Genomic DNA, 72,089 nt, shown 5'->3' with positions numbered 1-72,089 from the left:
CCAGTCATTAATTATAGACTTATCAATATTAGTTAATCATATATAAAAATTAAAAACACAAATAAATAAGGTTTTTTCTCTCTAAGAATCATACGCAAAGATCTTCTTTCATATTTTTAAGCGTGATCAACAACATTAGATGTAAGACGGAAAGAAAATTTCATAGATGAGGTAGCAAACAAGGTGATAAAATACAAAAATATATATATACATGATTCCAAGAATCTGAGCAAAAGAGGACCTTTTTCAATGTGTATGATTGAAATTCATTGAAAACATATAAATGCGTCAATATACAATTTTAAGGAATATTTGAGGTGATTTGGACTGATTTGGTATCAAAATTCATAGTTAAAATCGAGTTCAAAAAATTCTTCTGCGACACATGTATCAAACATGTATTACGCATATATCACACACATGTATACATGGGTATACATGCGATACACATTTGATACAAATATAATATATATGTGATACACAAATGATACACAGTGTGATAAACATATCATTTTTTCTCCATATTTTATCTTCTACTTCGAATTTTAATTCAAACCACCTCAAAGCTCCACTAAATCATCCTAAAACTAAAATTCAAACTCCTTAAGATATACCCAATCTATTCTAATACAACACACTCAAAAAAATTTTTTAACCTTTTTTTGGCGGCAAATAGCTAATTAAAATATTGGCAATATTTGGCTAATATTATTAATATTTAATGAATAGATCAATTTTTATAATAAGCGACTTATAAATGGATATAACTGATAGTTTCCCTGCCAAAAAATCTCTTTACAATTGAAATAAAAAATTTAGTGAACTATACTTAGGAACAACAGACATGGCCAAGAACCATGGACGGTGACCAATATTTACTGTTTCGCTATGATTAACGTTGCTTTTTGGTGTTTCGGGTTCATTTATGCTGAATTTCTATTTTATGGCTCTAAAATGCAAAAAATTGAAAAGCAATCATGGTGAAGCGATGGCTATTGATCATTAAGTCGTTTTTATGGTCCCGCAAAATTTTAGGTGATTCGGAACCGGTCGCCTGTATTCATGCAGATGGTGTGGACATAGCACAAAAAAATCTGGAAATCGTGCTGAGTTCCTGTTTTATGGCCCTAAACTGCCAAAAAATGAGGAATGACCATGGCGAAATAATGACTATTATTCATTAGGTCATTTTTTATAGTCCCGCAAAATATTAGGCGATTCGAAGCCGGTCGCCCGAATGCTTACAGATGGTGGACCATAGCACACGAAAATTTTGGAATCGCGCTGAATTCATGTTTATTGGCCCTAAAAATGCTAAAAAAAATAAGAAACGGTCATGGTGAAATGATGACTATTATTGATTAGGTTATTTTATGATCCCGAAAAATTTTATACGATGCGGAGCTGGTCGCGTGAATTCATAGTCCACTTCATTGTTCCTTAGGTTGTTATTGATGGGGCCGCAAAATTTTAGGTGATTCGGGTCCGGTCGCCATAACCTATGCAGATGGCATGAGCTATAGCACAAAAAAATTTAGAAATCAGGCGGAATTATAGTTTTATGGCCCTTAAAGACCAAAAATGAGGAACGGTCACAACGAGGCGATGACTATTGTTCCTTAGGTCGTTTTTGATAGGCGGGCAAAATTTTAGAATTCAGATCAGGTCGCCTCGACTCATGCAGATGGCTTGGGCTAGCATACGAAAATCTGTAAATCGGGCTGAATTTCAATTTTATAGCCCTAAAATTGGAAAAAACAAAAAACATTCATTGCGAGGCGATAGCTATTATTTCTTAGGCCGCTTTTGATGGCCTGATAAAAGTTTTTATACGGGTCCGATCGCCCGAAACCATACAGATGGCGTGGGCTATAACATACAAAAATCTGAGAATCGAGTGGAATTACAATTTTGTCACGTCCCAAACTGGAGGGCCATGACTAGCACCCGACCATACTTGTCGAGCACCAACGTACATTTTATCTAACTTTTTTTTATTATCTTTCAGGGTTGACGAGATCAATATAAATGGTAAACATGGATCATGGACATCCAGCAATAAAATATGATGGCATGAACATATATAGCAGGGGATGACCAGACAATCAAGAAACTACATATAAGGTACGAGCTACCACGCTACCATGAAAGACTATACAACAAAAACCAGCCGACAAGGCATACCAAACTATACATGAGTCGACACTTGTCTATGAGCCTCTAAATGAACATAAGTGCTGCAACATAGCCAGAACAGGGCCCCGACATACCCATAATGTTATAACAAAAATGCATACCAAGACCACGACAAGTCCGGAAAAGGGATCTCGCCAATCACTGCTGAATTGGACAACCTACTGTAGTGGGGGAGCTGCACCTGCCTATCTATTAGGGCCTGCAGCACGACATGCAACGTCCACAAATAAAAGGACGTCAGTACGAATAAAGTACTGAGTATGTAAGGCAGGGAACCATAAATACGAACAGTAATGTAAGCAGGGATAGAGAATATACAACTTGGAACATCTGAGTACCTCTGAGGGCTACTGACATGAAATGCATGATACATATGTATGTATACATAAACTTTTAAAACATATGCCTCTGTGGGCATCATCATCATCATATCGTACCCAGCCATAATAGGCTCGGTAAAAACGTACCCGGCCGTCATAAGGCTCGAGTAGAATCGTACCCAGCCACGTGGAGCTCGGTAAAACCCAACTGATCAGTGGTTGCACAATATGTGCCGTACCCGGCCAACTATAGCGCGGCTCGGTAGAGTAAAATAGATACATATACATAATGCATGCTCGACTCATGGAATCACATTCTAAACCTTTCGGAGTGACGTAAGGTCGGTATCCTCTGTACACGTTATTAGGACCAACTCTTCATTACGAACCTTATAAGAATAAGAGAAGCAACATTAACATCAATCGTTCCATAAAAGGGAAAGCAATGTAAGTACTGCTAGCTTCTAAGAGTAGAGTATCTTTGGAAGCTCGTTCATTACATTTTGTACAATCGGAGTCGTGCAAAAGAAGAAAAGGGATAGCCTCACATACCTTGTATATACTGCCTCAATCACAAGCTATGCAATTGTCACAACTCCTTAGTCTACAATAGGAGAAACGATACTATCGTTATCATTTAAGCGTCATAACTATTATGTATTGACCACAACCTATTTTACGTTGAAACGGACAGCACCTCCCCTATATATATGACTTTACACCATTCAAAACAATCACCAAACAGCCCAAACAACATCAATAATAAACATATTGAGCCTCCCAAAATAGTCCACGCACAACCTAATTACATCATACATACGACGACCACCGTAGTCGTGTCAAACGACCCAGAAATGTTACGAATAACTATCAGCCCACAACCCTACATATATATGGTGTTTCTCCACACCCTTCCACCTCCAAAACTCCACAAAATAGTAGTAAAACACGCAGCCCAATAGCAACACAAAACAGTCCACAAAACAGTCTGCTACAAGTGAACAACTCGAACTCACTGCTTCCGATCACCGTCCTGTGAGTTCTTACATGTATAGAACGAATTACCATGAATTCACAGCAGAGAAAAATGTATGAAAGATGGCAGTAACTTACCTTACTTGTTGGATAACTCAGCCCTTCCCTTGGTTCTTCAAACTCTAGGTTTTACCTTCAAATAGAACTTGAAAGAGAGGGAAAATCGATTAGGGTTTGTGTGAGATTTTTGGGGAGGAGTTGCAGGGGTTAACTTTGGTTTTGAGGGTCTGAAAAATAGATGAAATAACTGAGTTCAAAACCCCTTAAAAGTCCTCTCTTGGCCGACTTAGGGCTTTTAATGTCCTATCATTTTGGCAAGTAGGGGATGCACTTACTTGTCATCTACCAATCTGCGCAGGCTTGCAAAAATATGAATATCTCTATACTCCAAGATCGTATTGACAAACAGTTTAATGCGTTGGAAACTAGACTCATAGATATTTAATTTGGTGGGTATATCACCCCGTAATTCCTTGTAAATTAGGAGAAAAGCTTAGAAAAATTTAACCTAATGTTTAAGTAAAATTATGAACCTAAGTTGCGACAACGTTTGTCGACTTTTGTTTCATAACTCGTTTGACTTCAAGACTTATGATACGGATATTATATGATTCAAATACCTTAATACATGACCTCTTGAGTGTATTAAGAACCTCTAGGTTTACCTGAAAATATGAGTTACAACATCCTTGATTCGTTTAACTTCTAATACTTGTTAATCACCCTTATACACCCTTGTATCACTTAAGACCAATAAGATTAACTTCTTATTATCTCAAAGGTAATTCCTTCTTGGATTTATATTAACTAATATATGGCATGAACTAACGCGTGTGGATATGGGTTGTAACAAATTTTATGGCTACAAAATTCCAAAAATGAGGAACAACCTTGTCAAGGCGATGACTATTATTCCTTAGGTCTTTTTTGAAAGGCCGGAAACATTTTAGGCAATTCGGGTCCGGTCGTTCGGATCCATTATATCACACGAAAATTTGAGAATCGGCCTAAATTCCTATTTGTTGGCCCTAAAACGCAAACAAATGAGGAACAGTTATGGCGACGCGATAACTATTGTTTCTTAGGTCATTTTTTATGGGCAGATAAAATTTTAGGCGATTCAGGTCCAGTCGCTCAGACCGATGCAGATTGCGTGGACATAGCACGCGAAAGTTTGGGAATCGCATAGAATTCTAATTTTATGGCCCTAAAATGCCAAAATAGAAGAACGAACCTGGCGAGGCGATGACTATTGTTCCTTGGATCGTTTTTGATATGCTGGCAAAATTTTAGCGAATTCGATTCCGGGTGCTAGGACCCATGCAGATGGCGTTAGCTATAACACACGAATATTTGAGAATCACGCTAAATTCTAATTTTATGGCCTTATAATACCAAAAAAAAGGAACGGTCATGGCGAGACGATGGTTATTGCTCCTTAGGTCGTCTTTGATAGGCCGGCAAATTTTAGGCGATGACTATTATTTCTTATGTCATTTTTGATAGCTGAAAAAATTTAAGGCAATTTGGGTATGGTCGCCGGGACCCATGCAGATGATGTGTGCTATAGCACACGAAAATTTGGGAATCGTGCGGAATTGTAGTTTTATAGCCCTTAAACACCAAAAAAACATGAACGATCGTGGTGAGCTAATGACTAGTCAATAGGTCCTTTTTATGGCCCGTAAATTTTTAGGAGATTTGGGGTCGGTCGCCCGAATTCTTGCAGATGGCGTGGACATTAGCACACGAAAAATAAAAAATTGTGTTGAATTCCTGTTTATGGCCCTAAAACGCTACAAATGAGGAACGATCATGGAGAAGCAATGATTATTGTTCATTAGCTCGTTTCTGATGGGAGCTTAAAATTTTAGGTAATTCGAGGCCATTCACCGAATTCATGAAGATCTTGTGGACTATATTACACGAAAATCTGGGAATCGTCCAATTCATATTTTATGTCCTTTAAACGCCAACAAAAATAAGGAACCGTCTTGGAGAAGTAATGATTATTTCTCATTAGTTCGTTTGTGATGGACCCACAAAATCTTTGACAATTCGGAGCCTGTCTCCCGAATTCATGAAGATGGCGTGGACATTAGCACATGAAAAATTAAAAGTCGGGATGAATTAAAGTTTTATGGCCCTAAAATTCCAAAAACGATGATCAATCATGGAGAAGCAATGACTATTGTTCATTAGGTCATTTATAATGGGCCTTCCAAATTTTAGGGGATTCAGGGCCAGTCGGCCGCAGTCATGAAGATGGCGTGGACATTAGCACACGAAAAATAAAAAATCGTGCTGAATTCTTGTTTTATAATCCTAAAATGCCGATAACCAAGGAACGGATATGGAGAAGCAATAACTATTGTTCATTAGGCCATTTATGATGGACCCACAAAATTTTAAACGATTCGGGGTTGTTCGCCTGAATTCTTGAAGTTGGCGTGAACATTAGCACACGAAAAGTCGAAAATCGTGCTGAATTTCTGTTTTATGGTCCTAAAATGTCAAAAACGAGGAACGGTCATGGAGAAGCAATAATTATTATTCATCAGGTTATTTCTGATAGACCCATAAAATTTTAGGTAATTCGGGCCCGGGCGCCCGATTCATAAAGATGGCGTGGACATTAGCACATGAAAAAATCGAAAATCGTGCTGAATTCTTGTTTTATGGCTCTACAATGCTGAAAAACGAGAACGATCATGGAGAAGTAATGACTACTGTTCATTAGGTCATTTCTGACTGGCCCACATAATTTTAGGCAATTAAGGGCCGGTCGCTCGAATTCATGAAGGTGTCGTGGACATTTAGCACACGAAAAATCGAAAATCGTGCCGAATTCCTGATTTATGGCCCTAAAACGCCAAAAAACGAGGAACGATCATGGAGAAGCAATGACTATTGTTCATTAGGTCGTTCCTGATAGTCCCACAAAATTTTAGGCGATTCGGTGTCGGTCGTCCGAATTCATGACAATGGCTGAATTCCTATTTTATAGCCTTAAAACGCCTAAAACCGAGGAACGATCATGAAAAAATAATGGCTATTGTTCATTAGGTCAATTTTGATGGGTCCAAAAAATTTTAGGCAACTTTCGGTTTTATTTTATGGTGTTTCGTGGCCATGCAACATGAACTTGTAAAAAAAAATTGACGGATTCTGATTGACTTATATGTCCACAGGAGTAGTGTTAATAAGTGTATTTGTAGCTACTGAAAGTTCTAACGGATAGAGATAGAGCAACTCAGTGGCGTACCCAGGATTTTGTGCAAGCGGGTTCAATCTTAGAAGTATATAACTTTAGTCGTAAAATAGTAATTGTCAAGTGGGTTCAAAGAAATAATTATACAAAATTTACACAGCTTTAATCATAATTTATACATATACACAATATTATTTTTTTGTGAAGTAGGTTCAGTTGAACCGGCTAGCCACCACTTGGGTCCGCCACTGGAGCAACCATGGCCCATGGGGTCATTTGTCCAGGAGGTGCTTGTTTTGTTTTTATGCTTTGTGAATATTTATTTGATAAATAAAATTGTTTACTTACCAAAAAAAATTGTGGAACCATTAAATATACGTATACCTAGGGGTAACCCACTTAGCAATTTCTGAGTTTTGTATTCTCACATCTAAAAATACAAACAAACAAATAAACCAATAAATTTATGTAGTATTATGTGTTTGTTTCGTTAAATAATTTGTTTATTACAGCTGTGTTATGACGTAAAGTATGTTGATGCTGAATATGTTGATAAAGATGCATGTATGTCGTGTCATTTTCATGTCACATACTGTTAGCTATTTGTTAAAAAATAATACAACTTTGTATTAGATCAAAAGCTCCAAAAACTATGGTCTTCATTAGTTTGTATTGACGTGCAGGTTGTTTATAATTTTTGAATTTTATAACGAGGAATAGTGAATTTCATAATATAAATATAAGGTTTAGAATAAATTTTATTGAATTGAGACGTCATCAAGCATGTTTAGTACATAGACATGTGAAATGATAACATAATTTATGCAATTTTTGGCTCACAAGTAAGAGCTGCCAATATGGGCATTTTTGGAGTCCATTTAAAAACGAGGTTTTTAAGTCCGGTCCGAGTAAGCCCGTGGCCTGTGAGGCTTGACTAAGGTTGGGCTGGGCCGGCCCGTGGGTCTACTAAAAATATTTATTTAAAGTATATAAAATATAGAAAGTGCCTCTAGCGATGGAAAGTCAGAAATGGATCTTTATTTAGAGGAACCAAAGCTTGATCTTGAGAAGTTTCAAGAGATGGATGTTGTCATGTATTAGAAGGACCATTTTAGAAAATATCCCGATCTTTCAGTGATGGCGTGTGATGTACTTAGTATTCCTATTATCACTGTAGCATCAGAATAATCATTAAACATTGGTGGACGTGTACTTACAAAGTACAGAAGTTCCATCCATTATAAAAATGTCCAAACACTTGTTACTACTCGAAATTGGCTGCACGACTTTTCCCAAATTTAAAATGGTAATATTTTTTATGTGAATTTGAATGTTGTTAGTTTTTAAAATTTAATTATTCTTAATATTTAACTAATTAATATTGCATATGAATTGTAGATGTAGATGAAAGTGAATATATTAAGACAACCTTGTCACAAGCGGATTCAATTGTGTTTGATGAAGATGATGTGTTAGATATCCCATAAGCGTCACGGACGTTCCCTTGAATAGTTTGTTTTGAGTTTTGATTTTTACTAAATGAAATATAGTCTTGTCTTTTACTTTTTTAGTGTTTATTGTGATATATTGGAACAGTATAAAAAGTTATTAAGTTTTGCGAAAATTTTCTAATAAGATATTTTTTAACTTTTAAATAATTATCTTTTTTAGGTCACAACTTAAAGAAAAATATAAAATTATATTTTAAAAAATAGTGGACGAGCCTGTGGGGGCCGCGACCCATATCGGACTAAGGCAGACTGACCATTATAAGACCATCAAAATAGTGAGCTAGCCCAACCCAGCCCGTCAATCATTAAAGCCATGTAAGTTAGGCTGGGCTAACCCGGCCGGGCCAGCCCATATTAACAGCTCTACTCACAAGTCAAATCAAGTACAAAGAAACAACAATATCCAGAAGAAAATATAGTTCTAAACTTCCAAAGCTGGAAAATATGTATCACTTTTATTGATAGAGACAAAAAAATTAGTAACAAAATTCCTCAATAAATTTTACAGATCGAGAAGAAAAAAGAAAAAACTAACTACGTACAACACAATAAATAATTCTCATAAATTGAGGAGAAATTATGACTACTTATGACAATTTTTATTCTTTTTTAAACTATTTATTTTCATATGCAATGTTAATTAGTTGTTGATTTGTTAGTTAAAAGTGGTTCCTCTAAATCAACTTTACAACTTGTGAAATCTGGAAAATCTTGAATTGTAATTGTTGTTTCTTGAATTTGTTGCTTCACTGGCTCTTCCTCTATAATATTTTCCTCTTTTTTATCCTTGGCTTTTCCCCATAATACCACATATAGTCCAAAAATCACAGCAAGTGATCCCACCAAGCTGAAATTGAATTTTAAAAGTTTAAAATCACAAAAATTGAAAAAATAAAAAATAAAAAAAATGCATCGTGCTACCTCCGGTCCATATTATTTATCATTCTACAAATTGAATTTATCTTAAAATATTTGACGTTTTAAAAAATCAAGAAGTTACTCGTACTATTAAGTTCGTATAGTGTTAATTAAGTGACAAATACTTAAGGAGATGATAGTAATTTACATAAGTACTTCTAGGGTAAGGCTTGGAGCAGCCTATAGGTCACGGGTTCGAGTCGTGCAAGCAACCACTAATACTTGCATTAAGGTAGGCTATTCACGTCATACCTCTTAGGGTGCAGCCCTTTCCCGAAACTTACATGAACGTGGGCTACCTGCGCATCGGGCTGCCTTTTTTTTTTTTTTTTCCCTTTTTACTTCTATGATAAGGCTATTAAATATAATTTTTTTTAAAGCGAATAATATGGACCGGAGATAGTAAATGTTAAAAGTTGAATTTTCTGGGATTTTCAAGAAATAGTAAGAAATTAAATGATAAAACCAATAAAGTAAGTGAAGATGATTTTAGTAGTTTACCTTCCAGTGTACATTTCTTCTTGCATAAATGCTGAGGCAAAGATTGTGACTATAACTGTGCATAAAGGATTGAACATAGCAGAAAATAATGGACCTCTACGTGAAATACACCAAGCTTGCCCAAAGAAAGAAACAGCTGATGAAAATCCCTGTTTATAAAAATTCAAAATGTCCAATTTATTAATAACAATTTAACAAAAAAAAAATAAAAAAAAATGCAATAGTTTCTCACGAATGGGGTCTGGGGAGGGTATGCAGCCTTACCCCTGCCCCTGGAAGGGCAGAGGGGCTGTTTTCGATAATAACAATTTAACAAAATTTTAATTATTTATTTTCAATAGTAATTTGTACTATGAATGAGACTCTGGAGCAACAGTAAAATTGTTTCCATTGGACCTATAGGTCATAATTTCGAGTGATAGATCAGCCACTAACGCTTACATTAAGGGGTCATTTGGTACAATGATGGAATTAGTATTCTTATCCCATGTACCAAATGATCCCTAAGTAGGCTTCCAACATCGCACCCTCTCGTAGTGTAGCCTTTTTCCGGATCTTTCGTGAACGCGAGATACTTCGTACACGAAATATTCTATATTCATGCAGGGTTCGAGAAAGGCCGGCAACCAAGAGTGGTGTGATGTACGTAGGCAACCTACCCTGACTCAAGAGTCAAATGACTGATTCCACGTCTCGAATCCGTAACATATAAGTTATCATAATGTGCAATAATTACTGTTGCATTAAGTAGGCTTCCTATATCACACTCTCTTGTAGTGCAGCCCTTTCTCGGACCCTACGTGAACGCGAGATACTTCGTACACCGGAATGCCCTTTAAATAAAATTTATAATATCCAAAAGAAAAAGGAAAGAAGGAATACTTACAGTATAGAAGATAGAAATGAATTCCAGTGATGAAGTTACTTTCCAGCTATTGAAATCAGGTTCAAAGAAGAATGTGACAATTGCAGATTGGATTGCAGCCATGAGGCATAACCAGGCTGTTAAAGATAGATGATCAGGACAATTTGCTGACAATGTTACCTGTTCACAATATCAATATTAGTATCTTAATTAGAAAATTAAACTCGGGATTAAGTTATATACACTGTGAGTATAAATAATTTTTTATAATATAAATGTAATTTAATATATTGCAGCAGGTTGCCAGCTTTATGTTATACGTTACTAATTTCACTTATTATGAACTGTTAACTGAGGTTATTTTTTTTTTATGTTTTAAGTAACTTTATAGTGTAAAAGAGATATTAAAGAATATATTGTGAAATTTCTAGTTTTAATATATTAAAGAATTCTTGAAAAAATCATTCTTTTTTGTTTTGTTTTGGGGAAGTATACTTTGACTCCCTTTTCAAAATAAGTAAACATCCTAATTTGAAAAATAATATATTTTCAAACTGAAAGAATTTTTTATTTAACAATTTTCAGATAGGGTTAAAGTGACCATTCAACTTCCTTTTAAATTGATTTATCATTATGTTAAAAATAAGGAATGTTTCCTTTAAACTTTATAAAATGGCAGCTCGGTGCACTAAGCTCCCGCTATGCGCGGGGTTCGGGGAAGGGCGGACCACAAGGGCCTATTGTAGGCAGCTTTATCCTACATTTTTGCAAGAGGCTGTTTCCACGGCTCGAACCCGTGACCTCCTGGTCACATGGCATCAACTTTACCAATTACGCCAAGGCTTCCCTTCTTCCTTTGAACTTTCTATGCATTCAATATTCGAAATTTATTAGCCCGACTAAGCAGAATTTATGCTGCGTAAACCTCATTAAAGTGGGAAAACGCTCCTTACCAGAAATTATAAGAGATATTAAAATACCTGCAAAATGAGCCAAAATGACCAGCAACAAGCACTTGCAATGAGCAAGATAACACCTAGCATCCAATTATTCAAATTCTCACTATTTTCTTTGCCAAGAAATAACAATTCATTTGTGGGAATAAATTCTGAATTTAGTAACTTTGGCCCTTTAATTAATGCCATTGCAACAGCTCCAGCAACACATAAAATTGTTCCAATCACCTTAGCTATACTTCTCAAGCTTTTGATTTGCACTTTTTCCATTCTAAATAAAAAAAACATTAATTAACAAAAATATTAATTAAAATATTCATCGATACGCTATAATTTTACGACTTTTTTTTTTAATAAATTGAACAATAAATTGAGTTTTTGAAACTTACCCCATGACCCATGCCATGAGAAAAGTGAATGCTGGAACAAGATTGCCAGTTGCACTTGCAATGGAAGATGAAGCATAATACAAACCAGAAAAATAGATATTCTGATTGATTGTTACACTGAAAATAAATAAAGAATCTTCTTATTTATATATGTACATTTAGTAAAAAAATTATGTTGGAAAAAATAAAGAAATTTATAATTTCTTACCCAGTGAGAGCTGCTAAATTTATCAACCAGAAACTCTTCCATCCCAAGCAACTACTTCCTGTTTTTCTTCTATAAAAACAAAATAAAAAAATAGCACCACATAAATAACTAACAATTTTTAGTATAATTTCTACCCTTAAGGTTTAGAAAAATAGTACCCCATAATTAATTATCTCGGGATTAGTTATTTCACACTTTCATAGGATAAAAAAAACATTACAATCCCGGGATAACTAATCCTGAGATTAGTTATACATCGATTTTATCACAACCAAACATGGAATAAACTCATCTCAAATTTAATCCCGGGATTAATTATCCCTTATCCCTTATACCAAACTAGCCCTTAAGGTTTAGAAAAATAGTACAAGGCTATATAAAGTATGATCTGCAAGTTCACTATTTGGGGTTTAGGGTTCAGGGTTCAAGAAAATATATTTTTTTTTGAAAAACATGTCACCAAATTTGACTAGGGGTCGGGTTGGTTGGGAGGAGGGTGGGGTCACTACTAAAAAAATAGGAATTAACGATGAACAAATTCTGTAGCTAAATAGAAAAATCAATTGCTAATCCTATTTATCGATGGATTAGCGACAGATTATCAAAAAATTCTGTCAGCTACAAGCGATTTAGCGGCAGATTAACGACGGTAATTCTAATTCGGGGGGGAGGGGAGGGGAGGGGAGGAAGAGGGGTCAAGTTATGAAGAGAAATTTTACACATACCTTGGGACAAAAGCAATAGGAGAAATGAGGAGAAAGGCTATAGTTTGTCTATAAACTACAAAAACTCTAGGGCTCATTCCTTGTACAAGAGATGCTCTACTAAATAGAGTAACAGCAGCATACATAAATTGTAGAGCAATCATAACAATTGTAGGTTTGTAATTTTCAAACCCCATTTTTTATTTTTTGCTAAAAATAAAAGGTATAGTAAACAAAGACCTATGAAAGTTAGCTATGGAATTTTGCTTGATTTATAAGCAAAAAAATGGAGAATAAAATATATAATAATAGTAGTAATATTTTAATACAACTGTATATTATATATCATGATATAACGCCAACCAAGCAGCTACTAAGAAAGATGAAAAATCAAAGTAACATGATGTGGATCCATGAAGTTTCCAACAATTAGTTATATATGTGATTTTTTTTTGTAGGTTTTATGGGAAATTACATAGTTTCGACGATGGTGTACGCAAGATTTTATGTAAGTAGTGTCAGCTTATCGTCACAATTCGTTTTGGTTTGGCTCTAAGATTATTTCGGTTTAGAGGCTTGATACTTGATGTCTCAAATTGATATTTAATTTATTTGTATTATTTTCGAGCGGATTCAACCTATATGCACATATATACATTTTTTGTTTTTGAAAAATAGTTGCACATATATAAGGAAAATATTTTGCAAAATGGTGAAGGATAGATACCCTTTAGAACCGCCGATGTGGCGCCTCATCATGCAAAGTTATAGACTTACCATAAACTATGCAGAATCAATAAAATCAATTTTTTTTTTACACATAATTATTTGTACTTAATATAGGGAATGATATAGTCTTTGCATGTAACATTAAAAAGTTTGAACATTTCTATTACCCTTTGCCACATTCATAAATAATGTTTTGCAGATTATAACAATAACAATTATGTTATAGCTCCAAATAAATTGGTACTGGCTTTATAGATCTTCACTGATCATATAACCGACCTAAACTTATTTGGAAAGGTTTTAGGGAAGACAAAGACAAGAGGATTAAGGCGCGGATAGCAAGGGCCTAGGCGGGACCAAGGGCCATATTTTCTTTTTTAAAAATAAAAATAAAAGAAAATAAGGAAAAATAAAAAGGACTAAAAAATTTCTATATTTTTCTATTGATATATAATTGAGTTAAAAGACTCCTAAAAACATAAGCTGTAAAGAAGGATGAAGATTATGGTAAGCTAGCAGCCAATATGAGGTGAGTCCTCACAATAAAAGAGCAACTTATTAAAAGAAATTTTTGACAAAAACAGAATACAAAGTGCGCGTTCGGACATAAGAATTGTAAAATTCCAAAAAATGGTGAAATTTATTTTCAAGTGAAAATGGTATTTGAAATTTAGAGTTGTGTTTGGACATGCATAGAATTTTAGGTTATTTTTAAAGTCAAAAAAAATAATAGTCTATTTTCTATAAAAGATATTTTCTGTCATACCAAATACACCATGTAAGTGCTCATAATAAGCGATAATGCTATAATATGTTACGTACAAATTCTTTGTACATTTTTTTTGTTTTATTAGTGTATATAAATATTAATTAAATTTAGTGAAGGTGGCTCTGATGAGTAGCTGAGTCAGAAGATTTGGAATTAGCAGTTTAACATATCATAGATGATACTGAGAACAGCATTCATTTTTTGTCATTTAATGTGACTATGTTTCTTCTTTTAAAATAAAGTAATGTAAATATATATCAAATAATATACTGTCCCATGTTCAATTTTATCATGTAATTAAGTTGCTCTGACTTTGAAAACATAAGATTTCCATGTGGACAACGTAAGTACTAATGTAGTGCGTTTTGCTGCGGCGGCGACTTATAATAATTATAATCGAACAAATTATAATAATAATTAATTGGTTTTAATTATTACTACAATACTAGTATCTTTGCATCTCATGTTCTTAGAGAGACAAAAAGGGAGAGATAGTAGGGTTCATCGGCTGGAAGAGCACCGTACATCGCGTGGTGTTCGGTGTGCCTCCGGTGGTCCTTGAAAATTCGAGGATCGTGTGCCGTTCACGTCCATTTGTACTTTGTCATATCAGGTCTCTTAGGTAAACAACCTCTTAACGATGGAACATTGTAGGCAAGGGAGTTCGACAAAACAGATCCGTGACTTCGAAAAAAGATTTGACTCTCCCAATCCCAAATTCGTCGGTTGTCGGTGGACTCCTCGAGCTGCTCTTGCAGAAAAATCCAATTGCCACGTGCCAACCGGAGGACAGACTGGGAACGATTCTTTCGGGGCCTTCTTCAAGCGTCGATCAACCAACACAACATTGGTACAGACAAGGGAAATTCGACTGTCGTTTAATTAGAGAGAAGGAAATAGAGAGAGCGAAACAATATTGATGATGTAAAGAAAATTTTACATATCTGGCTAAATTCTCCCAACTAGATGTAACACCTTAAAAATATCAAATCTGATACAGTAACTTAAAAATAAAATATGTAACCTGCAATAGCCGATTAAATTGTATTGTCAGCATATATAACTTAAACGTAAAATTGAAAGAGTATAAGTAATAACTTACAATATTTTTAAGTGTGAAATCCATTTATAGAAGATTAGAATTAATTAAAACATAAGCTTTTTAAAGTAGATATATAAGAGGGTTTCTCTTTGTTTACTTCTAACAAAATTATTTCTTGTTGTTCATACTGCGCGTTATACGTCGGTGTATCAACTTTCAGCATGTTATAAGAGAGTGGTACATTGAGTTTACGATGAAATTCAAGTAATTGGACGTTGGAAAGCAGAGCAAAGTAAGACATTCATATTGGCTGTTTACATCAATATCCAATAAATGCACGATACATGTTTCCACAAACATGGTATCACTAAATTATAAGTAATTGATTTAATACACATTTTCAGCTTAATTTATCATATAAAAATAGTAAATTAACACAATTTGGTGTAAATACTCCATGTGAGTAAGTTTTTACCGAGTGAATGAATGTTATATCCCAAAAGGAAAAAGAAAATTAGGACAAAAGAAAAAAAATGGAAAGAATAGTTCGAGAGTATATGTCCTGCTTAAAATCTAAATATTTTCAAACATTAAATAAATAATAATTTCAAGATGCTGTTGGCCAGTGGATTGTTAAGGACTTAAGGTTATATCAAAGAAATAATAATATACTTTATATATCAAAATTGGCATCTTTTATGTGGCGAAAAGTCATTCGCAACACCTTTTTCTAATATATAACAATTAATATAATTGTCCTTGACAATAATACAATGTGATATTATTAGCTACGTAGATTCATGTCTTGTAATTGTTCCTTTAAATAATTGTCCTATCTCTTTTGAGGAATCTCAATGAAAAACTATGATTGAAATTTAGATCTTGAGAAAAGCATATAGAATAGAACATTCTTTTTGTTAGAGGATATGTATCATGTATGTCCTTTCTCGGTTATATAAAATTTTGTAGAGAAACTTTCAGAAATCACTATGTTTTAGTGGTTATTAGCTAGTTGTAGCTACCGTTTACTATATTACTTTTTATAGTTATGTTTTCAAATTTTTTAGAGTGTATTTGATGTATTTAAGCTACTGTATTCATGAATACAGTAGATTTCTAGGCGTAAAACAGGGAATTACAACTAGACAGATTTTTGTGTTCGATTGTATTCATAGCGTGAAACATGGGATTACAACTGGACAGATTATTGTATTCGACTGTATTCGCAACGTGAAACAGGGGATTACATTGTTTTTAAACGGGAAAGTGAATCAATTAATATAATAGACTCCTAATATAACTCAACAAACTCAATTATAACACACAAATTTTGTATTTTCAGTTACAAAAAAGATTCTCAACTGAAAAATACCCCAAAAACATAACAATCTTCAGAGAGATTACATAATACAGCTGAATACATAAATTATATTAATTAAAAAAAAACATATGAATACATTCATGGAATATAGCGAGACAGTGAATACAATGAAATACATAGAATACAGCGGGATACAATGAAATATAATGAAAAAAAAGACAATGAATACAATGAAATAAATAGAATACAGCGAGATACATTGAAATACAATGAAATATATTAACAGAAAATTCAAGTTGCTCAATCCCCAACTCCGTCGTCTTTATTCAAGAACAACCCTAATGTCATCTCGTTGAAACAACATCAGTATCCAGTCCTCGCTCGCCGTCACCGTTGCCTCAAGAGAAGACCACCAAAATAAGAAAGAAAAAAAAGGAATCTAACTACCATCAGATATCACAATGAAAAGTTTTCCAGAACGAAGATGAATATTATGAATCTCTAACACTACAGCTCCTTGACCTACTTCAAGTTGCGCTTTATTGCATTTTGTCCTTCGATTATGTGTAATTTCCCGAGACATCTTATAAAGATGAAAACCAGAAAACTCAAGATCATATATTTTGAGTTCCGTAAGGTAAACATACGAGTTGCCGACGATTAGCACGCAATTATCGGTGAAATAATAGAGGTTTTTGTTGATCCGATATGTTGTGTCAGAGAATGAGATTGGGAGGCTGAGGGCGGCGGTATCAATGAATAACGACCACGGTCGAAACGGTGACGGTGGCAATTGCTCCAGCGTCTGGTGGAGGAGAAGACACCGGGAAGTAGAGAGAGAGAGAGAGGGGGGGAGAATAGATATGGGGTAGGGGATAGGAGAAATTTGAGGGGATATGAGAGAGAAAAATAATACAAAGCTTATTTTATGTCTTAAGGTAGGAGGTGACCATAAATAGATATTTGATTATAAAAAATCAAAAGGTAGCTGTAGAATATAATTTTTTAAAAAAGTATTTATTTAAAATAAATAAGATATCAACCTTTGCTATAGGAGGTAACTAATCCAAAAATTTAATTGTTTGGACTATTCTACCCATTAACTTAAGGTTTTAAATTATGGAAAAGGGTCATATTTACTCATTTACTATCGAAAATAGGCTATATCTAACCTCCATTTCAGTTTTTTACTATAAACGAAATTTTTTAATTTCGAGATAATTTAAAATATTTGTGTTCCGAAAAATCAAACGGAAAAACTGATATTTTGAATATATTGGCTAATTTTTAAATAGCAGACTTTTAGAGTGGCTACCAAGCGTCATTTCTACTTTCTAAAGCCGTCAATATAGACTTTTAGATGGGCTATAGCCCAACCCATTATTTCAGTAAGTTGGTTAGGGTATTATCAATTTAACCCGCGTCAGATACTATTAATATTTGATAGTCAAAAAAGTATATAAAATTTAGTCGAAAAAATATATAAAATTTATATATATATATATATATATATATATATATATATATATATATATATATATATATATATAATATACAAAAAAATATCTATTTTGTAAAAACTTATTATGAGAGCGGCTATACAGTGTCATTTTTCCAAGTTGGTTGGTTAAGGTTTTTTTTAGCCCATTTAAAACTGAGACTTCTTCACCCAAACCAAGCAGTCTGCTAGCTCATGGGCTAGGTCGACTCCGGCCACATAAAATAAAAAATTTATTTTTTATTTATTTATTTGATTTCCCATCAAGTGTTCGACATTGGCATCGACGCTTCAATTATCGCACCGCGTAAGGCCCATTAAGGAGAAGCACTTCCCAATAGGATTTTCTTCCATCTCGATAACTCGAACTCAATACACTTGATTAGAATGGAAGGATCCTATCCATCCCACCACAATCATCGGTAGTTCAGTTGTTTAGATTTGTTATACAAAGTTTTGTCTAAAAACACAAAATCAAAGCAAGTAAAAAAGGAGATTCAGGATAGCTTTAACTAAAAAAAATTACCACTAAAGGATGTGGTGCAGTGGATGAGACTGCTCCTCCCTTAACTAGAGGTCTCGAGTTCGAGCCGTGGGTATGAAAAAATCCTTAATAGGGAGCGCTTCCCCCCGAATGGGACCCTACGCGGCGCGAATCCGGATATAGTTGGGCTCCAATGCGAATACCGAACACCAGGTGGGAAACAAAAAAAAGTTGTATGCCAAAGTAATACAGAACATTAAGATTTAATAATATATTTAGAAAAAGAAATTAAATGCCCCAATATCAGTGAATAAAAAAAAGCACATTCAGCTACCTTCAATCGGTCAATTCAAATAAAAGTACACTGAAAAAGAACTTCATTATACTAAAAACTATTTCCTCTTTCTGATTAAAAAACATTGAACCAAAAACTAATTTATGAGCTATTGCACTAAAGCGGGATTTAGCCATAGCATATCAGAAGGGTAGCGACCGTAGATTCCCTAGTGTGTATATATATATATATATATATATATATATATATATATATATATATATATATATATATATATATATATATATATATATATATATATATATATACTTCATTATTTATCTGGGGAGCAATTGGCGATGGATTGTACTCACTCACATGGAAAGTTTGATTTTTGCATTTAAAACTGTTCTAATTATCCAGACTACATTTGCTGGCAATATGTCATAATCTTGAACCCTAGGACACTTAATTGGCAACTTGCTTATGTTAAATATTAAAAAAGAAATATGAGTTTTTATTGGTGGGGTTCTAAAGCATTTGGTTATTATTTCATCATGTCGATTAATTAATTTTGTGTAGGGACTCGATGTGAATCCAGTCCAAGGAATAGTACACAATGTTGGAGCAACTTGCTTGAGAAATGAAATATGTTGCCCTAGAAGATTTCTAAAATTAATATGAAACACATTAAAAAAAAAAAGCATACAGTTTGTATTGCTCTCCCACAATCTAAGGTGTTTGGATTGGTTTGATTTTGTCGTATTTTTTGTATTTTTTTGTTATATGAATATTATTTCAATCTTATTTTGTTAATTTTTTTTATAAGTAAGTATATGTTCGGTTTTGTTATTTCAATCTTATTCTTATATCGGTTCGTTTTTTTAAAGCACGGCGCTTGTATTTCATGGTTAATTTTCAATTTGTATGTCCATATTATTGTATCTATTACACTTTGAAATTATGAATTTAAGATCTAATATTTATTAAAAATTTAGTAATTTTCGCTTAGCGTAAAAAATGTCGGATTCAGTTGAACCATGAAACCCATATTGCACATGCATCTTTCGTCTAATTAGAAACTCCAAATAATGCATGACCTTAGAACGAGCGATGCAAACAAACTCGAACCACAAGTGACAAAATAATATACACTTCGATGCGATTATTGATTTTTTTTTTATCTCGGTAACGAAAATTTGGGGGAAAACCCTAATGTCAGAATTTAAAAATTCACTTGCTAAGATTTTCCTCAATCATCAAAATTTTAAAACAAACAATAGTTATGATGATAGTTAAGATTTTGGCTCAAATCCTGATAGATCATTAGAACTTTTTAGCATTGTAGCCAAAAATTCCAGAGATCGTCATAATTTTTTTGTGCTTTAAAATTCGGGTGCTGAATATTCTAAACACATCTATCTTATACATTCATACTCATGAACTGTAACGACCCGATCGGCCGTTTTGAGCTCTAGCGCGTCGTTAAGCAGTTTGAGGCCATGAGCAGCTTCACTTCAGGTATTATGACTTGTGCGCACGGCCGGAATTGAATTTCGGGAAGTTCGGAGTTGATTTAGAAAGAGAATTCTCATTTCGGAAGATTTAAGTTGAAAGAATTGGCTAAGGTTGGATTTTTGAGTAAACGATCTCGAAATCGGGATTCGAAGGTTCCAGCAGGTTTGTACGATGATTTCGGACTTGGGCGTATGTTCGGACTGGGTTTTGGAAGACCCGGGAACGTCTCGCCGCCTATTGTGGAAGTTAGCATTTTGGAAGAAATTTCATAAGTTTGGGTTGAAGTGCATTTTGGTGTTATCGATATCCGTCTGGGATTCCGAGTCTGGAAGTAGCTCCGTATAGTGATTCTGGAGTTAGGAGCGCGATCGGAAGTGAATTCGGAGGTCCGTAGGCCATTTTGGAGTCGTTTGGCTAACCATAGAAATTTGAAGGTTTTTGAGAAGTTTGAACGAAAGTGGACTTTTTGATATCGGGGTCGGAATCCGATTCCAGAAGTTGGAGTAGGTCCGTAATGTCAAATATGACTTGTGTACAAAATTTGAGGTCAATCGAACGTGATTTGACGAGTTTAAACGTCGAAAGTAGAAGCTTGAATTGGAGTGTGATTCATGGTTTTAGCGTTGTTTGATGTGATTTGAGGCTTCGAGCAAGTCCATGTTATATTTTTGGACTTGTGCGGGTGTTTGGTTTGGAGCCCCAGGGGCTCGGGTGAGATTCGGGATAGCTTCGGAGTGATTTGCTAAGAAATAGGATTGCTGATATTGGTATGATCGCAATTGCGATGCATTGGTCGCAAATGCGACCTCGCATTTGCAAGTTCCTGTTCGCATTTGTGAGCCTGGGCTTCTAGGGGAAAGTTCGCATTTGCGAACGAAGTATCGATTTTACAAGGCTGTCACCTTCGCATTTGCGAAGAATCTTATCGCAAATGCGACCAGGGCAGAGTGGGCTAGGCTTCGCATTTGCGATGCAATTGTCGCAAATGCAACATCGCATTTGCGAGCCGGATGTCGCAAATGCGACATCTGCGACTGGAACTCAGGGCTTTTTATCCTGAGACTTAGCCCATTTCCTTCATTTCCCACTTGACCTTAGGCAATTTTTGAGAGCATTTGAGGAAGAGTTCCATCATCATCATCAAAGAGGTAAGTAATTTCTACACATCATAAGTTAAATACATAGATTATGGATAGATTAACATGTGAAAATTAGGGAAAATCAAGGGTTTTAGATGAAAAACCTAGAACTTGGTTAAAAAAAAAGATTTAACCACGAAATTTGTTAGGGAATTGAGTAAAGATCATATATTCTTGATTCTTAGGTTATGGGTAACAATTTTCTTCAAAAATTTCTGGAATACGGGCACATGGGCCCGGGGATGAATTTTAGGAACCTTTCATTTAGGGTTGGAAAATTGGTTTAATAATTAGAATATAAATTTTTGAGCAGGTATTGACTAGTTCTTACCCTATTTGAATAGTTTTGGATTGTTCGGCTCCAAATTGGAGGTTTGAGTGCGTTCTTGAATCAGAATATAGGCTTCAGAACAAGGTGAGTCTCCTTTCTAACCTTGTAAGAGGGAATTGTCCTCATAGGTGAGTTAATTGGTTATGTGCTCCTATTTGAGGGGCTACGTACGCACGAGGTGACGAGAATCTGTGCGTAGCTACTATTATGCTAATGTCCGGGTAGTCTACGACCCAAAAGCATGTTGTACTTGGAATATTTGTAACCCAGTTGACAGTTTAAATTGCTTAAATCATATCGGATTAGTAAATGAACTTCTAAAAAGATTTAAACTTTATTTTCTTAAATTGTTAAAAGAGAATTGGATTTCTTTGGATAATTGTTCTATGTTGACTCCTTGGTTGGCTGTCTGTATGTGCTTAATTTCGGAACGGGCCGAATGCCTCGGTAGATTAAATAGATGCATCTATGGTTTGCGACATTCGACCCTCTATCAATGCACAGTTTAAATATTATTGGATCGGGTCGTACGTCCTCGACATGATTTGCGCATGCTTGTATTGCTTGCCTTGAAATTTATTGAGATTGATATTTGCTCTCCTAGTCTTGAGATAATTGAAAACTAATGGATTATGAATCCGGAGACTTTTAATATAAAAAGGAGGATTATGAATCCGGAGACTTTTAATATAAAAAGGAACTTTTACCTGTTTGTGACTTATTTGAAATTGTTGTCATTCTTAATAAATCCATGATTATTCGCATTAATAATATATTATTATTGGACCGCTAGTAAATGTCGAAATCGACCTCTCGTCTCTACTTCTTCAAGATTAGACGGGATACTCATTGGGTACACGTTGTTTTCGTACTCATACTACACTTGCTGTGCATTTTTGTTGCACAGGTTTATGTGTGACTAGTGGCTTAGTGGCATAGCGGCATGGTTGATACAGAGACTTAGGTGAGTTGCATTTATCGAGACGTTTGTAGCTAGCAGAGTCTCCTTCAGAGTATTGTACTATATTTTCATTGCTGTCCACTTATATTTCGGACAATTACTGTATTTTATTTCATTCCCTAGTAAATGCTCATGCACTTGTGACACCGGGTACTGGGATGTCTATGAGTTTATTCAGAAATTTGAAATTGTTAAATGTTTCATTATTTATTCAATGGAATTTATTATTGTTTAAACGTATAAAATAAGTGATTTCAGAAATATTTAAAACGAGAAGTTACTAGTTATTTGTTGCTGGCTTGCCTGACAATGGTGCCCGGCGCCATCACGACCCTTAGTGAATTTTGGGTCGTGACATGAACAAATTTTGAAGAAGATATATCATGATGATTAACAAACTCATCAAGATAAGGAAAAGTGAATAATACATAAATATCGCTCTAACTGAGAGGCAGACCCAAGATTTTAATGTAATGAGGACACAATATTTGTTTAACCAGTGTCATTTAAAGGTTTTTAATATCCAGGGTATCAAGTAATTTAAATTAACCTTTTTCAAAATATATAAATACGTATACAACATCTCTGCCAAAGTGTAGGGCTCCAATGACCCTTTAATATTACATATAGGTCCACCTATGCTAACTTATCACCTTTTCCAACTATACATCTTAACTTTACGGGAGTCCGTATTACTCCCAAACTAGTCCGAAGTGAAATAAATATTACATTTCTTTGAAACAATCGAATTTTGTGTTGAGTGGTTTATATCTCATTTTTTGAAACGCGACCGTTTCTGGGATCTTACATAAATACGAGATGTTTTTTTTGCATCAAACTACCTTTTTTAATGATAAAGTACACGCTACTATCACGTAGCAAACACTGCCCATGTTATGTGGCGAAAAAAGTCAGTATTATCACCACCTTGAGCTAATTTGGAGGGGGTAATAGGATTGAACCCCATAAGGATAAAGTGGGTGAAATTCAAAGATAACCGGATCTACTAGTGGTAATTGAAAAATAGCCACAATTTTAAAAGTAATCGAAATTTATTCACTTTTCATGTAAGATAAATCTGAACAAAAACACTATTTAAAATCCAAAAAATATTCCAGCATAATATAATGGAGTTTCAGTATAATATACTGGACTTCCAGTATAAAATAATGGAGTTCTGGCATAATATACTGAACTTTTAGCATAATATACTGGAGTTCCAATATAATATCTCGATCCAGCATAATATGCTGGAAGTTCATACATAGATGCTCCAATCTCCAGTATATTATGCTAGAACTTTCCGTGTGTTGGAGTTCCAGCATAATATGCTGGAAGTTCATACACAGGTACACCAAACTCCAGTAGCTGAAATTTTTTGTGTTACAGCAAAATAGTGACTATTTTTTAATGACTTTGCAAACACTGATTATTTTTCAATTACCAATTCAAAAATTGGCTAGCCCGTACTATTTTCACAAATAAAGTGTGTAACTGAACTTTTCTTTTTACAAATTGTATCCCGAAAAGGAAAGTACAGAAACTCAATTATTGGTTTAATGTGATTTGTCAATTTATTTTGTACAATCCTAAACCTAACTGACGTAAAAGGGGTGATGAATCTGCTTGACAGTACTAACCACATGATACAGCTGATACATACAAAATTGTAAAGAATTGTAACATTACTTTCAAGAATTAGTGCAAGTCTTCAATTATTGCTCGGCTCGTTTGGTATGAGGGATAAGGTTAATTAATCCCGGAACAATATTTAAGAAAAGCTTATCTCCATGTTTGATTGGTAGAAAATTACGATATAATTAATTACGGGATTAGTTATCCCGAAATTATAGTATTTTTAAAAAAATAAAATAACTAATCCTGGAATAACTAATCCCGAAATAATTAATCTTGGGACAACTTCTTTCCCGTCAAACCACCCCTTAGATGTTACATCTTACATCTTGTTTCAAATCGTTCAGTACAGAAAATGATAGTACTTACTCCTATTAATAAGAAAACAAAAAGGTAAAGAGTCAAACTAAGTAATTATTGTAGAGTACGAACTTAGATATTTTGCCAAACTTGTAAATATCACCACCCTAAATCCGGTCCCAGAGGCGGAGCCACGTACTAAATTTAGGTACTTCAGCACCCATTAAACTTTACACAACATAGGTATAATTATATAAGAAATTTGAGGCCTTTGATATAAAAAGAAAAGAAAGCACATACCAACCAAAAACGCTAATGGGTGCTTTGGTCATCAAGGGGTAGTTGTTGATTTCAAGAAGGTATAGGGGTCGGGAGTTCGAACCACACTGATTACAGTTTAGCCTTTTTTAAAAAAATAAATTAAGCACCCAGGAACATAAATTCCTGGATCCGCCACTGCCCGGACCCGATCATGATGACGCCTCTCGTGAAGACAAGGCCAGCCGATACTTCCCATTTCAGTTTTAAGCAATTAAACAATAAGATTCAAGTCTAAAGCATGATAAATAATCCAAAAGTGAATAGTGACAATACCGAACAATTTGCGGAATACAACCCAACACAGTCCGATAACGGGGTGTCACTAGTCATGAGCATCTAACAATACGCTACAAGTCTGAATTGCCTACTCAACTATTACAGAACAAATGCTAAAAAGATAGAAATGAGATAAAAGGAGAGAAGCATGGGACTGTGGATGCCAAACAGCTACCTCGTGAACTCCGAAATCTGCCGGGAGCTTTCAACCCTCGTTGGCAGGATCAACAACGCCTGAATCTGCACACGGGGTGTAGGGAGTAAAGTAAGTACTCCAACTCAGTGAGTAATAATCATGAATAAATACTGAAAACATGAAATCATGTAAGGCACATTATAGGCTATGCGGAAGCAGTAAAACATAAAACAGGTAAAAACAGTGATTCAGTAAAGATATGTAAAATCATATAAGTTCAGTTTAAACTTCGAGAAATGCCTACTTAACAATTAAACAGGCAATTGACAGACAAATAAGACAGATAATCACATAAAGGATTGCCCCTCGGGCACAATGTCAACAATACCAGCCCCTCGGGCTATCTCTCACATCACAATGGTTACCCGCGCTCACGGGGGGTGTGCAGACTCCAGGAGGGGCCCCTTACGACCCAAGCACAATATCAAGCCATCTCGTGGCATCATCACTAGGCTCTCGGCCTCATATCAACAAGCCACCCCGTGGCGTGCACATCTCATGCCCTCGGCCTTACTCAGTCAAAATCCTCACAAGCCACTCGGGCAATAGTAAAACATGATTCTCAGCTCAATATCATTTAAAAGATCATTTAAGTATTAAAATAAAGTAAACATGGCTGAGTATGAAAATAGTGGAATATAACAATGATTGAGTTCAAGTATAAAGTTAAAACAGTGAAGAAATATTAATCAAAATCCCCGAAGGGTTCAAATAGTTGGCACGAGGCCCAAATATGGCACGAGGCCCAAATCATGAAGATAACAAATAGATTTCAGTCAAATACGCGGTAAATAATCATTCGGAACAGACTAAGTCACAATCCCCAACAGTGCACGACTCCACGCTCGTCATCAAGCATGTGCGTCATCTCAATATAGCACAACGATGTGCAATCCGAGGTTTTATACCCTCAGGACATCATTTACAATCATTACTCACCTCAAACCAGTGCAAACTCTAGCTACGACGCTTTTGCCTCTCGAATCGGCCTCCACTCGCGTCGAATCTATTCAAAATCAGAGTTACGACATCAAAATATGCTAAGGGAACGAAGCCTAAGCAAAAATAATCAATTTATAGCATAAATCCCGAAATTATCAAAACCCGACCCCCGGGCGCACGTCTCGAAATTCGATAATTTTTATAATAATAGATTCCTTATCTCCCCACGAGTTCATACATATCAAAACTTCTAAAATCCGACCTCAAATGGTCCTTCAAATCCTCAATCAAAGGTCTAAGTTTCCAAGACCTAGTTTCCCCAAACTTTGATCCTTAAATTCAATTAATTACAAGCCTAATCCGTGAAATAATACCATAGAAACGAGTTTTAGGTCCAAAATCCTTACCTTAATGAAGTTTCCTTGAAATTCTCCTTCAAAATCGTCCAAAAAGCTCCAAAGCCGACTTAAAAATGGTAAAATAGCTCAAAAATCGCGAAGGAAACAATTTATACCTTCTGACCCAGGCATTTTCACATCTGCGGTCAATCTACCGCATTTCCCATACTGCTTCTGTGATCAAGACCACTGCATCTGCGGTCCTCACTTAAGTTCCCATTTTTCGCATCTGCGCCATCGCAGGTGCGGTCCTCCTAACCGTTTCTGTGGTTTCTGCCTCCCTAGCTCCTTTCCGTTCTGCGGATCCCTTCCTCGCATCAACGACATCGTACCTGCGGTCCCCAACCACAGGTGCGGAAATACCAGAAGCAGAAAAATCTGCAGCTTCGTCAAACATTCCGAACTCTCTGTCAACCATCCGAAATCACCCTGAGGCCCCCGAGACCTCAACCAAAAGCACCAACATATCCCAAAACCTTATTCAAACTTATACCAATCTTCAAAACACCTCAGACAACACCGAATCAACCAAAACACATCGGATTCTAGCCTAAGTTTCTAAAATCTTCTGAATTCCGCTTTTGATTAAAAACCCAACCAAACCAAGTCCGAATGACCTGAAATTTTGCACCTACATCCCAAATCACCTCCTGAAGCTATCCGAACCATCAGAACTTACATCCGAGCCGTCTAACACATAAGTCAATGTTCGGTTGACTTTTCCAACTTAAGCTTCCTCAAAAGAGATTAAGTGTCTCAAACCTTACCAAATCCTTTCCTAACCCAAGCCAACCAACCCGATCACATATAGAACCAATAGACAAGCAATAAGAAGCAGAAATAGGGGAAACGGAGTGCCAACTTATAAGACGACTGGTCGGGTCGTCACATCCTCCCCAACTTTAACAAACGTTTGTCCTCAAACGAGTCAAAAAACATACCTGAAGCCTCAAACAAGTGAGGATATCTGCTCCGCATCTCCCTCTCGGTCTCCAAAGTAGCCTCCTCTACGGGCCGACCTCTCCACTGCACTTTCACTGAAGCTATATCCTTTGACCTTAAATTTCGATCCTGATGCTCCAAAATAGCTGCTGGCTCCACATCATAAGTCAAATCACCATCCAACTGAACTGTGCTGAAATCCAGAACATGAGACAGATCCCCAATATACTTCCGGAGCATGGAAACATGAGATACCGGATGCACACTCGACAAGCTGGGTGGCAAAACAAGCTCATAAGCCACCTCCCCATTCCTCCGAAGCACCTCAAAAGGCCCAATGAACCGAGGACTCAATTTACCTTTTTTCCCAAATCTCATAACACCCTTCATGGGTGAAACCTTCAACAAAACCTTTTCACCAACCATGTAGGACACATCTCAAACCTTCTTGTCAACATAACTCTTTTGTCTCGACTGCACTATACGAAGCCTCTCCTGAATCACCTTCACCTTTTTTAAAGCATCTTGCACCAAGTCTGCACCCGGTGTAAGTTATGTTTGGATAGGTTATGTTGGGATTAGTTATGTTGCGATTGTTATTTATTCACTATTTGGTATGTTGTATTAAGAATGACAATTGTATAATTTATAAGAAGAAGGTATAAGTTATATCGATGCTAATTACCCCACCCTCTATAAGGTATAAGTTATCCCGGTATTAAAATTAATACCGGGATAACTTATACCTGGTTTGCTAACCAAATAGAGGATTAAGGTGGTATTAAATTTTATACCACACATATACCTTCTTTTATCTCATACCAAATGACCCCTAAGTGGTTTTAAGGATACGTAATTTCACCTAACACTAGTTGATAAATGTGATGATTAATAGTAAAAATTAACAGCAAGGTAAAGCAAACCAATATTGAAATACAATTCAGCCCTCGAGCTAGGTCGCCCTTGAACCGAGTGAGAATAGAGTTATAAAATAAACTGATAAACAAGAGAGTATAAGATAAAAAGAGTATTGTATTGCTTTGATATGCGAGAATCAGATGGTTACAAATAATTGGAACCCCCTTATATAGTAGAGGAATTCCTCTTATGGTACAATTCTAATTACAGAAGGAAATCCCATGATTAGCTAGACAATCGTTCTTGATTTGATCTATTTTGAGATTTCCGCCATGATTCTCGACCAGTCACGGATATCTCGCATTTCCATTATTATGCTATCTTCAGTCTTTCTCGATGTCTATCCTGTTTGGTATCGATCTCGACAGGTACTTCGAATCCCGAACTCAATACCTTATCCTTATGTCTAGGTCTGATATACTACGGGGCCGATCTTCGATCTATCCCTCTAGTCTCGGTTAATCAATAAAATTGGGTGGGCCCAGTTTTAAGCGTATACAGATAGTCCCCTCGGTTTTTGGAGTATAATGACAAGAAACGAATTAAGTCTTTGATTTTTACCCTGATTTGTCATGACATCATCACCTTGATGTCAGTGTCAAAGGTGACCTAAACATCCCGTCAGTACAGTTCTCTAAGCATTTAATGTTTTTCAGTCGATGGTCGGCCACCACTGGCACTGAACCGCCATCTCTAACCTATAAATGCATCTTTCTTCATCCTTCAAACTTTACCTTCAACTCTTTCTCACTCTAACTTTCTCAGTTCTTCACCTTCCTCAGATCTTCGTGTTTCTAATTCCTGGGATCTTTACTCATTTTATTGCAAAACACTAAGCATTTCTCTCCATCTTCAACTTTCCTTCATCCATTACATGGCCAAAACTTCCAAAGCTGTTCCTCAAAAGGAAAAGGCTTCCTCATCAAGGCCCGATGGCGAGGAAGCTGCGGCAGAGCCACACCCTGAAGAATTCTTTCCCCCGCTATGCGTCATCGAGTCTGATTTTAAGGTCGAAAAGACTTCCTCGGTGCCAGGCCGATGCGAGCCGATCTCAAGGTACATATGGTCGATCCCCGATAAACTCATTTCCCAAGTTAAAAAGGATAGCAAGTGGGGTAATAATCATGTAGTGGTACCCACTCTTGAATAATCGATTACCACCCATGTGGAGGGGTTCTTAAGTGTTTACACCTACTCTTTCATGCTGGGTCCTATAGATCCAATTATCGTGGACTTCTGCAAGAAGTACGAGGTCATCCTCGGTCAAATTTATCCTTCTTTTTGGAAGATGTATACTTTTTGATCGAAAGCATAATTCGGAAGATTTTGGAAGCTTCGGCTTGAATCCGATGTATTTTGGGTGATTCGATGTTGTTTGAGGTGTTTTAAAGATTGGTACAAGTTTGAATGGTGGTATGTTACTTGTTTGTGCCTTTGGTTGAGGTCCTGGGGCCCTCGGGGTGATTCTGGATGGGTGACGGAAGAATTTGGAATGGAGTTTTGCAGCTGAAGCATTTGGTTTCTGCCATAACCGCACCTGCGGTTGGGAGGCCGCAGGTGCGATGATCGTAGAAGCGGAAGGAAGCCGTAGATGCGGCCAAGAGGAAGTTCTTCAGGAACCACAGAAGCAGTGAAGTGGGCGCACCTGCGATAGCGCAGGTGCGAGTTTTAACCGTAGATGCGGAAATGAGCAATTTAATGAAAACCACAGATGTAGTGGATTTGGTCATAGAAGAGATAAAACAAAAGCAGGAAATGGACCGCAGGTGCGAAAATGCATGGGTCAGAAAGTATAAAGGTTCGCTTCGCGATTTTGAGTAAGTTTTCACCATATTTCATTCGAGAGAAAGCTTTGGATAACTAATTGAAGAGGGCATTCAAGAGGGTTTCATGAAGGTAAGATTTTTGGACCCTAAACTTGTTTCTATGATGAATTTTAACATTTGTAAGCTTGAAATCCATGGAAAATCAGTAGCATAAAAAATGGTTAATTAGGGCTTGAGATTAAGAGATCTTTGAGTGGGGATTTGAGGAGTCATTTGAGGTCCGATTTTGATGTTCTTGATATGTATAGACTCGTGGGAGGATGAGAATTATATTGATGTGATTTTTGTCGGATTCTGAAACGTGGACCCGGGGGCCGGATTTGAGAAATTTCGGGATTTTTGATGTAAATGGGATATTTTCAAGTGGGTTTTGCTCCCTTCGCATAGTTTAATGGTTATGTTCTGATTGTGGCTAGATTTGGAGCATCTAGAAGTCGATTTGTGAGGGAAAAGGCATCACGGGCTAGAGTTTGGACCGGATCAAGGTGAGTAAGGATTGTAAATGATGTCCTGAGGGTTTAAAACCTCGGATTGCACATTGTTCTGCTATATTGAGGTGACACACACCCTAGATGACGAGCGTGGGGTCGTGCACTATTGCGTATTGTGACTTAGTTTGTCCCAAATGACTATTTTACCTCGTATTTTACTGAAAACTAATTGCAATCACCATATTTTGGGCTGAATGCCATATTTGGGCTTCGTGCCAACTATTTGATCCCTTAGGGAATATTTATTGATATATCCTCACTATTTTGACTTTATACTTGAACTCAGTCATGTTATATTCTACTGTTTTTCATAACTCAGCCATGTTTACTCTGCTTTAACACTTAAATAATATTTTGGGATGAGCACTATGTTTTACTATTGCCGAGTGGCTATAAGGTTCTGACTAAGTAAGGCCGAGGGCCTATGTTGTGAGGAAACACTGAGTATGATTATGAGGCTGAGGGCTTGAGATTTATATGCCAATAGATGGCTTGTTAATATGAGGCGGAGGACATAGTGATGATGCCACAGGATGGCTTGATATTGCGCTTGGGCCGTAAGGGGCCCCTCCAGGAGTCTGCACATCTCCAATAAGCGCGGGTACCCATTGTGATGTGAGATATAGCCCGAGAGGCTAGTATTGTTGACATTGTGACCGAGGGGCAATCCTTTATGTGCTTATCTGTCTTATTTGTCTGTCATTTACCTGCTTAATTGTTAAAAAGGCATTTTATGAAGTTTGAACTGAATTAAAATGACTTTACACATTATCACTGCGTCATTGTTTTTACTGGCTTTTACTGCTTCCATATAGCCTATAATGCGCCTTACGTGATTTCTTGCTTTCAGTCTTTATTTATTATTACTCACTGAGTCGGAGTACTCACTTTACTCCCTGCACCCCGTGTGCAGATTCAGGCGTTGCTGATCCTGCCAGCGAGGGTTGAGAGCTCCCGGTAGATTTCGGAGTTCACGAGGTAGCTGCTTGGCGTCCGCAGTCCCTTGCTTCTCCCCCTTTATCTCATTTCTTCCTCTTTCTCAGTTATTCTGTAATAGTTTAGTAGACATTTCAGACTTGTAGTGTATAGATAGATGCTCATGACTAGTGATACCCCGATATCGGGCTGTGTTGGGTTTTACTTTCGCAAACTGTAATGTTTACTGCTTACTTTTGGATTATTTACTACATTTTAGACTAAATTCTTATTGTTTAATTGCTTAAAACTGAAATGGGAAAGTGTCGGCTGGCCTTGTCTTTATGAGAGGCGTCATCACGATCGGGTTCTGGTTTAGGGTTGTGACAAGTTGGTATCAGACCCTAGGTTACATAGCTATCATGAGTCATGACTAGGTTTAGTAGAGTCTCGTGGATCGGTATGGAGACGTCTGTATTTATTTTTGAGAGGCTGCAGAACCCTTAGGAAAAGCTTCATATTCTTGAAATTCTTATCGTGCGCCTTGATTCAGCTTGAAATGTAACTCTTTGAATTCTTTCCACGCGTTCGTATGCGCACATGAGCACTCGGTATTAGATATGCATCAATGGTTTATGATTCCCTGATCGAGGGGCGAGATGTGATCTCTGTGGGTGGATGTTGGACTAGTCTGGAGGACTTGAGGCCAGGTCTTTGCCTATAGCTGGAGCACTAATGCATTGATTGTGTGGGCATGTGCTTTTGGATTTGTATTGCTGATAGTGTCCCTATTAGTGGGAGTGATGAATGGATAGTTGTGTGATGAGTAGGACGTGACTGCGAGATGTATTCCTGCGATTTGGAAGTGACAAGAAGGGTCTACTGGAGGATAGAAGAACTATTAGGTGCTTGATTTTCATCTTGATTTGAGGTATAGCCCCACGTTATGGGTGTGTGAAGAATCTTTTCATGTTTTCTAGTTAGGGAGTGAAGAAGATTTCACGTTGTGTTATGAGTTTAGACTCGGGAAGATTAAGCGACTACGTAATGTTTATGATGGTAGAAGGTATAAAGAAATGTTAGTTGAGGTGAAACAAGTGGGTTATCTCATGCGGAGTGTTCTGAAGTTGTGTGATCCTTATGTGGTCTGATGGAAGATCTCTTCTACCAGTGAAATGTATGTGATGCAACTTGAAATTTGGGTCGCCTAAGAGAGTGAGTTTAACTGTTTTGAGAGGAATACGAGATTTGTAGAAGATTTAAATATATTAGATGGTCTGTGTTTCATGAGCTTGTGAAAGATTAAGTTTAATCTCACTATGGTATTATGGTAGTAACAACATATATGCATTACAAGTTATTGTGTGTGTTTTAATATATGGCTTCGAGCCAAGTGGGGGAGCCTGCTGCTGATTAGTTGGTTGCACGGTTATGTGCTATGTTGGTTACAGTTTGAGGCGTGCGGTTGAATCCGTTATGGCTTATAGAGATTGATACCGATGATGGCTCGAGTAAAGGAAATTTCAACAAAGGCTATGCTATGCTTTATGGGTGTACGAGAGTCAAGGAATGACTTGAGTTGTTATTGATAAAGGATGCTCGGTGCATAGGGCAGAGAGTTGCTTGGTTGCATTAAGGTGAGGTTGCGTTCTGCTGTGTTGGAGTGCTAATGAGGCACATGTTGCTCGATTCATTTGGTCAGGCTAATTGTAGTTGAGTAGAGTGGATGACTCTCGAGAACGGTTCTAATGTGTTCCAGATTTTACATGTAATAATTGGAGATTTTCAAGTTGTATTTTTTTGGCTAGAAACTGAGGTTTGCATTAGAGGTTGTCAAGACTTGTGGCACTTCTATATCAACTATGGGATTCTTTTTATTAGCATCAAGAAGGTGAAGGTAATGGATTTAGATTCACAGGAAGTCTCTTCAGAGTAAAGTATTTCGAATATGGTGCTTTTAGGACGTTTAAGAGAGTATTCAGCGGCTTATGAGCCTTAATCGGTATGGTTTTATGCTTGGGTCTCATGTAGTGAGTCTGGATTGAGGAATAGTGGTGTTATAGCAAAAACAAGTATCAAGTTGAAGGTAAATCAGAAGGAAACTCAGATAGATGGGATAGCGTGGTAGTAGGCCGGATCGGTGTGGTAAGGATATGATTAGTTCTTTGGATGCTTATGAGGTAATGAGTTTATCCAGGTGTTTCGTGGCAATGCTCTTGGGTTTTAGTGTCCTGCGTAGCTTGGTTGAGTTAGAAGGATTCAGTCCTGATGGCTTAGTTTTGTGCAAATGAAATTCGAAGAGTTATTGATGGCTTTCTGCCACAGTTTGGAGGTATATGTTTTCTTCTGGCATGAGGAGCATGGCATGTGTAGTGATTTTCTTCTAGATGGGGTCAATGTAAAGTTCTTGGCTAGTTGAGTATGTAGCTTCTTGTGGCCCGGAAGGGGTATGAAGTTCTCGTGTGTATCCTAGGATAATATGGTATGTGCGATATGTTGCATAGCATCGAGATTTGCATGTGTGAGGTCACGGTTCAGTTCTGAAAGGAAGGTCACAAATTCTTAGGCATCCTAATCTTCAAATGATTAGGGAAATGATATTCAGATGATTAGGGAAATGATATTACTAACTGGTATGGCTGGATGAGAGTATTCATTTTCAAAAAAAAAGGGCAAGTGTTTGAGTTGATGATACTTCACTAGCATTGTAGACATGTGATTTTTGACCCTCCCCAAGATTTCTTATATTTTAGCATGTAAATATTTAATTTAGGCCTAATATAGCTATTTCAACTAATTTTTACTCTTTTACTTTATTTTATTACAAGAAAATGAAAATTACAAAAAAAAAAAAAAGAGTTTCATTAATGTTTTGTAGTCATTTTTAATCTTGAAAAATACCAAAAAGAAAACAGTTTCATTTATGGTTTATCTTTAATAGTTTATTTTAATTAATTATGAGTAGTCTTACATTTTTTTAAAATGCTTTATACTATTTTAAATAAGGAAAACTTAGGCCCTTAGTAAACGAAATCCAAATCTTCTAAGTAGCAAGACAATTTTAGCTCAATTTTGGCCAAGATTTGGCCCAATTCGGATCTAGCCCATAAGCCCAATACCACTAACCTAACCCTAAAATCCTAATAAAATTAGACACCCTAAGACTTGGAGAGATCGGCCGTTGGACTAAGAGAACAACCCCCATGAAGAGCTTCTTCTTCAATCCTTGAACCACCCTAGGCCGCCGGATACCCCACTGTCACCTAGCCTCACAACCACTCAACTGTGAAATTGGGAACAAAGCACGCACACACACTGGAAAAAGGAGAATGGAAAAAAACATAAAGGGGATACAGTAGAGGAGGGAACGGACAGAGAAAGAGAGGAAAACTCATCCTCTCTATTGAAACACTTCTTCCTTTTAACTCTATTTCAAACAATTTTTTTTACAGCATCTTAATTTTTCTGACCATTAGAGTACAAGCGCAAAATCTTCTTTCATGAACCTAGCCTAACTATGTAGTAAATACCAAATAACCAGCCCCCACCGCCGCTGCCCTCCTCCAAACGATCAGTCACTCCGTCCTTGAACAAGCAATGCCACGAGCTCATCTTTAAATCACTGTCCCTCTCGCCGCGAGAACCAGCTGAAAACAACTTCAAAATAGTATGAAAATCCAGCTCAAATCAGCCCCGCTGCAACCCCAAAAACGCATCAAACTTCACTTCCGTTCAGCTCTTTGAGCTTCGTTGTTCTTCGGGTCAAGTAGAGTTCTAATTGTCGGCGAGATTGAAGTCTCTCCGCTGAAGTTCGGCCATTCAGACGCCTGTCGAGGTCATGTTCACGATCTTGCTGCTCATGTGCTTCAAAGCAGTCTAAGCATTTGAATTTCAAATTCAATTAAAGGTCCATCCTTAACCTGATCTCTTAGCCTAAGTAGTTTCAGTCTTGACTATATTCCAAATCTTGTTTTAATTAATCTCTGTGGCTATTTTGTTTGCCATAATTCATTAGTTGAACTAGTACAGATGTTGAATAGTTTTGTCTAATATGATCCTAAATTCTTGAATGCAAATTTGAAATGGGATATATGCTGTTGATTGTTGAAATATGGACCATTATCACGTTAGTTTTATTTTTCATCGTATTTCGGATTTAATAACTCACTATTTCTAGGTTTCCATAAGTTAGCTTCTGCTTATTTGTTTCAATTTTAATATAAGATAAAATTGAGTTAGATCACAACAACTCATTTGGATTTGAGTGTTAAGGTTGATTAGAGTATATTCCAAATAAAATGAGCATGAAATAGAATTTTGTTTATTTTAGTTTTATTTCTATTTTTTTCATTATCCGCTAACAATATGTTTAGGCCGTTGTCACTCGGGTAGTCAAATCTTAGGTTTTCTTTATTTCATTTGTATTTGAGGCGAGAGGTTGTTTCTTTTAGTTTATTATCCGGGGAATGCCCCGTGAAATTTGTATATATTTTATTCGGGGTATGCCCCGAAGTATTTGTATTTGGAGGCCGAAAGTAGAACTCGTAGTATTTTTATTTTTATTTTTATTTTCATTTTTCTTTTATTAGGTGGGAACGACCTCGAGCTTCATTTGTGCTTATTTTTCTTTTCTGTGTTTATTTTTACCTCAAGTTGAATATTTTAAAAGCCGATTAGATCGAGTACGCAACCGTGACTTTCACGGGACTTGGAGAGTGCCTAACACATTCTTCCCGAGTCAAATGAACCCCCTGACCCGAATCTCTGGTGTAGACTTAGTTTTGGAGTCCAAAGTGTTTAAAAAGGAAAAATCATTTTGATAAAACGGTGACCTGACACACCGAAATCAAATGCCAGGTGGTGACTCTAAGTTATATCCTTTTGAACACTATTTTTGTCACTTTCAAAATTAAAAAACCCTTTTCGAGCTTTACAAAATCCTTTTATTATTTTTAAGAGAGTTAGTGAAGTTTTGTTTAAAAAAGGGATGTGACAAGTATTGCGACACTCTCTTGATGGATCGGCCGCTGATATTCGAGTGTGCCTAGTGGCACAAAAGAATTATAAGAGTACCTCTCGTGGAATGATTGGGTGTTTGAGGTGTGTGGCATATTCAAACGGAGGAATTTGGATCGGATATAGAGATTCGTGTGCTATATGGAGTTAGAGACTGGGAGTTCTCATGTACAGGTTATGTTGTGGTTGTGGGTCGCGTGTATCGGTACTGTATAGTGACTATCGGGGTTTGGAGACCCCAATGGATTTTTTGCTGCTTGGTATGTTAGATTTTGATGTAATATTGGGTATAGACTGGTTGTCTTCGTGTCGTATTATTCTGGACTATTGCGCTAAGGCGGCAATGTTGGCTATGCCGTGAGTGCCACGGATTGAGTGACGAGGTTCGACGGATTAAATTCCCAGTAGGGTGGTGTCATTTTTGAAGACCCAGCGGATGGCTGGGAAGGGTTGTCTTTCCTATATGGCCTTTGTGATGGATGCCAGTGCAGAGGCTCCTACCATTGATTTAGTTCCGGTGATGAGGGGTTTTTTTCGGATGTGTTTCCTGCTGCCGGGCATGTCGCCGGACAGGGTTGTTGATTTTGGTAGGGATTTGGTGCTAGGCACCGTATCATATGGCACCGACGGAGTTAGATTAATTGAAGGAGTTCTTTAGGAACTCCTTGATGAGGGGTTCATTGGTAGACCAATAGGGATGTGTGTTCTGCATCGAGACGGCTTTGTTGACTTCAAGTCGCTATTGGCGAGGGATGTGTTGATTTGGTTGTTACTGAGCTATTAGTGTTCTGAGGTGAGATATGAGTCACTTTTCTGTGTTGTGAGGCGTTATGATTTGTTGGTTATAGACACATGTGGTGTGGTTCCATTGAGGTTTCATAGTGGGAGTCGAGCAGGAAGAGTACTAGGTATTGCTCGGCGGATGGCATATCGGTTATGTCCTTTCAGGCTTGTGTAATGTTATGTCAATTGCTTCGTGGTGGTTATGATGATTGCTTTGGTTTTAGACATCATATTGCGCATGGTTGTCGATTTTGAGCATAGTGACTTGAGGTGTTTATGTGAACCAGTGTTTGGATGAGGTTGCGCATTGGAGCGAAGCTATATGGAGGTATGATCTTGCGGGTTAGATTCGTGTGTTCTATTTTTATGATATGTGACGGGTTCTCAGCATTGTGTGTGGTGGTACTGGTGAGATTGCGGTACAGGTCTTTCAATTGAGTCATTTTCATAATATGAGTTTGTTCGGATTGTTGCTTGGTGCGTGGATTGCGTAGGTTGTGGCTTTAATATGTATTGAGGTGTCATGTCACCAGAGTAGCTATGTTGGATTAGATGAGATCATTGGGATCTTTCATAAATACAAGAAAATTCGATTTCAGCATGTTGGAAGAATAATATCAAGGTTCGGCTCAGAAATTTGCCATTGTCTTTGCCAAAAGAGAAGTGGCTTCATGAATGGTTGATCTGAGAAATGGTTATGGCTTACTGCATGTTTCATTTATTATTGGCAGTATATGAAAGTGTTGGAATGAAACTTTAGTTGATAAGAGGTTTTCTATCGGTATTTGGTTGTTGTGTGCAGCTACTGTGATTAGACGTTATCGCTACAAGTGTTTGAATTATGTGGTGTATCATGTAATTGCACCTGAGGTTACATGTATGGGTTACTACCGCTTGTTCGGGCTTATTCAGAGTATAGATATGAGATTCTAATCTTGTGGATGATTTCAGAAGTGGAAATGTGGTTCTAAGGTTTATGGGCTAGGTTGAATTGTGAATATTTCAGTTACATTGTGTTATCGGACCTATGTGAGATAGGGTGACATGGGATCACCCCCAGATATGTGCACGGTAAGGTTACACAACGATTTGATGGTTTTCAGAACAACTCTAAGCACGTTCGAGGATGAACGTATGTTTAAGTGGGGGAGGATGTAACGACCCGACCGGTCGTTTTGAGATTTTGCACTTTGCTCACCAGTTCTCGGGCTTGACTAGCCCCGTGTGAATTTCAGGGTAATCAGAATGAATTTGGAATAACAGTTCTAAATTTGAAGCATGAAATTTGAAAGGGTTGACCAAGATTTGACTTGTTAGTATATGATCTTGGATCGGAATTTTTATGATTTGGCTAGCTTCGTTAGGTGATTTGGGACTTAGGAGCGAGATCGGAATGTATTTTTGGAGGTCCGCGAAAGGTTTAGGCTTGAATTGGCGAAATTGAGATTTTGACGTTTTCCAGTTGATAGGTGAGATTTTGATATAGGGGTCGGAATGAAATTTCAGAAGTTGCAGTAGTTCTGTGGTGGCATTTGGGATGTGTGTGCAAAATTTCAGGTCATTCGGACGTGATTTGGTATACTTTTTGATCGAAAGCGTAATTCGGAAGATTTTGGAAGCGTCGACTTGAATCCGATGTATTTTGGGTGACTTGTTATTGTTTGAGGTGTTTTGAAGATTGGTACAAGTTTGAATGGTGGTATGTGACTAGTTTGTGCCTTTGCTTGAGGTCTCGGAGTCCTCGGGGTGATTCCGGATGGGTGACGGAAGAATTTGAAATGGAGTTTTGCAGCTGAAGCATTTGGTTTCTGTCATAACCGCACATGTGATTGGGAGGACCTAGGTGCGACGATCGCTGAAGTGGAATGAAGTCGCAGATGCGGCCAAGAGGAAGTTCTTTAGGAACCGCAGAAGCGGTGATATGGGCGCACCTGTGATAGCGCAGGTGCAAGTTTTTAACCGCAGATGCGGAAATGGGAAATTTAATGAAACCACGGATGCGGTGGATTTAGTCGCAGAAGTGATACCGCAGAAGCGGGAAATGGACCGCAGGTGCGAAAATGCCTGGGTCAGAAAGTATAAAAGGTTCCCTTTGCGATTTTGAGTAGGTTTTCACCATATTTCATTCGGGAGAAAGCTTTGGAGAGCTAATTGAAGAAGGAATTCAAGAGGGTTTCATGGAGGTAAGATTTTTGGACCCTAAACTTGTTTCTATGATGAATCTTAACATTTGTAAGCTTGAAATCCATGGAAAATTAGTAGAAAAAAAAATGGTTAATTAGGGCTTGAGATTAAGAGACCTTTGAGCGGGGATTTGAGGGGCCATTTGAGATCCGATTTTGATTTTCTTGATATGTATAGACTCGTGGGAGGATGAGGATTATATTGATGTGATTTTTTCCGGATTCCGAGACATGGGCCTGAGGGCCGGGTTTGAGCAATTTCGGGATTTTTGATGTAAATGGGATATTTTCGAGTGAGCTTTGTTCCCTTAGCATATTTTAATGGTTATGTTCTGATTGTCGCTAGATTTGGAGCATCTAGAGATCGATTCGTGAGGGCAAAGGCATCGCGAGCTAGAGTTTGGACCGGATCGATGTGAGTAATGATTGTAAATGATGTCCTGAGGGTATGAAACCCAGATTGCACATCGTTGTGCTATATTGAGGTGACGCACGTGCTAGATGACAAGCGTGGGGTTGTGCACTGTTGGAGATTGTGACTTAGTCCGTCCCAAATGACTATTTTACCGCGTATTTGACTTAAAACTAATTGTTATCATCATGTTTTGGGCTGAATGCCATATTTGGGCTTCGTGCCAACTATTTGAACCCTTAAGGGATTTTTATTGATATTTCCTCACCATTTTGACTTTATACTTGAACTCAGTCATGCTATATTCTACTATTTTTCAAAACTCAACCATGTTTACTCTGTTTTAACACTTAAATGATATTTTGGGCTGAACACTATGTTTTACTGTTGCCCGAGTGGCTGTGAGATTCTGACCGAGCAAGGCCGAGGGCCTATGTTGTGAGGAAATACTGAGTATGATTATGAGGCCGAGGGCCTAAGATTTATACGCCACGAGATGGCTTGTTGATATGAGACGGAGGGCCTGTTGATGATGCCACAAGATGACTTGATATTGTGCTTGGGCCGTAAGGGGCCCTTCCAGGAGCCTGCACACCTCCAGTAAGCGCGGATACCCATTGTGATGTGAGATATAGCCCGAGAGGCTGGTATTGTTGACATTGTGCCCGAGAGGCAATCCTTTATGTGCTTATCTGTCTTATTTGTCTGTCATTTACCTGCTTAATTGTTAAAAAGGCATTTCATGAATTTTGAACTGAATTAAAATGACTTTACACATTATCACTGCGTCACTGTTTTTACTGGCTTTTACTGCTTCCATATAGCCTATAATGTGCCTTACGTGATTTTTTGCTTTCAGTCTTTATTTATGATTATTACTCACTGAGCCGGAGTATTCACTTTACTCCCCGCACCCCGTGTGCCGATTCAGGCATTGCTGATCCTGCCAGCGAGGGTTGAGAGCTCCCGGTAGATTTCGGAGTTTACGAGGTAGCTGCTTGGCGTCTGCAGTCCCGTGCTTTTCCCCCTTTATCTCATTTCTTCCTCTTTCTCAGTTATTCTGTAATAGCTTAGTTGACATTTCAGACTTGTAGTGTATCGATAGATGCTCATGACTAGTGACATTCCGGTATCAGGCTGTGTTGGGTTTTACTTCCACAAATTGTAATGTTCATTGCTTACTTTTGGATTATTTACTACGTTTAGACTTAATTCTTATTGTTTAATTGCTTAAAACTGAAATGGGAAAGTATCGGCTGGACTTGTCTTCATGAGAGGTGCCATCACGATCGAGTCCGGGTTTAGGGTCGTGACAATGACTCCTCACTGTAACACACGAATCTGCCTCTACTTGTTGCAGTGTCATACTTAGGGTGTGTTTGGTATGAAGGAAAACATTTTTCGGAAAATATTTTTCAATTTTCCCATTTTGGTTGACTTAAATGTTTTGGAAAACATTTTCCTTATGAACTGAAAATGTTTTCCTTATCAAGAGAAGGGAAAACATTTTCCAAAACTCCTTCTCAACCTTCCCCACTCTCACCAACCCACCCACCCCTCTCCAAAAAAAGTTTTTTTTTTCCGTTACCACCTACCCTACTATCCCTCCACCCCCACCCCCCATCCCCGCAAAAAAATATTTTTTCTACCTTAATTTTTTTTTTTTTGCAATTTCAAATTTCTGTTTTTTCGTTTTTCTGCACCACCCACCTCCAATCCCCAGCCTCGCCCCCTCCACTCGCACAATTTTTTTTTTAACTTGTTTTTGGTAATTTAAATTTCTGTTTTTTTTCGTTTTACTGCCCCTCCCCCCCCCCCCCCCCTCCCCGAAAAAAATATTTTTTAAATATATTTTTCAGTTTTAATTTTATTATTTATTGGTTTAGGTTCAAAATTTTACAAGTTCCAAAATTATGAGTTTGGAGGTTTATGTGTTTGGAAGTTTACGGGTTTAGAAATTATAAAGTTTACGAGTTCGAAATTCCGCGGTTTTGAAAGTTTAGCGGTTCGAAAGTTTATAAAATTTGTGAGTCCGGAAGGTTGTTGATTTGAAAGTTTATGGCTTCATGTTTATTATATCTAAATTATTTATGAATACTCTTAAGAAGTCATTTTTTTTAGTTTGCATACCAAATATCGAAAAATGAATAAGATTACTACATATTTTCTAAAAAAACATTTTCTTGAAAAATATTTTCCTCGGAAAATATTTTCCGTTATACCAAACACACCCTTAGTTTCTTGTATTTTCATCCCGTATTACATAGTTTAGTTCAATTTACAGGGTCGACTTATCACTTGTTGAAGATAAGTCGGCATTAGTTTTATTTCATGCAAGTTTGATTTCATTATATTTTGTAAGACTTATTTGGCGTTTTATTTATAAAATTAACCACTAAGGTCTATGTTTAGTGGTCTTTGATTTAAAAAAATGTTTTGGAAGTCTAAATTTGTTATTCACTCTGTCCAATTTATGTGATTCTTTTCGCTTTTCTAGATTTAAGTTTCTTAATTTTGATCATATATTTGGACTTAGAATCTTTAAGTTATTCGAAAGAAAATTTACATAATTGAAAAATATCTAATTAGATGTACAATAAGTGATAATAGTTAATAATTCAAAATATTTAAAAGGCAAATGACAATATTGCAATCAAAGAACAAATTGTTTGACTCTCAAAATCTGAACACCAACATATAAATCAGCCGATTTGCACAAATAGTACACTTCAATGCCACTATTGATTTTTTGCTCTCGCTTAACAAGTATTACACTTATTTACCTCGTAGATAATACTTTTAATTTTTAACCTTAAAAATTAAGACCATTTATTTTCAATGTCAATAAAGTGTAATTCCCTGTTATAAATCGCTGTTTTGTTTTTACATTGAAAAGGCAACAGGAATATTGGGCCCTCTCTAAGGTCAAAAGTTATAGTACCAAATGAACAAAGAGGGCCCAAAATTTTATGTTGCTTTATCAGAATTTGACCCCTCAAAGTTTGCAATAAATGCAACTTAGCCCTGCCAACCAACTCTGTCCAAAAATCATAGACCTTCCCCCTAACAATCTTAATTAAGAAACGGTCCCAAAGTCGACCATAGTAGTAGCTGTATAACACCAAATTAGGGTTATTAATTAGGACGGTGAACAAAAATTATAATAGCATTTTTAAAGAAAATAAATAAGAATTTCTTCTACGATAATCAACAGAGACGGATGCAGGATTACCGCTAAGGGGTTCAAAAAAGAAAAAAAGTAAAAAGGTTGTAACTAATGGGAATAGAACCAATGACTTTACAAAAGTTTTGAACTCCCTTGACCAACACGCTATGCTTTTGGACTGTGTTAGAGGGATTCAAATTACAATATATAAAGGTAAAAAATAGATTTTATCTTATATGTATGATGTAATTTTTTCGGCGAAGAGGGTTCGGGTGAACACCCTTCCGTCCCCCTAAATCCGACCCTGATAGTCGGACAACAGTAGCGGAGCCACATGTAAGCAAGGAGAATCAATAGAATTTCATTCATCCGAAAGTTACATCATAAATTGGTTAAAAGCAAATTGATTTCGTATATATATAAATTTTTGAATCCCTTCGAAATAAATAAATAAAAATTATTAGTGCAGTACAACAACAACAACAACAACGACCCAGTATAATCCCACAAGTGGGGTCTGGGAAGGGTAATATGTACGCAGACCTTACCCCTACCCCGAAGGGTAGAGAGACTGTTTCCAGGAGACCCTCGACTCAAAAAAAGCAACAGGAGCCGATATATTAGTACCATAAAAATGCATAATAAAATAACAGCAATATAAGAGATATGAAATACAGAATACGAAATACGAAATAGATGGCTGGTATAGTAAAACTAGCAGGTAAAGCCCTGTATCAATAGACGACCAATGACATTCTTAATCTAACTCCTAACTGACTAGTCTCACTCTATTGCGCTGTATAAATATTCACAAGTTTCCCCTTAGTGCAATGTGGTTAAAAAAAAATACTCCACTAGATATTGCATTCCTACATCACTACAAGTAACATAGGAATTAGTGGCAAATAAATTCTATCATAAAAAATAAAAATAAAAATCCATTGTTAATTCTACTTAGTTACGCGAATATCAATTTTTTATTAGTAATAGGTTATTTAGCGATAAATCAGCGATGAATTTCATAGCTAGTTTATTTATTTTTTTATAGTCTTTTTGAATCTTTTTATTGGATTTTGTGGAATGGATAATCTTCAAGAATTTCGGCCAATATAATTAACAAATTTAATTATCTATATGTGAATGAATAACTTATTCTTCCCTTAGGGACATGTCATACATCCGTTGTCTACCTATTACTTATGGTTTCGATGGAAAATTTAAAATTTATTAACTTTAAATTCTGACTTCGTCTTCAACGCTGACACAACAAAAATACCTGTCCAGGAAATAGATAGCTAACTACTTGAGAAAGAGATTTAAATTAATTTTGAGTCTTTTAACTTCTAACTAAAATTATACTAATATGACACTTCAATTATTTTCTCTGTCTCAATTTGCTTGTCCTATTCAGAATCAGTGAGATTATATTAATAGAAATATAAATACTTGACAATCGACAAACAGACAGAGATAGAGGAACAAAAGATAAATTGCATTGAGAAAAATAAAAGTAAGGATAAAACATTATTCTAGTTCAATAATTGTCTTTGGAACATCTTTCTTTATTTTTTTAAAAATTTTATAATATATATAGGAGGCACGAAAAATAGGGGAGGGAATTACAAAGTGAAGAATTAAATCCTCATCAATAAGGTAAACGTTCGGATAACCAATTAACTGCATCACTAAGATTTTCTAGTCTTTGGAACATCTTTCATGCTTTATCAAAATATTATAAAGATAAAAAAACTTTGTTAAATAAAAGAAATGACATACAGAGTCGAAGCTAGAATTTGAAGCTTATGGATTCAGAATTCTAATTTTTCTAAATTATTGGTTCTAAATTGATAATAAGATAAAGTTCAGATAGCCAACTAACTGCATTACTAAGATTTTCTTGTCTTTGCAACATTTTATGTCTGTAGAAGTCTTTATCAAAATACTATAAATATCCAAAAACTTCGTTAAATAAGAGAATGACAAACATGCGGAATCAGAATTTGAAACTTATGGGTTCGGATTTTTTTTTATCTTATTGAATTCTAAATTGATCGTTTGTACATATTACGTGAATTTTTTAAAATAAATACAACGTTTGAATAAAAGCTACTGACTGCCGAACCTGTTTTTTGGCACTCTAGATCCGCCCGTGATGACAAATATCTTGAAAGCTTCCTTATCCATAAGAAATTTGTTGTCATAGAAATATAGAATGAAGATTAAATTTGTGCAGCTGATAATAAAAATAATTAAGCCATTAACCAGATGAAATTAATTATCCATTGGATTTCATGCAATAATGTCATTGTCCTTATAATCTTTCTCAAAATGAACAGGCAGAACCCTGTTAGGATCGAAAAATTAGGTGTTATGCGGAAGCTAGCAAAGCAAACCTTCAACGACGATAAATCAGACAACAAAAGAGAAATCTACCAAAAGAGACACAAACATTTAACGTGGTCCGGTCAACTGACCTATGTCCACGACGGAGATGAACAATCCACTATATAAAAAAAGAGTACATAATATCGAGAGAATAACCTCACGAAGAGGCAAACACAAGTGACACACTAACACTTGTCTCGTAAAATTCTCCCCCTAAACACGACTCTCAAGCCCCCTATGGCTACATTGTGTATGCTACTGAATGAGAATGACGGATCTTCAATTTATAGAAGTCCAAACCTTTTCCTACAAGAAAAAGGACTAGCCAAGTATAGGAGAATTATAATTTTCTTCTACAAAAAGGAAAACCCAGTTAAGGTAATTATATTGTCATTTCCTTCAACAAATAGGAAAATCAAATATGGTAAGAAAATTATGGCAAACACCTAACAAACCCAGTCTTGTGTGATCACAATATTTTAGTAAATCTTCTACAAGTAGAATTAATTACTAAATTATGTACAAACACTAAATTGAATGTGAAAAGTTATCACAAGAAGCAATTCTTGATTTAGACTTTGAAAAGTTCCAATTAAATAAGCACATAATAATTTAGAGTAGGAGTTACATGTTAGAATCCATCAATATTCTAAGTGTCTAATCCACTTGTAGCCCACTATTAGTTTTTCTTGAGGAAGAGAGACACAATGCTAAGTAGCAAATATTCTGGTGCTACGTCCTCTTTTTGGTCAAAACAATACGTGCTAGTGAGTTTTCAGATTGGTAATTGAAAAATAATCAGTATTTTTAAATTTATTAAAAAATAACTACTATTTTGATGCAATACAGAAAGTTCCATCATAATATACCGGAGATTGGAGCATATCTATATGAATTTTCAGCATATTATGTTGGAACTCCAGCATATGAAAAAGTCCAGCATAATATACCGGATATTAGAGCATCTGTGTATGAACTTTCAGCATATTATGTTGGAGTTCCAGCATAATATACTGGAGATTGGAGCACTTGCGTATGAATTTCCAGCATATTATGTTGGAGCTCCAGCACACGGAAAATTCTAGCATAATATACTCGAGATTGGAGTACAAACACACGGAAAGTTCCAACATAATATACTCGAGATTGGAGCACCTGTGTATGGACTTCCAGCATATTATATTGGAACTCCAGCACACAGAAAGTTCCAACATAATATACTGGAGATTGAAGCAACTGTGTATGGACTTCCAGCGTATTATGTTTGAACTTCAACATATTATGGAATTCCAACATAACATGCTAGAAGTTCACATGTAAAAAATTCGAACTCCAGCATATTATGCTAGAATATTTTCGGATTTTGAACAGTTATTTTTGTTCAGATTTATCTTTTACATGAAAATGGCTAAATTTTGATTACTTTTGAAACTATGGCTATTTTTCAATTACCACTTGTAAATCTAGTTATTTTTGAATTTCTCCCTTCTTTTTGTATAAAGCTACCAGCAGGCCCGGGCGGAGCCAGAGACAAATGGGATTCATCCAAACCCCATTTGTCAAAAAATTACATTATATATATTAGGCCAATTTTTTCCCCATATATATATATATATAGTAAACGTTAAATCACCTTGATTTTTTGTATGTTTACTTCTTTATATTTTGAACCCTTGAAATATGACTCTGCAAAGATATCAGATTAAAAAGATAGATAAAACTGTAAATCATGATTAATTGATTATATCCTACTAATAACTACATATTATATGTTTTATTTGTATGGTGTAAATATTAGATGCGGATAATTTTTTACCATTCCGGACCCTCTCTGCCAACATGTGATAGTACTACAACATAATCTATTATACAGATCCATATATTGACCATTCATCCCACTAGCCAACCCTTATGCATTTATGAATCAAATTAAAGATCCAACAATATTCAACATGGAGCAGCAAATTTTGAACTGACTGAATCAACAATAAAAATGAGGGCAAAACGACTTGACAGGTTATTGCCTATAGTGGTGTTTAATTAAGGTCCACACGTATTTAAAAGTGTTGCTTAGAAGTCAATAAAGTGAGCGTAAAGTACAAATATAATAGAGACAAAAGATACTAGTACGTGAATTTTTTCTATTTTTTATGACTCGATTGACAAAGTTATATATCGTAGTGGTAGGAGGTAACAGATATATGTGGAATAGTCGAAGTGTACAAGTTGGTTCGAACACTTGTACTGATAGAGATAATAAGTACTTAGCGGAATAGCTTGCCTGGACACTTGTACTGCTGATGGTCAAGCGTTGGACTAATGGTCAATAAAGTGTGCGCAGAGTTCAAATTACAATAAAAACAAAAGATATTAGCGGGTGATTTCTTTCTATTTTTTATGCTTTGATTGGCAAAGTTATATAATGGTGGAAGGTAGCAAGTATCGAGTGAAATAATCTAAGTGCACAAGCTAGTTGAACATTTGTACAAGCATAAGTAATAAGTACCTTGTGAAATAGTTGGTCCGAACACCTGTACTAGCAAGGGTACTAGTACCTAGCGAATAGTTGAAATGCACGTAAAGTATATGTACTATAGCAGGTATTTGCTGGAATAATACTCAAGGTGTGGAAGCTAGTCTGATTATCTGTAATGAAGGGAGAAAAGTAGTATTTGGCGAGCAATTAATACACGCGGAAGTTGGTTCAGATACCATAATTATATATAAAAAAAGACCCACAAGTCAAAGGTAAAAAAGTGTGTACAAGCTGGTTCGAACACCTGTACTGATAGAGATAATAGATACTTAGTGGAATAACTTATCCGGACACCTTTACTGCTGAAGGTACTAGTACCTCGCAAAATAGTTGAAATGCGCGTAAGCTATGTACTATAGCAGGTATTCGCTGGAATAATACTCGAGGTGTGGAAGTTAGTTTGATTATATGTAATGATGGGAGATAATAAGTATTTGGCAAGCAATTAATACACGCGAAAATTCGGACACCATAATTATTAAAAAAGAAAAAAAAAAGAAATAATAAGACCCACAAGGCAAAGGTGAGAAAGTGTAAAGACCAGTCCCCAGTATGCTTGCCCATATTGCTACCCTACAATTCCAACCCCTAATGACCACTCAATACAATACACATTTTTGTCACATTAAATTCTCACCATCCCTACAGCTGTGCTACTTGCTCCTATTTCAATGGAACAAATTTGACTCTAACTGTGTGCATTTAAAATAAAAATAATCTTCTCTAAGTAGTTGTAGAATTTTTTTTTTCATTTGGTGTTCGATATTCGCTTTAGAACCCGCTTAGTTCGAATTCACGCCAAGTGTTTTCAACCAAATATGATTCCATACCCAGGGTTGAACCTGAGATCTTTGATTAGAGGCGGACTCAGGATTTGAAAGTAGCAGGGACACCACTGTCGAAAAAAAATTGAGCAAATGCTAGAATCAGAATCGAACCACATGGCACACTAAAATTCAAGTTGTGTCCTCCAAATCAACTAATGCAGCTGCTTACCCGTTATTTAAGATGTATACACATATATACATACATTTTTTCCGAAGTTACCGAGAGTCGATAACTTCTTACCCAAGGATAGGTCCGCCTTTTCTTTAACTAAGGATATATGAGTACTTACTACTCACAACCTTCGAGGATAAGTAGTTGTAGAATTAATATAAATATTTATTCTTTTCTTTCTTTTTTTTATTTCTATTTTCATCTATATATATGTCAAAACAGCCCATGTTATCATAGTACCTTTAATTTACTTTCTTGAGAAACAAAACGAACTCAGAACCACAGAGCAAATCTCAACTACCAACACAACAAAATCTTCCTCCCATTCTTTCTCTGAGGTTCTTTTTTTCATCTTGGGATCTGTTCTTATCTTCTATTTGCTCTCAAGAGCAAAACTCTAATCAGAAAACAAATATAAGAAGAAGAAGATTTTGAGTATTTTTTCTTGTTTAAACATGGAAGTTCCATTGTCAACTTGGCCATGGGGCAACTTGGGAAGTTTCAAGGTACTTAAAATTCCAAATCTTCTATTTATCTTCTTTTTTTTTTTTTTTTACTGCTCTTTCACTACCAAAAACATGCATTTTTCCGACGGACTTCTGTTCCGTCAAACTATGTTGCTCGGACTCTACAAAAATATCGCCAAGTGCGTTTTGGATCCTCCAAAAATACCAGGGTATTTTTGGAGGATCCGACACAGGTGCGACAATATTTTTTGAGAGTCGGCATAACATAACTATAAAAAATGTGTTCGTCGAAAAACGACCTTTCGTCGGGGAAAGCGGCCACTAATATTTGTATTAGGGTTGACTGTCTATACCATACCCTTGGGGTACGATGCGGTTCTTCCCCGAAACCAGCATGAATGTGGGATACTTTGTCTATCGGACTGCTCTTTTTCTATTTTGACACAAACGTCCATCGGAAAAAAAACTGTGTTTCCTAGTAATAAAAGGGCAGACCGGTACACAAAGTATCCTGCATTCACGCAGGGTTTGGAAAAAGGCCGCATCCCAAGTGAGTGTAATGTAGGCAGCTTACCCTGATGCAAGCATCAGTGGTTGATTCCACGACTCGAACTTAGTATTATTATTGTGTTTCCTAGTAATATTTTATTTTTATTTTTGTGGGGGGATAATTTGTACTTACTATTTTTTTCTTGTTATTTTTGGAACAGTATTTACTATATGGACCTTTGCTTGCAAAATGGTTATACTCAAGATATCAAGAAGACAATATCAAGGAAACATGGTGTCTACATATTCTCATTATATGTTTACTTAGAAGCAGCATGCATCATACCTGGAATGCTTTCAGTAGCATGTTGTTCTTGACTCGAAATAGACGAATAAACAAGGATGGTGTTGGTTTTAAGCAAATTGACAATGAGTGGGACTGGTAATTTGAATCTTCTTTTTTTAATTTATCTGTATTCTTGAAGTGGAGAGAAGGGGAGTCTTGGAGCAACGGAAAAGTTATCCCTGTGTGACGTATAAGTCACGGGTTCGATGTAGTCACGGGTTTGAGCCGTATAATCAGTCACTAATGCTTGCATCAGGATAGGCTGCCTACATCATATCCCGTCGCATCTCCCCGGATCCTGCATAAACAAGGGATGCTTCGTGCATCGGGCTGCCTTTTATACTTGAACCGGAGCCTTGGAGCACCAATAAAGTTCTCCGAATGACCTGTACGTCACGGGTTTGAGTCGTGAAATCAGCCACTTATCCCACTCCCTTGGGATGTTGTCCCTTTTCGAAATTTGCGTGAATGCAGGACGCTTCGTGCATAGGCTGTCGCCTTTTTTTCGTTCTTGAACTTAAATTTCGTTTGACTTTGTAAATCCCGAAGAAGTTATTGTATACGCCCTAATCAGCAATATATTGGCGATATAAATTCCTTAAGGACAGTAATTATACTATCAAAATCTTTATTTTCGTTTCCGAAAATTTGGAACTAATTACAATTTTGTTATTTTTTCAGGGATAATTTCATATTGCTTCATGGTATAATGGGTTCAATAGTTTTCTACATGCTTAAAGACCTAATCAATATTCCTTTATGGGATTTCAAAGGATTTTTGGCTGTTGCAATTCTCCATATAGCAATTTCAGAACCCCTTTATTATTTCTTGCATAAAAAATTTCATGGAAGCTATTTATTCAACCATTATCATTCACTTCATCACTCCTCACCTGTACTCCAACCCTTTACAGGTAATCTCTTCATTTAAATATAGATTGTTTTTATATTAAATAATTGTGAATATTTTTTACACTATTAATATGTTTTAACATGTGTAGTAGGTCATTACATGCCTTTTTACTTGTTACTAATCTCAAATATTATGTGTTGTTACTTGTAGCTACCTTTTAGGTGATCTGATAGCGTAAACAAATATTTTAAACTGATAGTTTAATGAATAGTGTATACTATTAAATCACCTAAGAGATAATTACACTAGTTGTCCATATTGAATACATCTAGCAACGTGAAAAATAAGCAAGACAACGGCCTAATAGAATAGGCTAAATAATACTAATAGTGTAGTTATGTTTTAGGTGATTTGATAGTGTAAACAAACGTTTTAAACTAAATTGATAGTCTAAATGAATATTTTATATTATAAAATTACCTAAGAGATAACTACTGGTAATTATCCATATTGAATACATCTCGCGACTTGAAAAATAAGCGAGACAACGGCCCGATACAACAAGCTAAATAATACTAATAGTGTAGTCACGAGTTCGAGCCGTGGAAGCAACCATTAATGTTTGTATTAGGGTATACTGTCTGTATCACACTCCTAAAGGTGCGATCCTTCCCTGGACCCTGCATAAATGTGAGATGCTTTGTGTACCGAACTACCTTTTTTTTTTAATCTTTACACTGTCAGTGAATATGAGTTATACATATCCAAACTTTTTATATGTATAATATTTGTGATGTTCTAAACTTTTTCTCCTTGTGTTTTGTGGAAATTCAGCTGGACATGCTACACTTTTGGAACACATTATATTAGCTGCAGTGATGGGAATTCCAATTTTAGGAACTTGTTTCATGGGATATGGATCAATAATTATGATATATGGTTATATATTGATCTTTGATTGCTTAAGATGTTTGGGACATAGCAATTTTGAAATTATTCCTCATCAACTATTTCAAGCATTTCCTACTCTTAAATATCTCCTTTACACCCCAACGTAAGTGATTACTTATTTCCTTTTGATCCGTTTTACTTGTCATGTTTGATTTTTACACGTCCTTTTCCGACTAATAAATAAATTATTGTCAATATTTTGAACAAATATATAAGCCTTTTAGTTATTCATTTTTTAATTTTTTTTAAAAGAATTGTAAATTTTATGGACAGACATATTTTTGAATTTTTTTATGGACAAACGGGGCCTTAGTTTCAGTAATTTGTGCAGTATATAAATGTCAAACTCTGTCTATCACAAATATCATTATTTTCCGGTCCAAAATATTAGTAATTGTTTTGACAAATTGAATTTGTCTCAAAGTATTTGATGTTGTAAAGAAAAAAGAACTTTTCTTAAATTTATTATTCTTATTTCTTTAATTAATGAAATGTTAATTAAGTGAAATATTTAAAAAGGAAATAAAATATATTTTAGACAAATAATATTATCATTAATATTATTTCATACTTCTCTAAAGCTACACAAAAACTTTAAAGATGGCCATTTCTTGAGAATGCTTTAATGTTTTCAGCAGTTTTTTGTGGCATATTAATTAGCAATAAATGCACTCTATATGAAAAAGTGTATTTACAACAATTATTATACTTTCAAGGAATTATGTGGTTGAAAAAAGTTGGTGCCTCCCTCTGGCAAAGACAACTAATAAAATTTAATGCCATTGTCTCAAATTATATTTTTTATTAAAAAAAAAAAGAAATTTTCCTTTTTGCTCATCTATCCCAAATTTATTTTTCTATTTTTTTAATAACTCATTTATTGTCATTCTTTCCTCATTTTTTTGGCCATAATATTGACAGGTATCACAGCTTACACCACACAGAAATGGGGACCAATTATTGCCTCTTTATGCCACTTTTTGATGTTTTAGGAAATACCCTTAACCCAAAATCATGGGAAATGCACACAAAATTAAGTCTTGAATCAGGTATATACTTATTTTAACATAGCCCAATGATATTTGATTAACTTTTATATACTGATAATATAATTAGGATAGACTGTCTACGTCACACCTTTTGAGGTACGACTCTTCCCCGGACTTTGTAATGTAGAATGTCTTGTGCATCAGACTGTCATTAATATATACTGACAATATAATTTTTTTTTTTATATAATACGTATAGTTTAACATGTTATAGCAAGCAACTCATTGTAGCCAGGGGCATAAGCAAAAATTTCAGTAAGTAGTGTCAAAATTTATAAAAGAACATGAATAAATAAGGGATCTTTACACAAATAGCCGGTCATATTTATTGTTTATTTTTTCTAGTCATATACATAAATTATACATTAAATATATATAATTATACATGTATAATACATAAATTATGTATATATTACACATTCGTTGATTATTTTTAGTTTAAGCTGTTGGGCGGGCGGTTATTTGTGTTAAGTTTATCGAGGTTAACTTACTTTCTTTTCAAGATTATGTAAATATATTGACTTTTCTCGAGAACTTAAATTTATTGATGCAAAAGTACTCAATCTTTAATTGATTAATATAGATTATAAAAGGTATTGTACGGAATTAGAAAATGTTATTTCTATTCTTAGAAACTAACATAGCTCTAATAAGGTTTTTCATATAAATTTCAAACTATAGTAACCGAGACAAGGACAAGTTATAAAAAAGGAAACATAGTAGCCCAAGGACAATTAATGAGACAGCTATTCACTAGAGAAAAAGCAAGTTGAATAATTTTATCACTATATATGAGTTATTAATATGCCTTAGATCTTTAATATATGTAACTCTCAAAGTTTAATTAATCGATTTAGTGCAAACATTGAGTGTCAAAAAAATTTCATGCAATATTTCAAATGTATCTATTGACTCAAAATCTTGAATCCATCTTTATGTTATGTACTAGTGAAACTTAATTAACATTAGGAAAATATTTTTATCATATGGTGAGGAAAATTGTCGTCTACGCGGTTGTGCACATATACTATTTTTATACTGGGATCTTTATACAAATAGTTGGTCCGATTCATTACTTATTCTTGTTAGTCAATATACATAAAAAAGTTCACTGATTATACATGATTTTATACATATTATATATTAATTGTATATATTATATATCCAACATTCTAACTTAAAAAGATTCGAGTGAAAGCGAGTTATATTGCATAATGTCCATCAATAGTACTTTAGCTTTATCAATCAATCTTCTTTCCTTTGATTTTATTATCGGCTGGTTCGGAAGGCTGGTTGATATTACAATATATCAGCCAGTTAAGATTCGAACCCCCAACCTTACTAGTGACAAAATTCTCACTTATGTTATTACTTCCGATACTAGAAGGGGCAATAATCACATCTTATTAATCGATCGAAACCGAAACTTTAACACAACCTTTTCCGATCCCACTAGAGGGGAAGACCCCGTATTATACGTCGACTATTTTTAGTTTAAGCAGTTGAGTAGACGACTATCTAGTTAATTCTTCTTCAATTCAATTTATTTGCTTTCAATTTCAACTGTCCAAAATCCAAATGGCTACTAAAACTTCTACTATTACAAAATTGCAGGCAAAAATGGGAGGGTGCCAGATTTTGTATTTTTGGCACATGTAGTGGATTTAACATCAGCAATGCATGTTCCATTCCTATTCAGATCATTTGGGTCAAAACCATTCAGTACAAGGCTCTTCTTGCTTCCTTTATTGCCCTTTGCTTTTGTAGTTATGTTGGTTATGTGGGCATATTCCAAGGTCTTTTTGAACTCTTTCTACAACTTAAGGGGTCGATTGCATCAAACTTGGGTGGTTCCTCGCTTTGGTTTTCAGGTTTGTAAATATTCTTTTTTTATCCCTCGGCGTTACTGGTAAAGTTGTTGTCATGTGACCATGAGGTCATGGGTTCGAGCCGTAGAAACAGCCTCTTGCAGAAATGTAGGGTAAGAATGCGTACAATAGACCCTTGTGGTTCGGTCCTTCTCTGGATCCTGCACATAGCAGGAGCTTAGTGCACCGGGCTGCCCATCTTTTATCCGTCTATTCATTTTATAATTGAGAAATCCAGAGAATCAGCTACGCGTGGTTCGGAACTCGACCGATAATGACCTGTCTTTCTAACCTTCTCTACTTAAATACCAAGCTTTTATGCCGACAAAGTTCGAATATGTGACGTGCGTTTAACCTAATATCACGCAATGTGCTCTTAGCTCTACCTTTTTCACTTTCAGTTATTTTGAAGGGAACCTTATAGCAACTGTAAAGTTGTCTCTGTATGGCCAATAAGTCACGAGTTTGAGCCGTGTAATCAGCCATTGATGTTTGCATCAGGGTAGGCTGTATACATAACACACCTTTGGGGTGCGTAAACGCAGGATGCTTCGTGCACCGGGCTACCCTTATATAGTCCAGCTCTTCCCCAGATGCTGGAGCTTAGTACACCGAACTGTTTTTAGTTGTTACTTTCAAGTGTTGTTTAATTCACATTATTTACTATAATTTTTTTTTTTGGGTGTGGCAGTATTTCTTGCCATTCGCAGCTGAAGGGATTAATAATCAAATAGAGCAAGCAATCCTTAGAGCTGATAGATTGGGAGTCAAAGTTATTAGCCTTGCTGCATTGAACAAGGTACTTACCCACCCCCCACCCTCCCACCCCTCTCTCTATATAAAAATATTTATATTTTATTATATTGTTTGAGAATTAATTATCATAAATTAATTTGAGTCTATGATGGTAAGCAACCTCCGCTTCCAACTAAGAGGTTGTGAGTTCGGGTCTCCCCAAGAGCAAGGTGAGAAGTTCTTGAAGGGAAGGATGTCGGGGGTCTATTTGAAAACAGCCTCTCTACCTCAGGGTAGGGGTAAGATCTGCGTACACACTACCCTCCCCAGATCCCACTAAATGGGATTATAAGAGTAAACCTTTGGATCAGAAAATATCTAACTCCCTTTGATTTGTAAATAGGAACATGTTTCGCATATCTTAATTACTGTAAAATCGTATACCTACGGTTAAAAAATTAAAATAAATCTAAAAATACCGTAAAAAATCTAAAGGTAACGTAAAAATTCTACAATTAGGTAATGTAACATGATGAAAAATCTCAAGGACTAATGCGTAGACTAGAATATGATATATCTAGTAAAGGCGAAACCACTATTCGAAACTTATACTTCCTGAATACTAGCTAATTTTTTTAAGTTATTGTGTTCAAATTAATAATTAGTAAAAAATCTAAAGGTAACGTAAAAATTCTACAATTAGGTAATGTAACATGATGAAAAATCTCAAGGACTAATGCGTAGACTAGAATATGATATATCTAGTAAAGGCGAAACCACTATTCGAAACTTATACTTCCTGAATACTAGCTAATTTTTTTAAGTTATTGTGTTCTAAATACATAATTAATATATATATATATATATATATATATATATTTAATAAATTTATTAAAATAAATACAAAGCTTTGAATTAAAGATATTGAATTCGGCTGAAGTCATAAACTGCATACTAGCTCCACCTTAGCCTATATACTATAATCCATGAAATAAAAGTGTTGCATTTAACGTATAAGTTTTGATATTTGCATGTGGCGGACCAGCGGCACAACCACACTTTGGCAAGGGGAGTCAATTGATACCCCTTCGTCGAAAAATTACACTGTGTAAATACATTAAATTCTTAATTTTATTTGTATATACTATACGTTTACTCTCCTTGATTTCTTTGTGTGCTTACTTATTTATATTTTGACTTCCCTTAATTAAAATCCTGGCTCCGCCACTGTGACGGACATGGTAGTTGGCTTAAAGTTAGTAGTATAAAACTTTGCTACGTAACTCGACCTTCATTAATGCTACAATAAAGTTTGTGAACGTAGTAGTACTGTTATTTGCTGTCAAAGGAAACTGCCTTGACAATATCTCAGAGCTCTGACCAATTGATCATTGATTAATCATTTATGATGAAAATGACATACATTTCAAAGTACTACAGGATCCACGCAAACACGGACCCACTATTTGAAAGTGGCGAGGGCATCACTATCGAATAAAATTTTAAGAAATACTAAAGTAGAAATCGAACTCAGGGTAATGCAGTTGAAAAGCCAAGTTGTGCCCCCTAAATCGACTAATACAGTTGACAAAGCTTTGAGTCTTACGGTATCAATCAAAATATATACCTGTTATTTAAGATATATACACGTATATACAATTTGTTTTTCAAAATTTTCGGGTCCTGTGACCCTCCTACTCTAACGGTAGGTCCGCCTCTGAATCCATGTCCTTATTCTAATGTTAAAAAAAGTAGAAGGACTAGCATTTAACTTTTTTCTCATAGAAAATTTTGGTAGAGAGCATTTCTTTTTTATAGTATTTAGGCTGTACATATTAATACATATAATTGCCTAAGCTTTGAATCTTAAGATGTCAATCGAAATATATACCTCTTATTTAAGGAGGACTAGTATTTTTATTTTTTCTCATAGAAAATTCTGGTAGAGAACATTTCTCTTTTTATAATATCTAGGCGGTACATATTAATACATGTGATTGCCTTATAATTAAACTGATTGTGTAAATATTTTTATATAAATAGTGTACAAAACATAAACTCTTTTTTTTTTAAATGCAGAATGAGGCACTAAATGGAGGAGGAACATTATTTGTAAACAAACATCCTAACCTTAAAGTAAGAGTTGTTCATGGAAATACACTAACAGCAGCTGTTATACTAAAAGAAATTCCAGAGAATGTAACTGAGGCTTTCTTATCTGGAGCCACCTCTAAACTTGGAAGAGTTATTGCTCTTTACCTTTGTAGAAGACAAGTTCGTGTTCTTGTAAGTATCATACACTCTATTCTTTTCTTTACACAAATAGCCGGCCGGACTCACTGTTTACTTTTTCTTGTCGGTATACATAAAATATACAATAATCATAAATGATTATACACATAGTATACATGAACTATACATACAGTCAGACATCTCTATAACAACATCTCTAGTCATTTACTATAAAAGTCAAATTTTTGTCGGAACCGATTTTTATGTTATGTTATAATATTTGACATCTGTAACAACACTTCACTATAGCAGCAAAAAATTATAAAGAGGTTTGACTATATATTATACATCCTTCGGCACTTTTTAGTTTAAATGATTAGGTGGAGGGTTATTTAGGTTAATGCTTTTTTGTTTTTTTACATGAGTTTTAATTAATTATTGCATTTAATGTTTTATTTCTTCGATGGTTGGAAAATTAATTGAGAAATTAAACATGATGTGGAAATGGTAAGGTTGTGTAAATCGGCTTGAGACTTTTTTTCTTTTCAAACTGAGTAAAAATTTAGTTTTTTGGTTTTATATTCGGTGTCCAATCCTCGTATTGGGGTCCGACTAAATTCGAATTTGAGCCCGAAAAAATCTCACGTTGAAGATAAAACACTCTCTAATAAATGGGACTTCATACCCAGAACTCATACCCGAGATCTTTAGTTATACAGATGGGTAAAATTTTTATAATAGAAGAAAAGTTTACAGAAGATTCTTCAATAGTATATCTGGTTCACGAGATTCTATAACTGTAACCAACAAGGGTTGTGGTGGAATGGTGAGTACTCCTTTATCCTTAACCAGAGGTCTCGAGTTCGAATCCTAGATATGGAGTCTCCTTTATTAGGGGGCAGTTTCCCCCCCCCCCCCAATGTGGGACTTCTCGGTGCGAATCCGAATTAATCAGGCCCAATATAAATATCGGATACCGGGTGAGAAATCAAAAAAAAAAAAAGATTCTATAACTGTAGGACAAAATTGTCATTTTCCAATTACTCAAGTCGTCCAAAGGACAAGACCCTTACAGTAAAAAGTTTTGTGTTGTGGGCACATATTTACTTTCTACTAAAGAAAATTTGGTCCATTTGTTCTATGTCCCCACCCTGGAAATTTTGGTCCTGTAGGGGTCTCTATTGATTATACACTACAGTGTCCAATGCCCAAATTTGTCCTTTTGAGACAAGTCCATGTTAAATTTTGTGTGTTTATTGTACTTGGAAAATGCAGAGCTGCCAATATAATTATTGTTGGGATTGAAAATTTTATATTTTTTTTGAAAAATAAAAGGTTGTCTACATTACACTTCTTGAAATACGATCCTTCTTCAGATCTTATGTGAATGCGAAATGTTTTATGCATCGAGCTGTCTTTATATTTCAATGGGTTGGCTTACTCTTAATAACATGTTGCTTTAAGTATCGATCGTAGCTAACAGAATTTCTTCGTGCAAAATTACAGATGCTAACATCATCAACTGAAAGATTTCAAAAGATACAAAAGGAAGCTCCTGCTGAATACCAGAAATACTTAGTCCAGGTCACCAAGTATGAAGCTGCCAGAAATTGCAAGGTATATATTCATTTATCAGTTTCCAAATATTAATGTTTAGAATTTGCAAAATAATTTTAAAATCTTAGTAAAAACACACACACAAAAAAAATGAAATTCCTTCTAGCAGAAAGTGTAGGTTTGCAGCAACATTTGTAGCCATTAGACAATATAAAAATACAAAGGATTTAAATTATTCATAGTGAGCAAAGGCAGACCCAGAATTTAAAAGTGGCAAGGGACCACTATCGAAAAAACGTTTGACCAGATGTTGGAGTGAGAGGCGAACCAAAATAATGCATTAAAAGTCAAGTTGTGTCCCTCAAATTGACCAATGCAACTGTTTAAGCTTTGAATTTTAGGGTGCCAACCAAAATATACACCTATTATTTAAGATATATACATTATCGAAAAAAGAGTGCGTGTGTGTGTATTTACTCTGAATTTACATGAGGCCGATGACCCTCCTACCCTAAGAGAACATCCGCCTCTGACTGAGAGTATATCTTAACCTGTTGTGAGAGATAACATGTCTTAATTCTCGAAGTTAGTAATTCCGCCTTTTATCAATATCTTTACTTAACTATCAGATGATCTGATAGAGTAAAGAGAAATTTATACTGTCAGTGTATAAAAGTTATACTCCATTAAAATTAGAAAAAAGTGAGAAATATTGTTACTATTATGTTATGATTGTTGTCATCCTTTTATCTAATATTAAAGTTTTGGTTTGTTTGCTTATAATATTTATAGACATGGATAGTTGGAAAATGGATAACACCAAGAGAGCAGAGTTATGCACCAAAAGGAACTCATTTCCATCAATTTGTAGTTCCTCCAATTTTGTCCTTTAGAAGAGATTGTACATATGGTGATCTTGCTGCTATGAGATTACCTGAAGATGTTCAAGGACTTGGATCTTGTGAGGTATGTCACTAATTTTCATTACAATATCCATCAATTTGTAATTTTTCTTCATTTTACAATTTCTCGAGATAATTCACTACAAAAAAAATGGAATTAGCTACAAACTCAATAGCTAATTAATTACTCGTAGCTAACCGAATTTCTTGATAATCTATCATTAATCCGTCGCTAAATAGGATTAGCAATAGATTTTTCTGTTTAGCTACAGAATCTATCCGTCGCTAAGTCATGTTTTTATAGTAGTGATTTACCCTAATTCACCAAAAGATGCACTCTACTTCAGTACTTAATTTCAAGAGAACTAGATTTTCTTTGAAACCCCTTTATTTTATATTCCCTTTGATCCATTTTAGATACACTCCTTTCGTTTTAGCTGGTTTAAGAAAGAATGATATCTTTCTATACTTCGAAAAACTCTTGATCTTCCAAATTTCCATTTTACTTCTGGAAGGGGAGCTTTGGCGTAACTGGTAAAGTTGTTGCCATGTGACCAGGAGGTCATTGGTTCGAGCCGTGTGGAAACAGGCTCTTGCAGAAATGGTAAGGTTACGTACAATAGACCTTTGTGGTCCGACTCTTTCCTGGACCCCGCGCATAGAGGGAATTTAGTGCACCGGACTGCCCTTTTTTTTCTTAATAGCATGCTGGTATAACAACAGAAATATCATGACACGTATATAAGCTATAAAGATACTTTTTGCAACGTGCTACAAGTATTTTTTTTCCTGTCTTAAGTTCCGTACCCAATCAAGTACATCTTATAAAATGAAACAAATCAACTCATATTATTTTTTTATTTATTTATCATATTTTTAACAGTATACAATGGAGAGAGGGGTAGTCCATGCATGCCATGCAGGAGGAGTGGTGCATTCATTAGAAGGATGGACACACCATGAAGTTGGAGCTATTGATGTAGACAGAATTGACTTAGTTTGGGCAGCTGCTATGAAACATGGTCTAAAGCCAGTGTCAAGTCTCAAAAAGACAGATTAATTTATTTAATATCACTTAAGTTCTCAAATTAATTATTACCATTTGTGAACTCATGAAAAATCCCCAATATTTAAAAAAAATAGATTCTTGGAATTCTCTCTTACAATGAGAAAGAGAGAGGAAAATGGGGTTGGCTTAGAATTCACTAAGTGATTCAATTGAACAAGAAAATTTATGATTTATAAATGCATATATATTGTTATGTTCCAATGACTATGTACATCAGATACTAAATTCTTGAATTCCAATTTTTTGCCATATGTCTCGTGTTGTGTTGTTCAGTTTATTTTGTTAAGTCAAGATATAGTCATGCTGTTTCACCCAAAAAATAATTTTTAAGGTCAAAGTAATAATTTTATATGACGAGCCACAAACAATCGAATTGATATAAAATTTCGTTAATACAACGTGATAGAGAAGTGAGAAATAAATTCAATGACATATAATATAATAAAAATAAAACAGAGAAGAAAGAATTCTTATTGAATGATCTTTGATAGGATAATGAGTTGAATAGAGCTTGAAGGGCCGCACTATGGCTAACTTGAGAGCAAGATGCTATGAATTACAATGTATAAAATTGTAGAGAAGAAAATTAGATTCCACTGATGGTGGTAAAAGTATGTCTATTTATAGGGCTAAATCTAAGTAACTAATCTTCTTGAATTATGGGTCCATTATGAGCATTTACTCAATCCATCCATTACTTTTAGAAGACTTGTAACAGCTATGTAAATGCTGGAATTCCGTAACTGATGAGTAATTCCATAACTGATGAGTTAATTCCGTAATTAATGAGTCAATCTCGTGCTTGTTGAGCCTGTTGAGTCAATCTCGTGCCTGATTGCCTTGTTTTGACCGTTACAATCATTTATTGCATTTATTAATAATTGATTTGTAACTGATGGTGTAATGATGGTAAATCCCATATAATCCGGGATTAATTTATTTTTTCCTCATTAGTAATTATGAGATATTCTCCTGCGCCTAATCTGGGCTATTTCATGATGATCAGTTCCGGGACTAACAAGCACGGTATGAGTATGTTCAGTCCCGGGGGTGTTTCACATATCATCTTTACATGTCATTCTTCATTTTTCTTCAAACTTTATTGCTACGTGTCGCCATTTAATAGACCCACATGACGAGTCTAATTTTTACTAATACAGATAGTCTCCCCACTTTCCGGTTACTCACTATGATGTGATCGGGAAGTGGAAAATTTTATCCTTTTCATCCTTGCCTCTGCCTCATTTAAAAATCTTGCCAAAAAAATCCAATAGGGACAAAAATCGGACAAAGAAAAAAGGAGTGCAGAACTTAGATATTCAGATGATAACTTCGTCGATTATGTTCCTTTCGTCAATAATCGGTTGGTTTACCCCTGTCTTATTTCGGGGTTTGAAGACAACTCTTTGCCTTATATTTGTAAAGTTTGATATATATATTTCGGCTTTATTTTCTGCCTATTTTAATGTTTGGGTTTTTGTTTCACCCTTTAACTTTGCATTAAAAACACTTTAATGCTCCGTGACTTTTTTAAATAAGCACGAATTATAAAAGAGGACCCTTTTATGAACGACACTTAATGAAGAAGACGTCTCAACTTCATAATGGTGTAAATATACAAAAGAGAGATAGGAATTTTCACATGTTTTTCTTTAACAATATTTTGAAGAAAGTTTTTACATTTAACTTTCATAACATTTCACATGTATTTGTGTATCGTCTATAACTTATTTTGCAACTGTTTTTTCTTTTAACAGATTCGATATAAGCTTGCACTCGTAACTGTTTTTCTTTTGCAACAGTTTTTTTTTAAAATTAGTACAAGGAGATAACTATTTTTGTTTACAACAGTTTTAAATATAAGGGTATGAATTTTTACCCATAACTATTTTTATTGATAACAATTTTCAAATGAATACAAGGGTAATGCTTTTTCATCCTTAACTGTTTTCAGTTACAATAGTTTTTGAGTAATTACAAAGATGTGCATTTTTACCCGTAACTAATATTCTGCCTTTAACCTTTTTTGAAACATTCGTTTATATTTACGAATATGTTTTCAAAGGTTTTCGAGTCATGCTTGTGTTTTTGGCTCGTGACTTTGCTCTTAACTTTCGATTTGTTGGGTAGACCTTAGGCTTGACTTGAATTTTGATTTTTCTAGTCTTCTTTGCCTTCCATATATATAGTCCCCAAGTGTTAGAGCTTTGAAGTATGAAATCTCGAGCATTTGATTATTCCTTCCACGTGGTCCATTTCCTGAAAAGGAAAAACATACGGGACTCGGAGGTATATATTTAGATGATGACTGCTTAACCCCTCCCCCCCTTTTTTACCAAAAGGGTTGTAACCTAGACCGGGATTGATACAGTGTTCCTCATGTCTTTCGGGTCTAATATCATCATTTGGTATTTTAGAGAATTTATCCGAGTACTAATTTTTCTTGGCACTTTAAAAAATTACTTGAGTGCTCATACTTAGTCTTTTAGACTTAAAATATATATTTGGATGCATCGTTACATGTGCGATGTCTTAATGTTGTACCTTTGGGTGTCTAACGTTTATATGAAAGAGGGCTCTTTTATATACTTTAAACGCTATGAAGATGATGTCTCCTTTTCATTCAGGCGTAAAATAGGATCGATTGATCCGAGTAGACTTTTAGTCTGAGGGAATATTAATCCCGATAGGATTTACAAGAGTATTGACCCCATTAAAATTTATGGGAGGATTGACCCCGGTAAGACATTGAGTTTGAGGGAGTATTGATCCCAAATAAATATATATCTTAGTAGATTTGTCCTAAAGAGACATTTAATTTGATTGGATTTTGAATCTAAATTGGAGTATATGAACATACTTCCAATTAGAGAGGGACACATGTCTAAAATAATATTTGAGATTTACGGAATAATCGATCCGAGTCATAATACAATTAGCCATTAAGAAAGGCTTAGATATTTAGCTTGAATGGTCGTTGTTGGACCGAATATAAATCGCGTGTTTGTTCAAAGTGAACTTTATTCTGGTGGCTTATTTGCATACATTTATCTTGACTTAGATGTAACACTCTCGTTTTTTACGTGGGATTCTTGACTCTGACATGGAGTTTTTGATCCTTTTTGTGTACGTGTAGTATATGTATTTTTGAAGAACTCATTCAACATTGTTTGAAGTGTTTATGCTTGATATGAGTAATACAACTAACTGAGTTGAGCTGGTAAATAATGTCAGATCAAATTGACTAATCTTCAAGTATGAGTAATCTCCCTAGTGTTTGAGTTTTGAGGTATGAGAACTCAAATACTGGGATCATAATTTGACAATCCATGGTCTAATAGTCCCCAGTATGATAGTTAATTTCGATATTGATGGACTTTGAGATGGTCCAGTTCCAACATAGGGATGGTACCGAAGCTCTTTTTATTAAATATTTTGTACTCTGGCCGGGAACTACGGATGTTCCAAAATGTTGTCGAGGATCATGCCATATCTTGATTTGAGCTATTCATACTGACATTGATGAGTTTTTGATTTGAAGCCTTATTATCAGAGTAATTTTCACTGCTTTCTTTATAAATTTCTCGCATCATATATTTTGTTTGTTTGGTCCATGTGGCATTTTAGCTTTTGGAGCCTTAAATATTCTCAAATATAATTCTCCTCCAATAAGGCAGGTAGTACGGGATGAGATGCACTCAGAGTTATCGAGATCATGTTTATCTTTGGGTAAAGTCCCATTCTGCAAGTAATAAATGAATTTATAATACTAATTCCAAATTAAATTAGTCAGGCTTACCTCATTTTCATTCTAATTGATGATAGATCAGGAATCGCCTAAATAAGAGATGGCTTGATCCCGAGACCATTTGATCCGAAAATGATATTTCTCAATAAATGCCAGGAGTTGCTTTCTAAGTCAGTGATATTAGCAGTAGATCTGAGACTAACATATCCGGCTCGATTTTCTTGGGCTGCATAGTTTTATTGGATTTGATCAATCGTTAAATTAATATTTTTGCTTTGAGTCCTCAAGCTAATTTAAGCCATGTAGCATATGCTTCATACTCGGCTTTGTTGTTAGTAATAAAATAAGTTTTATGAATATCTAACTATTTTCCCTGATAGACATTAAGCATTGTCCCTAACTCGGGAAGTTTAGTACTTGTGGACCTAATTTGTAGAAGGTCCAGATCCCGAGAATTATCCCAGAAATATCATATTCGGGTAATATGTTCGAGCTAAAATTAATCATGAAATCTGCTAAATTTGTGATTTTATAGTTGTACGTGGCTGATAAATAATATCATATTCACTTAGTTCGACTACTCATTTAACTAACCTTCCTGACAGTTCATGTTTATGCAAAATATTGCGTAATGAAAATATAGTGACTACGTGAATTGAATGACATTGAAAATAAGGCCTTAGATTTAGGGAAACTACAATTAATGCCAACTTATCAAAATGTAGATATGTAGTTTCGTATCTAAGAGCATTTTATAATAGATAGGAGAATGTGTACCTTTATCTTCTTGAATTAAAATTGCATTTACCGAGACATCCGAGACAATTTGGTGTACCAGCAATCATCTTTCTCCTCGGAATTTTGAAAGTAATGATGTGTTGTTGTTAGATAGAAAGTTTGAATGATTCGACTTTTCGGACTAAACCGATCTTTCGAAGTTCTGTAACTTTATCTTTTATTATTTGACTCTAGTTTCTTCTTTTGCTTGACCGGATTATACCGCGGGTCAATATTGAGCATATAAACCTTTACCTCCTGTGGTACACCTATTATGTTAGCATGGAGGCAAGCAAAGCAATTTTTGTTAGCATGTGAAAGTTTAATCACCTTACCTTTAAATTCGGTGTCGAGTCTCGACCAACGTAAACCTTACTATTTGGGAAGTCAATGATAATTTCTAGTTCTTCAGCATTTGACCTTGTGGCTTCTGATGCCTTCGGTTCAATGATTGCTTCCGAAAATATTTGTATAATTGTCCAAGGTTATTACTGAACCTTTCTTCCTCGTGGTCTATTCCATCCCACAGCTATCTCTTCTTTTTCAGTTGTTAGGTATGGTATCTTTGTAAGCAATCTCATGGGTGTTTTACCCATGTTCTTCCTAATCTTCATTCTTCTCCTGTGAAATTTTATAATTTAGCAAGGTAATTCCTTGCATGTTCGGGTAGAGCCGGATCTTTTTCAGCCCGTGAAGAAAATCTCGTATCTATTTGCTTGGACCTGTTTTTTAGATTTTTGCATTTAGATTTGAATCACCCAAGAATCACATCCACTTGTCTCCGGACCTGTTTTTGACTTTCAATTGAAGGAACGTGTCTTCCTCTATTCGATGCTTTGTATTATATCGAATGTAAATTTTACTCCTCAGTTCCGAGAAGGTCCGACATTATTCTTCTGACTCCTTCAATCATATCCGAAATCACCTCGGTTTGGTTTTCGAAACTGTTTTTGGACACTTATTAGTGTCGATTCGACTTACCGTATCTTCTTCTATTTAAATTTCGGTGCTGGTGTATCTGAACCTCCTATTCCGGAACTGTTTCATATAGATCCTTTATAATCAGTTCTGGTACAGATAGTTGTGGTACCAATATATCGATGTACATTCTCTATTTTTCTCTGCTTGTTGCTTACATATCATTATCATGGTTATTCTTCCCTTTTTATTTTGCATGGTAAAGCCATCTCCAACTTGGTTGTCCTCAACTGTGTTGATTGGTAAATTTCGGCCATGATGAAGGTTTAAACTGAAAACAAGCAAATATTAACAAAAATTGTTACTATCTTTGGATGAATAGCAAATTTGCTTGAGTTCCCGGTAACGGAACCAAACTGTTTAACCCAAAAAATAATTTTCAAGGTCAAAGCAATAATTTTATATCACGGGCCACAAGCAACCGATTCAATCCGAAAGATATAAAATTTTGTTAATACAACGTGATAGAGAAGTGAGAAATAAATTCAATGACATATAATATAATAAAAATAAAGCAGAGAAGAAAGAATTCTTATTGAATGATCCTTGATAGGATAATGAGCTGAACAGAGCTTGAAGGGTCGAACTATGACTAACTTGGGAGCAAGATGCTATGAATTACAATGTATAAAATTGTAGAGAAGAAAATTAGATTCCACTGATGGTGGTAAAAGTATGTCTATTTATAGGGCTAAATCTTAGTAACTAGTCTCCTTGAATTATGGGTCCATTATGAGCATTTACTCAATCCATCCATTACTTTTGGAAGACTTGTAACAACTGTGTAAATGCTGGAATTCTGTAACTGATGAGTTAATTTCATAACTGATGAGTTAATTCCATAACTGATGAGTTGATTCCGTAATTAATGATTCAATCTCGTGCCTGTTGAACCTGTTGATTCAATCTTGTGCCTATTGAGTCAATCCCGTACATGTTGAGTCAATCTCGTGCCTGATTGCCTTGCTCTGACCGTTACAATCATTTATTGCATTTATTAATAATTGAGTTATAACTGATGGTGTAATGATGGTAAATCCCATATAATCCGGGATTAATTTTTTCCTTCCTCATTTGTAATTATGAGATATTCTCCCGTGCCTGATCTGGGCTATTACATGACGATCAGTTCCGGGGCTAACATGCATGATATGAGTATGTTCGGTCCCGGGGGTATTTCACATATCATCTTTACATGTCATTCTTCACTTTTCTTCAAACTTTATTGACATGTGTTGCTATTTAATAGACCCACGTGGCGAGTCTAATTTTTACTAATACACATGCTTCTCTATAACAACATTCCTATATAACAACATTCACTATAAAAGCCAAGTTTTACTCAAAACTAATTTTTATGTTATATGTTATAATATAAAGTTAAAAAAGGTTTAAAAGCTGATTTCACCTGCTTAAAACCAATCCAAACACCCTCTAAGTCTTCTATAATAGCCAAAAAATATCAGAAGAAATGTAGCTGATATAAAGAGGTTTGACTGTATTGTCAAAGTCCAAAGAAAACTAAAATTATTTATTAAAAAAGAAAAGAGAAAGAAAAAAAATACACGCAACTCTTTCCTTTTGTATGTATTATTGGTGCAGTTTTTACCTTTTAATAAGCGAACAAAGTGGAATTTTTTAAAACCGGGGAAGCATATAATCTTCCAAAATTTTCTACGACAAAAACAGAGATAGCTTTAGAGTTTGACGTTTATGTGTTCCTACAAAGACTTCGAGTTATATATATATATATATATATATATATATATATATATATATATATATATATATATATATATATATATATATATATATATATATATATATATATATATATAAATAAATAAATTCACAGTTAAATACTTATAGATATTTAGTGAATTTCAAGGTTTGGGCTAAAATTACATAGTTTACGGGAACCCATAAACTTAAGGCTTGATCAGTCCCCGACCTAAAGCAAAACAAAAAAAAATGGAAAAATAATATTAACAAAATTTTCGCGGGAGAGCCTTCTGATACCTATGTTTAATTTTGACCATACTAAGAAAGGTTATGTAATATAGTTCAAAATAATAATATAAAAAAACTCTCTCTTTAAGTTCTCTCTCAGTGCATGATAGCGTGCTCCTGCTAACGTACACTGGCCAGCAATGGGGAGGGGTAGACCTAAGAGAAATGCAGTCACGATTCAGCGAATGGAACCTATAGGAACTAGTAACAACACTCAAAGCTATGACAGGAGAACTCAAAATTCTCAGATCACCACTATCAGCTACAAAGGAAGATATGAAAACACCTCATGCTATGAATACTGCACCGGTAATTGTGAGTGAGAAGAAAACCGATGAAGATAAATTGATTGAGGCTAACCCTAAATCAAAGCAAATCGACATGCATGTGAGTAATTCAGTAGTAATTGCTGAAAATTTGAGGGAAACAAAGGGTAAGGAGGACACTGATAAAAAATAAAGAGAAGTAATTGCTGAGAATACAGAATCGGAGCAAAAGAATTGGGCAAACTTGTTTCTAGGTAACAGGATGACGACGAAAGGAATGGATCTAAGCTTCATTGCACCAACTATAAAAAATGGTGAGGTAATAATTGAACTATGCAAGGAGGAAGTGGAAGAAGAGACACAGAAGTGGAAACAAGCGCTGATACTCTATGTAGTTGGAGGCATACCAACTATAGGAGCTATGAAGCGTTTCATTGCTTCAGCATGGAATTTTACAACAAAACCAAAAGTCTATTTTCATAATAATGGATATTTTATTGTAAGATTTAACTCTACTAGTGACAGGGATGAAGTTCTGTATTCTGGACCTCATATGCTGAATAACAAGCCAATTATCATGAGAGTATGGTCAGCTGGCTTTGATTTTAACAAGGAAGTGTTGCAGATTATCCCTATATGGGTTAAGTATCCTAATCTTCCTCTCAATTGTTGAGGAGCAAAATCATTGAGCAGGATAATAGAGGATTAGGGATTCCTCTATATGCAGATGCATGTACCATTCAGTTGGATCGAATTTCCTATGCTAGAGTACTAATTGAAATGGATGTTACTAAAGATCTCCCCAAAGCTATAAAAGTAGCAGATCCTAATGGAAGGGAATTTATGCAAGAGGTGGCATATGATTGGGTTCCTGAGTTTTGTCATACTTGCATGCAAGTAGGACACCAGTGTAACAAATAGCAACAAAGCCAAAACAAAGCAGCAGAAGCAGAAGCAAGAATGGTAGCCCAAAGTGACTCAGAATGATAAGGGGATTCAGCAAAATATAGTAGCCAATAACAGTAATGAGGTATTTATGCTCAATGAGGGAAAAGGCACATGTGAGAGACCACCTATGATACTAGCTAGAGAAAGAGCAGGAACATGCATGGAAAAAAGCTACAGGGAAATCAATAACTAGAAGTAGGGAGAAGCCAAAAGATGGAACCATTAGCATGATAAATGGTTTCAACATACTGGCAGAATCTGGATTGCAGCTGACATATCACATACAATTGGGAGAGGACACAAGTAGTCAAAGGAGACAAGAAAGGGTGGAAGGAGGGACACAATCTTTATTCATTCCTGTATGATGCTTGCTACATGGAACATTAGGGGTTTGAACAAGATCCCTAGGCAGAAAGAGGTCAAGAGGTTTATAAGAAGTAATAGAATAAATATGATAACACTACTAGAACACAAAATAAAGGAGCAGAATGCCATACAAATAATAAGGAGAATCACTCCAGGATGGACTTGGGCTGCCAATTATGAATATAGTAATAGAGGAAGAATTTGGATTCTATGGGACACCAATGAGATAGATTGTTTGGAATTGGGGAAGTCCTCCCAATACATTCACACTACAGTCCACATAAAGAGTATGAGAATGAGATTTACTTTCACTGTATTGTATGGTCTTCATACAGTGGAAGAAAGGAGATGTTTATGGAGTGACTTGAATATATGGAATAATGTACAGCAAGGGCCATGGCTAATAATGGGAGACTACAATGCTATTAGATCAGGGGAGGATAGACCAATTGGGAACCCTATACAAGAAGCTGAGATTAGAGACTTCAATGACTTCATTGAGCATAATGATTTGACAGAAAGCAGAACTACTTGAAGGAACTTCACATGGACAAATGGTCACATATACAACAGAATAGACAGAGCCTTGGTGAATGCTGGATGGATTCTACAAATGCCATATCTAGAAGTAAGGGTAATGGATCCAGGTTGTTTTGACCATTCTCCTCTGTGTATTAACTTTGAAGATAATGAGGATAAATATCCTCCTAGGATAAAAAGTCCTAGTCTGATAGATTTTCTTCCCAATAAAAGACCTAGTCTGATGAATTTTCTTCTAGGATCAAAATCTTAGTCTGATGAATCTTTCTCCTAAGATAAGAGACCTAGTCTGATGAACTTTCTCCTAGGATCAAAATCTTAGTCTGATGAATCTTTCTCCTAAGATAACAAAAAGAGTCCTAGTCTGATGAATTTTCTCATAGGATCAAAATCTTAGTCTGATGAATCTTTCTCCTAA

General features: G+C 35.5%; 2 protein-coding genes across 2 annotated transcripts; one reads left to right on the top strand and one right to left on the bottom strand.

Moving 5' to 3' along the window:
* Positions 1 to 8,740: 8,740 nt before the first annotated feature.
* Positions 8,741 to 13,058, bottom strand: LOC107808534 (WAT1-related protein At4g30420-like). Its single transcript, XM_016633068.2, has 7 exons — positions 12,836 to 13,058; positions 12,111 to 12,179; positions 11,903 to 12,019; positions 11,538 to 11,784; positions 10,579 to 10,737; positions 9,693 to 9,841; positions 8,741 to 9,120 (listed from the first exon to the last, which is right to left on the bottom strand). The coding sequence occupies exons 1-7, from the start codon at positions 13,009 to 13,011 to the stop codon at positions 8,910 to 8,912; spliced, it is 1,128 nt and encodes a 375-aa protein (XP_016488554.2). The 5' UTR covers positions 13,012 to 13,058; the 3' UTR covers positions 8,741 to 8,909.
* Positions 13,059 to 49,686: 36,628 nt separating this feature from the next.
* LOC107829391 (very-long-chain aldehyde decarbonylase CER3) lies at positions 49,687 to 62,287 on the top strand. Its single transcript, XM_075221364.1, has 11 exons — positions 49,687 to 50,026; positions 50,698 to 50,918; positions 51,504 to 51,736; positions 52,510 to 52,729; positions 53,548 to 53,675; positions 55,290 to 55,546; positions 56,235 to 56,342; positions 58,358 to 58,564; positions 60,017 to 60,127; positions 60,860 to 61,033; positions 61,853 to 62,287. The coding sequence occupies exons 1-11, from the start codon at positions 49,976 to 49,978 to the stop codon at positions 62,027 to 62,029; spliced, it is 1,887 nt and encodes a 628-aa protein (XP_075077465.1). The 5' UTR covers positions 49,687 to 49,975; the 3' UTR covers positions 62,030 to 62,287.
* The last annotated feature ends 9,802 nt before the right edge of the window (positions 62,288 to 72,089 follow it).

Source organism: Nicotiana tabacum, chromosome 9 (assembly GCF_000715075.1).
Source record: "Nicotiana tabacum cultivar K326 chromosome 9, ASM71507v2, whole genome shotgun sequence".
NCBI lineage: Eukaryota > Viridiplantae > Streptophyta > Magnoliopsida > Solanales > Solanaceae > Nicotiana > Nicotiana tabacum.
Note: the sequence above shows the minus strand (reverse complement) of the source record. Positions and strands in the feature narration are given on the sequence as shown.

What these genes read in the sequence shown, in the direction of transcription:
- LOC107808534 (XM_016633068.2), bottom strand. Translation starts at nt 13,011, where the DNA reads ATGGGGTTTGAAAATTACAAACCTACAATTGTTATGATTGCTCTACAA. An exon ending in CATTTTGGCTCATTTTGCAG is followed by an intron (nt 10,738 to 11,537) that starts GTATTTTAATAT and finishes TATTGTGAACAG; the next exon opens with GTAACATTGTCAGCAAATTG. An exon ending in GAAGAAATGTACACTGGAAG is followed by an intron (nt 9,121 to 9,692) that starts GTAAACTACTAA and finishes ATTCAATTTCAG; the next exon opens with CTTGGTGGGATCACTTGCTG.
- LOC107829391 (XM_075221364.1), top strand. Translation starts at nt 49,976, where the DNA reads ATGGAAGTTCCATTGTCAACTTGGCCATGGGGCAACTTGGGAAGTTTC. An exon ending in AAAATTAAGTCTTGAATCAG is followed by an intron (nt 53,676 to 55,289) that starts GTATATACTTAT and finishes ACAAAATTGCAG; the next exon opens with GCAAAAATGGGAGGGTGCCA. An exon ending in AAGCTGCCAGAAATTGCAAG is followed by an intron (nt 60,128 to 60,859) that starts GTATATATTCAT and finishes TAATATTTATAG; the next exon opens with ACATGGATAGTTGGAAAATG.